This window comes from Schistocerca gregaria, chromosome 7 (assembly GCF_023897955.1).
Source record: "Schistocerca gregaria isolate iqSchGreg1 chromosome 7, iqSchGreg1.2, whole genome shotgun sequence".
Classification (NCBI taxonomy): Eukaryota; Metazoa; Arthropoda; class Insecta; order Orthoptera; family Acrididae; genus Schistocerca; species Schistocerca gregaria.
In genome coordinates this window covers 322,202,388-322,274,476 of record NC_064926.1, presented here as the reverse complement: position 1 = coordinate 322,274,476, position 72,089 = coordinate 322,202,388, and positions in this window count along the sequence as shown.

Genomic DNA, 72,089 nt, shown 5'->3' with positions numbered 1-72,089 from the left:
AATGTGTCAATAAAGTTTCCCCTTCCTGGGACAATGAATTCACGGTGTTCTTATTTCAATTTCCAGGAGTGTATATACAAAATAAACAAACAAAAAACAAAGAGAAGACATCGGCTTCCAATTTCTCTCTGACTCATTCATTCATATTTCTTTCCCTACCAACGCGCACAGTAGTAACGGTAATCTTATGATTTGCATACTGTACGAAAGCTACCGAATCGTAGCTTTTTGTACAGTGCACTCTACTGCTGCTGCGCTCTAGAGCAGATGGTTGTCAACAGTGACGGCTGCTTGAACAAATACGTTGTATACCGACGAATATTGACGTAGGTGAAATGAAGCCCATGGAGTGCAGGAACAAAAAAGATGAGCGAATACGGAATTACAAAGAGCACACCTCCACGGAACAGAGAGAAACGCTACAGCGGCGACGAGATGAGCAGGCGTGCGCGGCCTCGGTCAGGTAAACGCTGGTATTGCCCCGTCCTGCGCTCCTCGGCCAAGCAGTGCCCCTGCTCTCAGCCCGGCAACAGCCGCAAGTTAAAAATTAACGAGCGGTGAGGCGGAGCGGCCGAGGCAATCCCCTGCAGCCACTTCAGGCGCAGTTAAGGTCGCGTCACGTCGCGTCGCCAGCCGGGGTGAATAACTGCGCTCACTCACGCTGTGGGGCAGCACTGTGGCTCCGTCCTGACAGCAGCGGCTTCTGCGGAAGCGTCCTCGCGGGGGAACTTGATGTCATATTTTAAGGAGAAAAAACTACACTTGCAAGGCACCAGCCCCAGTAATCGGCCCCGCACGACGACTTGAGACATAACTCTGAAAGCGAGCAGTTATGACCTTCTGAAAATACAAGTTTGAAATTTTAGCACACACGAGTTGCTTGCCACTCGCTCCGTCTCACTGCAACTGCTTAATGTTCGGTTCATATGGTTCAAACGGCTCTGAGCACTATGGGACTTAACATCTGAAGTTATCAGTCCCCTAGAACTTAGAACTACTTAAACCTAAAGACATCACACACATCCATGCCCGAGGCAGGATTCGAACCTGCGACCGTAGCAGTCGCGCGGTTCCAGACTGTAGCGCCTAGAGCCGCTCGGCTACCACGGCCGGCTCTTAATGTTCGGCACCGAAACACTGTTCACTGATATCATTAAATGAATTCGCAATTTGCAAATGAGGACAACCACCAGCTGTAGAATGGAATTACGACAATGAAAATTTGTGCCGGGCCGAGACTCGAACCCGTATTTCCCGTTTGTTGCGAGTAGTCGACTTACAGTTCATTTCTCTCTCTCCCCCTCCCCCCCCCCCCCCTTTTCTTTCACCATTTGGCTATCCGTGCACGACTCATGGCCGGACACAAACTTCCATATGTCGTCAACCATTCGTCTGTGAAATGGTTCAAATGGCTCTGAGCACTATGGGACTGAACTTCTGAGGTCATTAGTCCCCTAGAACTTAGAACTAGTTAAACCTAACTAACCTAAGGACATCACACACACCCATGTCCTAGGTAGGATTCGAACCTGCGACCGTAGCGGTCTTGCGGTTCCAGACTGCAACGCCTAGAACCGTACGGCCACTACGGCCGGCCATGCGTCTGTGACCTGTACTCGTACATCCATCATGTTGAGAGTGATTACAATTAAAGTTAAACTTTCAAAACGCCGTAGAAATAACGCAACTGGTCAGAATGATGTCAAATTGCAACAGAATATTAGCGGAGAAGGGGGAAACGTATGGCAGAAGAAAAAAAAAAAAACTGTGAACATTGATCAATAAATGGCGCTGTAAATGTCAGAACACGTAAATGCCGCACCATTTCTCGCACCAAAGAAAATCCCTGTCAGCACCGTTCACTGAACTCGGGTCCTCCGCACGGCAGGTATCTACGTTGACCACTCAGCTACGGCTAACTAAAGAAAGCCATGTCCAAAAAGTGTAAGAAAAGTTACAGCACGCAAGGAACAAACTTACTAATAAAAGCCGATGTTGGTTGATAATGAAGCATACAAAGCGGAAAAAGAACTTTGATAAAATTAACAAAACTGCTAAAGAAGGCAGATTACAGTGTTTTGCATGCTATGATTGTACGTTGGCCGGCTAGGAGAAGATTGGATAGGGTTTTACAAACGCTGCACATGGCGGGATGTCAGTCTGGATCCGCGCGACCGCTACGGTCGCAGGTTCGAATCCTGACTCGGGCATGGATGTGTGTGATGTCCTTAGGTTAGTTAGGTTTAAGTAGTTCTAAGTTCTAGGGGACTGATGACCTAAGATGTTAAGTCCCATAGTGCTCAGAGCCAATACGCAAATGAATACTTTTGTCATGCGCACGACCCATTGAAGTTGGTATAAACACGCCGGGTACACGGCTCTTCCTCCTATCGCGTCTGCGACGTTCGCCATGACTGTCTCAATGCAGGATCGCGCTCTGCCTGCAAAGCTGTTATTTCAAGACTGATGACTGTGCGAACACGTCGCTCTGCAGAAGTCCCGGACACTGAAGGGTTTGAAAAAAAGGCGATGGTCCGATAACTGCTGTGGGTCTGGAGAAAACAATTCGGAAATTGGAAAAGACGGTTTCTTTTACTGTGCAACCTGGTCGAGGGAGGAAACGAATTGATTCGACGTCAGTGAAAGCAATGGCCGCAGCAGTGCAGGAGGAGACGAGTGGTGGTGTCCAAACGTGCAGTGCACGGAGAATTGCCCGAACATTGGACATATCCGTGAGCACGGCGTGTAAAATGCTGCGAAACATCCGTTCTAGCTATCCATTCAGAATTAACCATGTGCACGAGTTGCTTCTTGTTGACTTTGCAGCAAGAGAGACCTTTGCTTTAGAATTTCTTGCTCGCATGGAAGTGGACAATAATCAGCCGTGGAAAATTTTGTGGACAGACGAAGCTCACGTCCATCTGACTGGATATGTCAATACACAGAATTGTTGAATATGGGCAACAGAAAATACACACACAAATCAACCAGTACCACTTCATCCTAAAAAGGTCACTGTGTGGTGCGCGTTTACGGTATCATACATCATAGGGCCATATTTTTTCGAAGAGACAGGTGCCTCCAGTCCAGTACGTGTACCGTCACTGGTAAGCACTAAAAGTGTCTTTTGCACAACAACGTCATTCCAGCCCTCCAACAGCGTAGATATGTAGTTGGGATAATTTTTATGCAACATGGCGCACCTCCGCGCACTGCAAATTCAGTTAAGTTGCTGAAGCGCCATTTTGAATATGCTAGAATTATCAGCCGCCATATCTCTACAGCGAGGCCGTCCCGATAACCTGTGTTACTTCTGGCATTGGGGCTATCTGAAAGATGTGTTCAGTGTTCCGACTGCAAACTTAGCTGCATTGAAGGCACGCACTGCGCAACATATTCCGAACGTGACCCTGGAAACACTTCGATCAGTTGTAGAACATGCTGTTTCTCGATTTCAACTTGATGAAGAAAATTGTGGACAGCATACTGAACAGTCACACGGAAATTAATAATCCGATTTGATTTTGATTGGTGCTTTTTATGCGATTTTTGGCCTCAGGACAATTAATAACCGATTTTTCTCATCCAATGTAATATGACCTTGCCATGGTGGATGGGCTTACGTAACTAACAGTATCAAACCTTTACATCCATGCACACTGAGTAGTACACTTTGCTTAACGTCGAACGTACGCCATAGGCATTGTTGTGTGATTCATTTGTCATTGGTAGTCAACCACTACTAAATTATGATACTTACAGCTCCACTAATTGCTACATTTTGTAACTATTTATTTTTCTTGTGCCGTACGTTTTCGGTCTCGCGGTTCTAGGCGCGCAGTCCGGAATCGTGCGACTGCTACGGTCGCAGGTTCGAATCCTGCCTCGGGCATGGATGTGTGTGATGTCCTTAGGTTAGTTAGGTTTAAGTAGTTCTAAGTTCTAGGGGACTAATGACCACAACATTTGAGTCCCATAGTGCTCAGCCATTTGAACCATTTTGAACCATACGTTTTCTCTGTTCAAAGATAATATTCCGTTGCAATTTAACGGCATTCTGGCCATTGGTGTTATTTCTACAGCGGTTTGAAAGCTTAACTTTAATTATAATCACCCTGTAATTTCCTGTATAGATGTAATTTTTACTGTCATCATTCCATTCTACAGCTGACAGTTGTCCTCATTTGCAGTTGCGAATTCATTTAATGTATTTCATTTGGTTCTAGTCACCTCAGTGCCTGTTTCTTTGCCCATACATGCATGCATGTCCAAAGGAACTTTGCATCGTAATCGGAATAACACAGTATCGTATCACATTTTACACTGATGTGACAAAAGTCATAGGATAGCAATGTGCACAACGTACTGATGGCGGTACTGACACATGCACAAGATATAAAAGGATAGTGAATTGGCGGAGCTGTTGCTTATACTCAGGTGATTCATATGGAAAGGTCCCCGACGTAATTACGACCGCCCGCGCGATGGGAATTACAGATTTTGGATGCGGAAATGTAGTTGGAGCTAGACGCATGGGACATTCCATTTCGGAAATCGTTAAGGAATTAAATATTCCCAGCCTCACAGTGTCATGAATGTGCCGAGAATACCACATTTCAAGCATTACCTCTCACCATGCACAAAGCAGTGGCTGATGTCCTTCACTTAACGACCGAGAGCAGCAGCGTTTTCGCAGAGTTGTCAGAGCTAACAGACAAGCAGCACTGCGTGAAATAACCGCTGAAATCCATATGGCACGTACGACAAACGTATGCGTTAGGACAGCGTGGCGAAATTTGGCGTAAATGGGTTATGGCAGCAGGCGACCGACGCTAGTTCCTTTGCACGAAATCACCTGCAGCGGCTATCCTCGTCTCGTGACTATGGGGGTTGGAATCTAGGCGGCTGGAAAAAGGGAAGGTGACCTGGTTAGATGTCTCGATTCCAGTTTCTAAGCGCTGATGGTAGTGTTCAAGAGTGTCTCAGTTCCCATAGCCATGGACCAAAGTCGTCAACAAGGCACTGTGCACGCTGATGGTGATTCCATGATGGTGTGGGCTATTTTGACATGGAATGGACTGGGAACTGATTATGTTGGGCTACTTGGAGACCATTTGCAGCCTATCACAGACTTCATGAGCCCCAACAACGATGGAATTCTTATGGATGACAATGTGCCATGTCATCGGGTTCGAGATTGGTTTGGATAACATTCTGGACAGTTCGAACGAACCAATTGGGCACCTAGATCGCCCGACATGAATCTCGTCGAACATTTATGGGACGCAGTTGAGACGTCAGCTTGTGCACTAAAGCCTCCTCCGGCAATAGTTTCGCAATTACGGGCAGCTGAAAAGGCAGCATGGCTCAATATTTGTGCAGGGGACTTCCAACAACTTGTTAAGTCCATAACACATCGAGTTGTTGCACTATGCTGGACAAAGAATGTCCGACACGGTATTAGGAGGTACACCGAGATTTTTTTTCACCTCGTTCATAACCAGAGTTCTCCTGTTAGCGGGATGTTGAAGGCAAGGGAAGAAGATAACTGATGTGGACATGTCTGCCCATCGCGTTTTTAGATCTTCTTCCAGAAATCGTTATTCCTCTAAAAACACTAAATAATGCCAGTGTCTGTTCGTGCAAAACTTTAAGAGTGTGCTACAATATTAAGAAAGAAGACAAATACACCAAAAATATTTCAAAAGAAAAAGTAGCACCACTCAATGACGAATAAAGAAGTCCACACGTAGATGTTTTCTGATGCAGAATTTATCCATTATTTTGGATCTGAAACGAAAGGAGATTACCATGTTCTTTTCAATTCTTCTGCCTAACCACACTCTCAGAATTCAAGACATGTTCGGATAAAAAGGCCAAATATTTGTGACCAGAAAGAATACAAATGAAACCTGGTAGTCCAGGGAAGGCAGGATTCGCTTACGATTAGGGACGGGGCCGTAATCAGTTACTATTGGTTGCCTTTTACAATTACACACAATTTATTTTAAACCAGTAATTCCAGACTCAACAATAAAAAATACCACACGTTGTTAAGGAAGGAATAAACAACTGTGTAAATAATAGTGTTTTCAATGAGTTAGAATTAAGCAAGTCACCATTAAATACAGATACAGCAGATAACGTTTTAACAGCAAGCCACTGTGATCTGGGCAGAAGGCCTTACACGCCAGGAATGGCAATAAATTATGAATTATTTAAGACCCGCTGCAACTTATAAATTACAGGTATTGAAATATTAAAGGTAAGTGGCCACAAACACAGCAGAAGGCATCAGACATCAGGAATGGCAGTAAATAAGGTGTTATGGCTTGCTGCTAGCCCGCATCTCGTGGCCGTGCGGTAGCGTTCTCGCTTCCCACGCCCGGGTCCCGGGTTCGATTCCCGGCGGGGTCAGAAATTTTCTCTGCCTCGTGATGGCTGGGTGTTGTGTGATGTCCTTAGGTTAGTTAGGTTTGAGTAGTTCTAAGTTCTAGGGGGCTGATGACCTAAGATTTAAGTCTCATAGTACTCAGAGCCATTTGAACCATTCTTTTGCTTACTGCTAAAATACAAATACCAAATTAGAATTTTAAGGCAAATGACCACAATCACAGCTGAAGGCCTTACACGCCAGGAACAGCAATAATATAAAATATTTACAAACCTGCTGTAAAACAGAAAATACAATAGCAAAGGTTAATTTAAAATAACAAGCAACTGATCACCAAACTGGTGAAATAAGCTGATGACAAACTTTCTTAAACACAACCCTTAGCATCCACTGAACACTACACTGCTAGATTTATTCCAGAAGGCGACCAGAGCTATTAACTAGACATATACGACTATAACCTTTAATGTAGGCATTACGAGATATTGTGATAAGTAGTAAATAATTAAACCCGAGGACCAGTACATAAATTCCATAAAGGGTACTGAGGCAGATTATAATCGCAGAAGGCGCGGGCTGAAGGAACGTTATACTGAACTACTGGCCGTCAGACCTCCTTTTAGAACACACATGTCTTACAAAAACCACGGGGCCACAGACGGTGCTCCAGGAATCGACCTCTGAGAAGGTCCGGCAACAAACACTTTCGCGAGTGATGAGAAAGGCTGCCAAGAGTTGCATTCACTTCACAAGATGGTAACTCAGACTAGTGACAGTCTAACGAATGATTAATGGTAATCTTGCTGAAGCTACCTGACGTCCGATAAACCAAATGCCGTAACCGGCGGTCTGCTCTACGTTCCCAGAATACTGTGTTTAGAGCGCCCGGAACGAGAAAGGAATCTCTATCATTAGAGTTGAGGAAACACCAACCGGCCTACAATCAAGAAAGCTGTCAAAACTACAAGGCGAGGAAATGTACATTGCCGTTACATACACTAACCCCCAGGGCAGGTAACTGTGGTGTTAGCGGCCATCACGCAAGAAAAATTACCGCTGGTTGAACTTAACAAATTGTAACAAGCTGAACGCAGTAAATAGTAATAAGAAGTCGAGGAAAGCTAACCAGGTCCGCCTTCTCCAAGCACTCCACTCGCTGCTCTTCACGTCGGCGACACTACGAACAGCAACACGAACCCAAGCCACTGGAGAATCGCGAGGTAACACAGTGGTAGAGGTTTCTCTACTTGGATTGAAATGCACTCATCTTAAAACTTACTGGATCCGGTTTACGACGAGATCGTACATCCTCGCGACCACAGCCCTTCCATCCGGCAGTCCATGCGTGCAGCCAGCAATCCCGGCGTGTTCTGGCACTGCGCGGACCTGGCTCCTCCTGAGTCCCCAACCGAACTGCCCCACTCACACGACCCGGAAAAACGACGACGTCGCCCCCAAAGATAGGGCAACAGTTACTACATATCGATAAGCACCGCTGCTGCCACTAGCGGACAGAACAGGCTTGCTGAAACCGGGTGGCGCCAATCAACGCGAGAAGAAGACAAACAACCGGAATCATGTCAACTAAACGATACTGTATGGGCTGCAAAGCACAGCACCAACGCGAACCGCAGCACGACTCAACAAATGTCATTGCTGATCGCAGAATCTGTTAGAAATGCGAAGATGTAAAATAAATATATTATCCTACAACACGACGTGAAGTTATTTTCCGTGCTTCCGTGATTCGAAATCTTCAGTCACACAGCCATACTGAACACCCCCCCCCCCCCCAGCACGTCACAATATTATTATTTATGTTAGAATCTCCAGAAGGCTTTTGCCGCCATTAATTAATATTTAATTACAAAAAATGACGTGTTCGTGACATATCTTCGATGTGCCATAAACACGCAGGTAAAACGTGGAGCTTTTTGAGTGGCCTTCCAGCTCTGAGTTTCGATTGCTCGCTTGGTGGGAGCTCAGACAGCGTAGTGGGGATTCTACCACCGTATTTTGGGGATACTTCTACACTACTTTAAGGATTATAAGACGCTACAGACTACAAGATGCATCTTAATTTTTAAGCAACATTTTTAAAACACCAACATTTTTGTCAGTTTTATCACTAGATTGCAAAGCCAAACTAAAAAAAGAAACAACAAAGATTTTAGTTTATAGGAGCGAAATCACCTTTAAAATCCCTGAAAATCGTCATATGAACTTTCTAATTCTTGTTCTTCCTCTTCGTCGTCATCGCTGTTCCCTTCGTATATGAGATGGTCTTCACTACCACGAGTCTTCCTCCTTTTTCTCAGTTCTTTTTTACCAGCCCGCCAATAGCGAATGTTTTTTTCTGTTGGTAGAGGGGCGAAATGTCACTCAGCTACTCTGTTTCCATGTTCTTCTGCATGTACTATTACTTTCAATTTACAGCCTGCATCATGCGAATAATTTTAATTTTTTTTTACATTACGGAACTGGGTGCTAACAAAAATATTGTACTGTTACTGATAACACAAATCACTTTCACATTCACTGGCACCGTAGACTGCAGTGTCGTGGAGTATCATAGGCTATACAGTGCTCTGGGTTCGTGATGGCGGGGCGGGAGAGAGATAGTGGCAGCAAGCTGGTGAATCTCACAACTCGTGTTTCGTCGCATCGGTGCAGTTCTGCTGCCACCTGGATGCAGTGTTGCCAGGTAGAGGTAGGTTTCCCGCTGCACCGAATATATGACCATTTTTAAGGCTGGCGGGAATTTTAAATCAAAGAATGGACATTTTTATACTTATTTCGAGTATAACACGCACAGATCCCATGTTATTTCCATTCTTGCTTCCACTGATGTCATGACTTGCTGCTGTCAGGCTTGTAGCACAGTTAGTGCTGGCAATGATGAAGTAACTTAAGAGCATGCGCAATCCTACACAAACAGTTGTGTCTCTTCTCTGAATGGATCGTAGTGTGGTTTAAAACTAAAAAGACAATTTTTTTGTGAAATAACAACAAAACAATAATCAAAATAAAGGCAGTGTGTACATATTTGTGTACCCATGAAATTAAAAAGTTGTCACTGGCAACATTCAATGTAATGCTTCTCTTCCACGTGCACTGCAACTTGGCATCCTGTCTGTCTCGAGATGTTGCTGGTCAAGACTGTCTCATCGATGGTGTCATCCAGCGTGTGGGGTTGTTCCACGAACAACACAGTCTAATGCTTAACTAGTCACAAGCATTCACTACATGTCAACAGGTCAGGAAACTCCATTCGGCTGAGTCTTGCTTTTTGATGGAAGGTGTTCACGGAGTAGACGCAGTGTGTGTGTTACTGCACAGCCCTCACCTTCGATAAACGTGTTGGGCATTCATACACTGTACCAACCAAAACGTGACTCTGTTACGTAACTGTTGAATGCGTTGGACTACATTGGTACCTAGCTGCCTCCAGACTCCTTTAGAGTATCGTGAGATGTGGTAGAAATCCGTTCCTGTAGAGAAGTCGACGAAGTTTGATCAGGTGACATTACACGTGTTCCCTTGCTAACGTTCATCACACAGTACTGTGCTGTGGGGTTTATACTGTTACTAGCTGAGTAGCTAGTGTTGCCAAGGTATGTTTTTATTCCAATCTTATCTTAGTCCTTTCCTCCTTCCCCCTCTCACTGTCCACCTCCTAAATGCCGCCCCCCTCCCCCTGTAATCTCTGCCCATTTCCCCCCTCTTTCTTTTCTCTGTCCATTGCAGCCTCCTCCTCTTTCTGTCAATCTCCTCCTCCTTCCTATGTGTCCATCTCCTCCTTCACCCTCTCCGTCAGTCTACTACCACCTCCTCCTCCTCCTCTCTCCACATTTTCACCACCAATTCAGTAGGAGATTGTTAGTTCTTACTGTCACAGTATCTCTTTCCAGATAGTAACATAATTACCAAGTTTGGTTGAAATTCATCAAGGAGTTAAGAGGAAATTTTAACGACCACTCTGCTCGGTTACGCTCTTTTCACATACTTCACTCATATTTGTACACTTACTTCATCCGTATCTCTAGCGATTTTCGCCCTGGAGATTCGATACCACGCAGCTTAATTTTTAAGTTGTGATGTCTCCAGAACTGTGTGTCGTATACTGACATAATTTTGCACGTAGACCCAGTGAGATATATGGATACTGCCTGCGAAATGTGTTGCGCATAAAGGGAGTAGTAAAGAAGTAGTGCATGAAAATATCGGGCATGATGTGGCAATTTTTCACCCAGCTCAGTGGTTATGACGTCATATCTTCTGAGATACGGGTTATAGAATCATAATTTTGCAGGTCTATACAGCAGCATATGTGATTACTGTCTACCTACTCTATTGGTAATAGAAGTAGCACTAAAGAAGTATTAAAATAAAACGTCTTGGCTAATGTGGCAGCTTTATGTAGTAAGCGATGAGCGATAAACTTGTTTCCGTGTGTGTGTGTGGGGGGGGGGGGGAGGAGGGGGGGGGGATGAGCGAGCGAGAAAAAGTCTCGAACGGCTTTTAAATTATGTGCAAAGTTTGTTGTAAGCCTTCGCTCTCTTTCCTAATTACTGGATGAATATAAGTCTGGTTGTTTGCACGTCGTTAGCAATGATATTTTACCACAGAGAGAGGCAGATGATTCTCACCCCATACTGTTTTTTTCTGAACAGTAAGTGATATCTGTACTACGTTTGATTGAAATAGATCCAGTTGTTATAGGAAGAGATGTGTAACATATATTGATAAATACATGCACTTTTGTTATTTGTACATATTTTTTATGGGCGTCTAGGGTCCCAGTTCAGTCGTGTGGGCCCGCATCTCGTGGTCGTGCGGTAGCGTTCTCGCTTCCCACGCCCAGGTTCCCGGGTTCGATTCCCGGCTGGGTCAGGGATTTTCTCTGCCTCGTGATGGCTGGGTGTTATGTGGTGTCGTTAGGTTAGTTAGGTTTAAGTAGTTCTAAGTTCTAGGGGACTGATGACCATAGATGTTAAGTCGCATAGTGCTCAGAGCCATTTTTTTTGTCGTGTGGAAATCCCTGCATACTGTCTGGATCGTCATAGCTTCCTCCATTGTCTTCGAAAAGTCTGCACTTAGTTCTGTTGCGTTCTCGTTGGGGTACAGAGAAGCTATTAAATTTTAGAAAGTTCTACAGAAGTGTGAATTCCAGGCATGAGAAACTAACTACTAATTTTTATGTGGCAGCTGTGTTATTGATCACTTGTGACGAATACGATGCATTCTGTCTATGCTCTGCGTAACACGATCGATGATTAATGTTCGAATGACATGACTATGGTGCGAGCCGGTTCTGCGGGAAATTACTCCCTCTACTAACTCTTACGAACACACATGACGTGGATAGCTTTACTAGGGCTATAATCTCATGAGCGTGCCTTGTTATTGCATGAGAAATTCTGTCACTTTCGGAATCCATTGGACCGAGATCTGCTTTATTACGTCCCAGCACAACTGTACTCAAGCCGTAGTTTCAACTTTGTACCCTCTCTTAGAACGGATATACTGAACACCGTGCATATAGTAGGCGCACATCAGTAGTGATTAACAAATCGTCAGGATAACCTAACATTCGATTTCTATGATCACTCGTTAGTTATAACTGCACAAGGAAAGTACAAGTAAAGTCCTATACTACTTACTTATGATGCGCAAGGTAACTGCGCTAATCATTTACGTGCACTTTAGCTCAGTGAAGTCTCTGAATTGCTATTATGAAGCACAAGATAAATAGTGTGCTAATTTTTTCCTTTAAAATTGCCTTAAACTGATGTTTGAATGGGAGACGCAACGCTGAACGAGCAGAGTGATGGATATGGAAAATCTCACCAATGCTGCACATCCCTACATTAACACCTATCGCTGACGTCGTCCGTGTACATCCGTCACTCCCGAGAGCCCAGGAGCAAGGGTTTTTCGAGCTCGCTTGTGTGTTCGCACAACCCGTGTTTGTGTCAGCCAAGCAGGAGCCAGCACCTTCATCTACTTTACTCATGCCTTTAGTATTAGCTGCAGGACTGATAAAAGATCTTCCCAGACGAATTAATAGACGATAGACGCTATTTGCCTATATGTTCGGAATATCGTAATGCGTTTTATAGAGAGGAGAATATACACAAATGAAATGCCGTATCGCCATTCGTCCATTTTGTATTTCGGCAGTAACCGACTCATTCTGGAGGTCAAGGTTGGGTACGAACCTAGGGGCGCTGGAAAGTATCATAGACAAAATTATCTTTAAAAGTGAAAGTATCTAACCAAAGGATAAAATTGTTCCACAATAATTATTCATCAAACCTGCATCTGACTGCGTCTGCGAAATTGTTTCGTGCACTGCTCCATTTTGCCAGTAATGAAACATGTATTTGACTCAGCAATCAAGTTTAAGAGAATAATGCCGTTTGTGCAATGGCATTAAGATGATACTGAAAAATTTACTTTTGGCCCTGATGTTTACCTAATGGAATTATATCTTGACTTGAATAATGCCAGTTGTGAAATGTAATAAAATTATTTATTTGAAGTAACTTTGCTTTGATAACTCTAGTTATACTAAAATCGGTTTAAAACCATGAATTGCACATATATACTGCATAGAGGCCTCATTTTCTTTACGTTCTTTCATTTAGTGGGCAGCTTTACCTTACTACTAATTTTCATATTCACTACAAGCAATATGATTCATGCTGTTAGATTTAAGCACAATGTTGATCTCAATATATATATTGTTAAAAATTTAAGGCATATACAAAACCTACCATTTCCAACATTTTTGTAGCACGAATCACTCTTAAAATAATTTTACAAAACGCTTGCTGCGTCAAACCTTGGACATACCAATCCTAACTATGAACATTATCTAACAAAAACTATTTCGCAATCATTATATAGCTTCTCTCATTAACGTGCTAAAGTTTGCTCAGTGGAGATAACTGCATAATGTAAATCCTACCTTAAAGCTGTCACCACACGTCTGCTTCCTCCGGGCACCTAGCTGCGGCTCCCGAGTTTTTTTACTGCTAGCGCAGGGCTCTCTTAACCATCAAAAATCCTCCTACTCAAAGATGTTATACTCATTCCACCTTGCGGTTGGCAACTATCGACTTTATTTTCTGGATCAACCCTAATCAGACCTTAGCACATACCTTTCACGCTGATAATCTCGCCCTTGAACTCACATATGCTCGAAACACACACACAGCACGACGCGCCGCCTTACTTCATTCTACGAAGGCCTATTGTCTCCCTCACACACCCCTACTCCAGTATGGCCACCCACGCATATGAGTAGAGTCACCGCTCCCTGTCTCTTCACTCAATTGCTTCCTGACGTTGCACTCTTCTTGCCATAAAGTGGCAAGTCTAAGCGTATATGCCCTTTGGAAGCACGTTGACCAACTCAACACTGTAAATACGGTGCATTGTCCAGTTCACGATTGGAGGGTGCTTACCGAACTTTTCTGCGCGGGGTAGCCGCGATGACAAGGGGGCCTAGCCACGGGTCACCCGGCTTCCGCCGTCGGAGGTTCGAGTCCTCCCTCGGGCATGGGTCGATGTGTTGTCCTTAGCGTAAGTTACTTAAACTGACTTAGATTAAGTAGTGTGTAAGTCTAGGGACCGATGCCCTCAGCGGTTTGGTCCCATGGGTATTTACCACAAATTTCCAGTTTACTGAACTTCCGTAAGAAGATATGGTTATTTTTTTCCCCCGCTAAACAGATAAAGAGTGATTTCGTGTATTCAATATAGATTTTCGAAAAAGGTTTCCGATAAAAAAAGAAACAATAACTATGCATGTCACGAGGCAGATGTAAAACCGGCGACTCTAATACTCCTGTTGGTCACCTAAATGCTAGATGCAGTTTATTGTGCCAACACTGAAATATGAGTACAGGGAGTAATTATTTTGACTATCTCATGCACTGCAAATTTCGCAGGTCACAATAAACTCAATTGCAACGCACGAAGATAAATCTAAACTGAGGAATTAATTATAAAATAACAACAATACAATAAATAATAAAATAATGACATTCTGTTCGAATGTGTACACATCTTGAGATCTGTGAAATCAAAATCTGATGCAGGGTGTTGCTCCACCACCTGCACCGTGACGTGAATAGATCTTCCTGGCGTGTTGCTCATCAGTCGTGTTTCGGTGAATAATGCTGGATTCTCCCAATGATTACCCTTACAACACACCTGGATTATGTCCTCCTGGAATGTCCTGGTAAGAAAAATCTACAGCCATCGCCGTAAATTCCAGAGGAATCTTGTGTTGTTGCAATCTCTGTTTATGATGCTTAGACTGATTCCTGAGAGTGAAACAGTGCAGTCTCGATCTCACGCTGCTCAATCTCGCAGGTTGCTACTACATCACCGTGACCTGCTTCACCCGCGCACTTCGTAAGTTTTATATACGCAACGTTCCTTCTAGTTTGTGTTGACATTGTTAGGATACATTTCTTTATTACTTTCATACTTGTAATATATTTCGCATTAAATTTATGTTCCATTCTTATGTCCTTTCTTCATAACTAACAAAATACATTAGTTTTGCCATATTTTACGTCCTATGGGAATATGCTCAAGAGCTTGTCAGGACAATGCTCAAAGCCCCAGTATGTCTAAAGTAAGAAATAAAAGAAACTTGAGTTCCACGCAGTTTGATGGCCATACGTTCACTCTGTTTCTTGTGGTCTGAAAAACTGTAAAACACTCCATAGCCATTAGTATCGATTAGTGACATACTGATGAAAACTCGTCGGCTATTAAAGTGCTGACTTATTTCATAACTAAATCCAGATTAAGCTCCTACACGGGATACAGACGGAAAAGATCAATTTATATCGGAGAAATAACTAATATTTTATGGACTTGAACACATGGTTTACTATTCAGTTTCCTATAACAAAATTGTAATCGTACTTTGAATCTTCTCTTAACAATATTTAAGAGTCTCGCCAGCATTTTGAAAATAAGTGCGTAGTTTATCTCTGGTTGTGCCTGCAAACTCAATCTCTGGGCAGAGAAGTTGCGAGGCATCATTCGGCCAATGCTGGAAGCAAGTCTTAATTGCGGAAACTCTCTATATGGGATGATATATTTCGTATAATACATGCCATGACAGCTTGCAGTGTAGATGAGCTGTCAGCTTCATATACTCTAGTTTGAAACAACAATTTGGGTAACAATTCCGTTTCTCAAGATTTCAGGATTATGTAATTGAGTTGATAGGTATCTTGCATATTAATAAACCCTCTCCCTTTACCAGTATTTCTTCTTTTTAATTAAAAAGAACACGACAAGCTAGTTACAAACATACGTGATACTGGTAGCCAATAATCACTTGCACATCTAGTCCGACGTAGCTTTCCACACTGCAGCAGAATGTGCTCTATAACAATACATATGTAGGAGAACTTTGTGCGAGATCAAAAGTTGCAGACATATTGGATGGACCGTGCTTGCACTTATGATGTGTAAAGAAAACGTGGCAGGATATTTTGTACCTAAATATCAAGTCGTTTTGAAAATGCCCAGTGGCCGAAACTCATCAGGGAATGAATAAAATATTTGTGGTCTAGATAAACATACACTTTATTTTAGTAACATTCGAACCTGGAAGAGTTAGTTTCAGTTACTTTCTACGTACCCTTCCAGTGCGGCCTCAAGTCCCTATTAAAGCTTTTATTTGCCAGTACCTGTACCTGATTACCAATGTTCGGATTTTTATCCTCAGTTTACGTCAACAGGTAATATGTACGAACACCCAAACTGTTTCGACGATTTATTTGCTGTGAAGCAATGTTCACGGTTAAGAACGCCCTATTTCAGTAGTAACAACAGATACACGTTTGAATTAAGCAAGCGACAGAATTAAGATGCAACTGATGATCTAATACGCTCTTTTCATGGATCAGCGCAAAACTGGGATATTCGTCCTTTTTGTCGTCAGTCTGTTCTTCCGGAAAAAGTCAAAATTACTGAAACAGAAGCGGGATATGAGGCGAGTCGTTGAGATTTCCGCCTCGTTACTCTTCAGGAGGCAGCATCGAACTCCACGCTACGAGAAGAATACAGCAATATTGCGATTTATTGCCCTCTGCCAGATCTGAAACTAACTTTAGTTTCTTGTAGCACTCTCTCATACACTGGGTCTTGGTTCACTTATTTCATTTGCTGCAGGATATTCCTTTTGGCGTACACATATACTACGATACGGAAGCCTCACCGTTTCATTCCCGTAACGTCGTCACTTCTAGATGAGTATCATCAGGAGGAACTGTGGTGGCTTATCGATGTATCGCAGTATTGTATAAAACAGAAAAAGCTGCCAATGCTGATGTAGTGATCATCTCTGGACGTCTATGTGAGAAATGTTCACACGGTAACATTGAGCATTACACTTCGCAAATTAAGGCAGCGTTTTTCTACCTATATTGTATTTATTGGGCCCGTTTTCCTTTGTATAAGTAATTTCTTTTTTCAAGCCATTTTCGACTTTAGCTCTAACACTGCGACATATGTTGCACTAAATACCAATCTTACTATAAGAAAACAGTACGATTTGTAAACCAAAAGACTGGCAGCTGTGCTAAACCTTTTGCGTTTCCTTTATGTTTTCATGTTCTTTAAAGGCAAAGAGAAAATATGAAACGGTAGCCCATCATAGAGCCTATACCTACCGTCATGTATTTTTTGACTTTCAGTTGTTAAAAAACAGAGGATTTTTTTTTGTACCAGTAGGAGGAAGGAAGGATTCGCGCTCAGCTAGTGAACGAGTGAGAAGCACGCCATTTTTAGCGAGTAATTGTAGACCGCCATTTTGGGGTCGCTATGAATGAGTGAGGAGTATGTATTTCATATGTGCACCGTTTAGAAAAATACAGTATTGTTTTATTAACAGAAAGGTCGTGTGAGTTGTTATTTCAAATAGTACAATAATTACAAGAACTGAAGCCCACCTGTGTAGTTTAGAAAATTACGAAGATCCGATAAGCTTAATGGGAACATGGTCAAGACTTCAAAGGTGAACACGGCGACCAAACGTAGCATTATAAAGAATGGTAAGCACAAATCTACAGCGGAGAAAGAAACTACTTCGCCCTGCAAAATAATATGAACTAATACGAACTTATATCCAGGCATAGCTCAGCTTATTGTGCTTGTCATTCATGCCGAAAAATTAATCTCATTAATTCAATACTTTTTAAAAAGCCACGCATTTCAACCTTTTATTATCATCTATTCCATTATTTTATTATATTATACAGCCTATCATATGAACAGACTGCCACTTGCTTTACTGCCTCTTTCAACGTGTAGTGTAACCAAGTTCGGTAAGAGGCCTTTCCTTACAGCTAAGGTTGTCAGTTCCCAGTTGCAGTTTTCTGCCGCAATCAACAATAATTAATCGTAATGGTATCTGCGCACTGTCTGGATGGATGGCACACCATGTGTAGCTTACCAGATTTAAAGGTCTTTGCTACGGAATCTACGTTTACTCGTCAATTAAAATTTAATGGTATAATCGTCACATATGCGAAAAAAAAGCTTGTTTTACGATCTAAACGATCTGTTGTGATATAGCTATAATAAATTTATTGATAACGTTACACATTAGTATGTTATGAATTGCGTTACAGTGTGTGAAAAACTGTACACTACCGGCCACGGTGGTCTCGCGGTTCTAGGCGCGCAATCCGGAACCGTGCGACTGCTACGGTCGCAGGTTCGAATCCTGCCTCGGGCATGGATGTGTGTGATGTCCTTAGGTTAGCTAGGTTTAAGTAGTTCTAAGTTCTAGGGGACTGATGACCACATCAGTTGAGTCCCATAGTGCTCAGAGCTGTGATGTCCGGAATTAAAAAAAAAAGGAGGGTGGTAATTTTTTTTGTTCAAATATTTGTTGAAAGGAAAGAAAGAAAAAAGGGTGAATAAAGGTGAAGGGAAGTGGTTCTATTTTTACTGGAATGAACTTATTGATGGACATCACAAAAATTTATTTTACCTATATTTTTTTTTTTACTCATCGAAGAAGACAACACAACACATATAAAAGAAATCATCACACTAATATTATCCACAGAATGATCGTTTCACAAGACACTTTCTAGCTCGACTGACTCTTAAGACTGAACAAGACTCGACTGACTCTACTCTCTCTCTGGACCACAGCCTCTTCACGTCCCTCTGGACCAGAGATTTCAACTGTGATTAGCACGCCGATTATTTAATTAATCGTACAGCCGCTGGGCGCGCGCTTGGCGCGTCATTTAAATGGGGTTAAACGCACACCGCGAGAGGCGTGGGCTAGCGGTGTCTTACAGGTATCGCCACAGAGCCATTTGAGCCAAACTGTACACTGCTAATTCATATTACAGAATATGTTGTAAGCCTTAAATTCTACATGCTTTTCTGATTTGTTATTTGTCAGATGCGATCTTATTGTTACACACCAAATGACGTGTCAAGAAATGTAACAGAGCTTTTTTAGTCGAAACTGTCATTTCATAGCCCACTTTGAGTCTTTAAAGAAAGTAATGATATGTAGCACTTTTTGTAATCAACCCATGAGGCCCTACGCATCCTGTCCCAGTGCACATTCTGGCTCTGCATTGGTCTGGTCATCTCATGAAGCAGCATAAGTTGGCCAATACCAAAGAAACATCAACATTAGCTGTAGAGTTACAGATGAGTGTCGATTTCGTTTAGCTTGTAACAAAGACAGAACGCTATGGGATAAAAGGTAACTTGCCTTTCTTTCATAACTGTGTTCCTGAAACCGTGGAACATAATGGATAGAGCCTGTGACATCAATGTTCTATACAGGTGCACACTAACCTATGAAAAAAAAGTGAAAAAGGAACTGAAACTGTCTCTTGAAAATCTACGTCCAATAAACAACTGAATAAGCTCGGAGCCCCCAACATTACTGTGCAGATTATCAATGAATCACTTCCAGTTAGTAGCAACCTACCAAGGGCCACAGTGAATGTTTGGCCTTTTTTTTATATAATTTGGTGGCCTACCGATCACTCGTCGTATTCGCCCCACAATCGTCAACTAAACAAAAGGAACTTCCAGTTAAATGTAGGCAAGAATTTTCGTAAGGATTAAAGTAAGTCAAAAAGATTCGATTTACTTCCTGTTTTTCTGACGGTAATAAGCTTACGAACTGTCAGTACTGAAAGTCATTACGCCATTGCGAGAACGGAAATAAGCCCAGGCTGTATCTCTCGCACTCCAAAATCTCGCAACAGTTCTGAATTCTGACTCAAAGGAACCCTCGCTAAGGTCGGCGGTGAAATATCGAAGTTCTGATTCATTTCCTTACCTAAAATCTTGAGTTTTCCGCTCCTAGGGCCGCAAAAATCAGTCTGTGGGCACCAATATGGTTGCCAGTTATTTGTATGTTCGCATTGTAATATGAATCAAAACGTATACTCTATTTTTTCTGGAACACATAAAAAGTATAAATATATCAAAATGGTTCAAATGGCTCTGAGCACTAAGGGACTTAACTACTGAGGTCATCAGTCCCCTAGAACTTAGAACTACTTAAACCTAACTAACCTAAGGACATCACACACATCCATGCCCGAGGCAGGATTCGAACCTGCGAATGTAGCAGTCGCGCAGATCCAGACTGTAGCGCCTAGAACCGCTCGGGCACTTCAGCCGGCTATAAATATATCCTTATACATGTACTTGCATGAAAATGTCCTCAGTTTTTCATTGCTGCCTTCAGTTTTTTCTTTACATTTAGTAGTTTTGTCGTAAATTCTATCATGAGAAACGTTATTTGTTGTTGTATTGCCGGTAACAAATATAAACAGTTAACAGTAAGCATGCTCATACTTCCCTAACTGTGGTTACTTAACAATACTGCCGCTCCTTTCAACAGATTAATTAATCTTATGACTAAAATTCACTATTTTCCCGAGTGGAATACACATCCCACACTTTATTTCAAATCTGGTTCCGTTCTGATTCTTTGATAGATCTCCATTAGACCTATTCATAGACGTTTCGTATGTAAAAATCGGTAAAGGTTTAATGAAGTTCTTAATTTTTAAAGTGTATATAGTTCACAAAATATTTAACGCACACTAACTTAGAAACTATACTTCGTACCGAGTGCGCGACTAAACCCTGGCACACGTCATAATTTTCTCGTTTTATGTGGGGTACTGGTTTTCCAGTATCTTACTGGGTTCACTTTTTTATATGTTGTATTCAGCATTGTGGCTAGTCCCTCTGGACCGTTACGGCGGCCATTTTCTCCATTCTTTGCCCCCAACTGCCAGCGAGTGCGAGTACGTGTTTCAGAGCATCCTGAGCTCCAGCTAGCCCCCAGGATTTTTTCGTACTTCCAGAACGACGCAGTAACAGAGGCTCAAAGAGCGCCGACATGTAGCGGCGAAACTTCAAAAGTTTGTGCCGTTGTGCGCAGCTCAGCGCGGAACCCACGTGTTCCGTTTCCCCCCCACTTTTACTGTCAAAGGCGCCCGCGCGGTTACGTCTGTAATTCAACCCACAACAACAAAGGGGGCACAGCCGCGTCCGCTCTCAAAGTTTATGGACACTTTTTTCGATGCTATGTCTTCACAAGGTTTACCAGTTTCAGGAGCAGCACTGTCGAAGACTTTAAATGGAATTGTTGATGAACTGAACAGCTTTTATGCTCAGAAACGCACCGCTAATACTGATTTTGTACAAATGATCCTGCGCCAATATGAATACCATCCTGATACAGTTATCGCAATGAACTTGTAGCTGTAATGGTAACATATCTGAAGATCTACAGCCTGCTCTGAACAGATTACTTGAAAATAAAGAAAGGCATTTTTCAGACTGAAATTAGACATTTTTGTACAAATAAAGATTACGGATACTCCCTAATGGTGAAAATATCTAGTTTTGGAAATCAGATGTGTTCAGTAGCCAAACACAGATTGAATTCAGAACGGCTCTGCGCAGCAGCGATAGGAAGACCATAAACAGGAATTCCAATGTTGACAACTATAAAGCGTCCTTCCAAATTTCATCCGTGAAAATGGTGTGTATGTCGGTTACACTGCCAGTTCACTAAATATGAATTCTGCTGACCAGACAGGGTAGGAAAGTGGTAGGCACTTTATTTTAACCACAGTTTCATACCAAATTTGTCGATGTAGTCCCCAGCATTGTACAGTCTTCTTGCCGAGAGCTACATGCAATTAAAAACATTAATTAGCTCATTACGACTGTTAAAAAAAAGTGCTCATATTGCAGCCGTCCAGGAGCACTATCGTATTACCTCATTACAGACACATAATTACGCAGTTGCTAGAAGTAGAAACGGGTTAATTATATAATTATAAATTTCATTGCCAATTTGGAGGAATACGTTGAAACACGAAACTTCATGTTAAAGGTTTAGCGCAGAACCTGATTAAGAAATATAATCCTCAAATATGTTCTTATATACACTAGTATTTAGGGCTTTGACTCCTTAATTGTGCTAATCAAGCCCACCTTCTGAAAATACTTGTCAGGTACACTGTATTACCAAAATCTGAAAAAAAAGTTAATGAAGTTCTATCAGAGTCCACAAATGTTTTAAATTTTTCAGTTATGTTTCTGAGTAGTAGATGTGAAGTTTCAGGTTCAGAGCAAAGTATGTTATGAGCAAAAGTCAACATAACTTTTGAAAAAAATATTGTGGTGATCGGAAAGTACGGACCCTCGTGGCAGGAGAGGTGATTGGACTTCCGTTGATGTCGTGAAGACTACGCTGAAATATATTTTCAGGTCGGGACCTTACGTACACACGAGCATCTCTATAAAGCGCATGTTATTAATATAAGTAAACTTGCGATGTGCCGGGGCTAACAGTGTATTTAACACTAAATTCTTCTAGAATCTTCGTATATAAATGATGCTCTAAGTCTCCCCTATTCTAACTCCGACTTTTGCTCTTCAACATGGATTAAAAAGAAACGCGTACTGACTGTAATTGACCCTGCAAGTGGAGTAGAAAAGAGTTCGGCACCTGCAATAATTTAATTTGATAAGTTAAATAAAGGAAAGTTTCATTAACATAGTGGGAAATGAAAGTGTTGCTCTACCGATTAACAGAATGAAAGTTCTGTCCAAAAAACAACATGATTTATTATGACTAAAATTAAAATAATAAACAAAACACATGAAACATTTACAATACATCAAATTGGCTCAATTGGATACTCAAATAAACGCTGTAAAGGTGAAGTTGTCCTTAAACTAGATTGTGACATTTCTGACGAAGTGGTATGTGGAGCCAATTCCCTGCAACTCAAATCTTAAGAGAAACACACAGCCAACCCAACATTAATTGCTGCTACAGTAGTGAGAACTCAGACAATGAACACCCAAAACAGAACAAAGTTAGAAAAAGACGAACAGGCGCGCTCTGCTGAGTTCTGATTATCACCTAGGAAAATTCCTATCTGCTGGTGTTGCGGACATACATTACCAAACTGTCTTCTTAACTGCAAGAACACGATCTGGCGTACCGGAGGCGATGGCTGGTTGCTTCGACGTCCCGTCGTGGTGATGATAATGTCGCAAGTATAGCCCAAAACAAATGACCCTGGTCTGGTTGTTTCAGGCTAAAGACTTCCTAGCAATGCAAATGCGTCTCTGAGGGAGACGAAGAAGGCTCGCTACGCGATCAGTGACGGTACAGTGATTGATTTTAACAAGCGAAGTCACACAGCAACTCCGATACAGTCAACTTTAGCCAAAACTGCTCAAGACAGACAACATTGGCCGCTTGTACGCAGAACGCTCAATTGCCAACTGTACTCGGAAAGTTACGTTGAAGTCGAAACTTCAGCAACTTCGTCAAACAGTTACAATTAAATAAAAGTATATTAGACAGCCAACGGAAGGCAGGCTGTCCAGAGCAGCGAGAGCTCAGTCTTGTAACCTACTCCGACCGAAAGGCGAGAGCCGACTACCGCAAGAGCACCCGTACTAACCGAACACAGAACATTCCCGCCCCCACGACAGTGCCCATGGCTAAACGTTCCAATCAGCAACTCGAAAACCGGCGGAAAATTCCACTGTATTGCCGAACCACTAGCATTCAACTAATGGAGATTATTGGCGCCAATTTCTGCGCCGATTTTGCTACGTCACGGAGCTATGCCGTGAGCAAGCCAATCGCAGTTACGATTTTGCAGAAAACGCGGGAATTTGTCCGCCAAGACCGCCTGGGTACACAAGTCATTCCCACGCCTCGCTGGTAGCCCGCCAGAAAGTGTTTTCGGTAAGTTTCTGCGCAGTAACGGAATCTCTAGCCCAGCCGCTCCTTCAGGCCCTTGCGGGCGTGTCTCCGCCGCTAACATGCCAATGTTGGCGTCTGGAAAGCATTCACTCGACTCCCTCACACCCGTCGGCTTATCCCTTTCAAGATCAGCAGAGCCCGCCTTTCACCGGACCACCCGGGTGACGAGAGACGCTGTGTGGGAAGTCCGCGTGTGAAGGAATAGCAACTTTTCACTGCAAGCAATTAGAGAGGAAAATCGAATTACTCAGAGTAAGATAGAAATATGAGATGGTGACTCACTTAGGAGCAAGGTAGTGAGTCAATCGCCCAAGAACAATCTTGCAAACTGACTCCATATGCCGCACTCTATAAAAAGATCACTGCAACTGAGAAATCAACTCATAGAGGGAGGATTATTTATGGTGTAGCCAACTTCACCTTCTTAATATGGAACTCTAACACTCACATCACACATCCATACCCAGGGAGCCCCCTCCAAACACCGAGTCACACATTCACGCTCTAAATATGGCCTGAGCACGTGAGCCAAATATGGAGCAGTTTATTCTTTACAATCAGAGTTGGAGTGTCCCGCAATTAAATGCCCAAGATGTTACAACAATTTCAATCATTAAACTAATCTGAAATCAATCACACATGATAATATTTAAGTTAACAATCTCTCTTTCAGAATCTAATTACAACCTCTGATTCATTCTGTCTCACTGCAGCAAGAATAACCTTTTAAAAAATGTTCCCTGAACTGAAGGTCCATTCACAATGACAGCGGTGGTATCTGCTTCAGTTTATGGGGGCTTCAGGCACACTGTTTGCATACACACAACTAAAAATACAGAATACAAAAAAAACATGGTGTAGAGAACAATACATTAATTTGTAATTTGTGCGCCCTACTCTATCACTTACATAAGAATTACAGTGCAAATTCACAAACACATACAAGGTATAATACACATTACAAAAACAACACTACAGAAAGAAATTTAAGAAAAACAACAAGGTTCAAGGGGAGTCAAGTTGTGCTTGCACATTGCACAATGTACACGACTGTGCTGAGAATGAGGCACTAAATCACATTGTTAGAAATATTCGAAGCACATCACAAATTCTTTAGTTTCTCTGAGGGGGTTGGTATGTTGAGTCATATGCATTGACGCACGTGGTTCCACGTCTTGAACATCGTAGGGGGGGCTTTTGGGATGGGGCCACAGGACTGACATCACATAGGGCTAAACGTCGGGTGTTGTTTCTACGTTGTTGCAACAGCAGTAGGGTGTGCTGGAGCATCTGCAGTATGCTGTTGAGATTGCAGCAAGACCCACGCATATGATCACGGCAGTACGGTAGGAAGACATAGTGATAGACTCTCCTCACGTCGATTAAATGTCTCTGAGGTCTACTAGTTGGGATGATCACTAGTCCAGATCTCTTCTCTCGTTAGACAGTACTTTACGTTTCCCAATATTGAAGTTCAACAAGGGACGATGGCACGTGGAGTGACTCCACAAGTCTGTGAGGTCATCCATACAGGATCGAATCAGGAGCGACGATTGCTACAACTGCTCTCTAATAGAGAGGAGAAGTGAGAAATGAGACAATTCATTTGTTAGACTTTGTGGCACGATACTGCTTTGTGTATGCAGATCGGCCAATGCTAGTGAGTTGTAAAAACTCAAATAGGTGATTATATGGCGTCCCTTTCTGTCCTGAGGCACATGAGACGCAGGTTCGGACACCTTATGTGATCTTCTTCGTGTACTCACGACCACGTGGTCTGCCGCAGGGAATCCCTCCAAACGGCTGCAGCGTCCGGAGAGGCTGTTGCGTGTGGGTCGCGTGACAATGTCAACGGCCAGCCTTACTTTCGCTTGTGGCCAGGCGAGGATCCCGCCTAATCCCTCAGGTATACGGCCCGGTGACCGTCAGCTTGTAGGACGGGACGCTCTCGCGACCTTCTCGTCAGGTGGCGCGTTTGTTTTTGCTCCGGCTGGCCTCTGCATTGCCACGATCCCCGTCATCTGCACAATTATTACAAAAATCTTATGCCTAACTTTTCCCCATGACCTTCTATGTTATAATAAATTTACATAACGATACATTGATGGTCTGTCATTTCAGACACTCTAATTTTAATTTTATAGTTATTTATCTGTAGCTATCACTATAACAAAATCTTGGTGTATCTAATCTAGACATGGAAATAATTTATTTTGATATTTGTGTAGAGACCGATCTCAGTACTGTGCATGGTGTGTGACAACTGATGCTATGTAATGGATGAACAACTAAATATGCGGGCCCACACTAATATTACTATTAATTATTTAGATCGACAGTAGACATGCTCAAGAATTAACTACCATTTGCCAACGATCTACATTCTGTGTTTTTTGAATAAATTATGTTATTATGCAGGTCGAAGTTTTACTGTGCTAAAAAGGACATTCAGCTATTCTACTTTCGCTCGCCCATCGTCGCTCCATCTCGGATCTGTGGTTTGGTGACCTGAAAAATAGCATCCCAACAGGAGCGCGCCAAACACTTGTGGTAGAAAACCCCACAATATTAAGGATCTAGTTACTGTTAAATCCTAAAGTTTAACTTATCCTAGTATATTGTATTTTCTCTCTCTCTCTCTCTCTCTCTCACACACACACACACACACTCACTCTCTCTCCCCCCCTTTTTTTAAACGTATACAACACTCTTACATAATTCCTATTACGCTGAGATGTGTCGCTGCTCGCCGCTATTGGCGACAGTGATGTGCGCTCCGTACGACGTGGCCTCCGAGTTCTCACTACGCCTCACTGAAACTCCAGAGTCTGGGTTAGCCACGGCTATACAAGACAATAAATTTATATTTGCAACTTCTTTTTCTATGTGATGCGGTTTTCGCTATCAAAGCACATCTTTCCAGAGGCAGTGTAATATGACCAAGCCAGGACTGGTTCCTGTTGAGAATTCCGTCGCCCACCACACACCAGCTACATAGTACGTCACGAATCTCCAAGTATAATTCCTTGGTTATTCATCTGTGACAGTCACAAGAAGCACGCTAAATCCCCAACCAGCACATTGGCATGGCAGGCTTTATGCCCGCATTTCTACTGTCTAGAGCACCATTAGGGTCAAACGCTCACAGAAACACCCCTACTTGCAAGACAACGATGCTGGCGCATCACTGTAAAGACAATACTGCCCATATTCATCTTCGAAATCTCGCAATATACCACAATTTTGCCGTGCACTGATGCGTGCTTGCAAGCATTGTTATGAACGTCTCGCGAACTGGTTGTGGCCGCTATGGAGCGTATGAAGACTTCCCAGAACGCTTCTGGGAGCACGTTCTTGTATGCGCCCATTTGTGCGACCTCTTCTCACTCATCATTATTCCTCGAACATGGACACGAGACAGGAAAGGACAAAAACATTGCTCATGGAAAGGTAGTGTCTCCTGCTCCATCGACATTGGAAGTCGCGAACATAAACAAAACAAAAAGTTAGCAGCAGTAAATTCTTATGTGAGAAAACGCAGCGCGTTATTACTTTAACAATCTTAATCTATTGATGCAACGATTATTGTTCCCCGAAGAAAGGTTCATATATTTGCCTATTCTACTATGCACACCACTTAAACTACTATTATTCCACGAACTTCTTTGTGTGAGAGATGTAGTGGAGTCCTATGGACTGGCGCCAATCCCTTGTTAGACTCCCCCTCCTCTGACGTGCATTAGGATTTGCAGGTCTAATTTCTATCTCCTGGTTCTCCTGTTGTCCTCGGTTTCGCTCTCTCCAATTACGGTCGCCTTGCCGTTCGTTACTCCTACTGTCCCTGCTTCCTTTTCTAGCACGACCCTGTTCCCTGACGTTCTGGTTTCCGTGTCTCTGGTTTCCATAACCTTGAATAGAGTAACCTTGATTTCCGTAACCCTGGTTCCCTAAACGAGCAGTGCGATTATGCCATCTGTTGTCGTCTTCCCTTGCTGGCCAGTGGTATTTGTTATTTTGCGCCTTCTTCCTGTCCTTTGCGTCTTGTTTGTCAAAGACAACTTCGAGTTCACGCAATAGACTCTTGAATGCTTCTATGTCACATCCACACTTCCCGACAAGTGTCTATTGGTACCTAACTGGTAGTTTGGAAAAACAAAATTTGATGATTTCTCCCTTGCTATATGGACTATCTAAAAATTGATTCTTCTTGAGTAAATCATCAAACAATTTGGTTGCGCTCCTTTGCCCGGACACTTCCAGTTCAGGACAAAATATTATTTCCTCTTTAATCCTGTCTTGCGTTTCCTTTGACCAGTAGATCCGCAGGAACGAATCAACTAATTCCTGATAAGTCTGACACGTCGCTGCCACATCCCGCATCTTTTCCGCGGCTTGGCCTTCGATGTGTCCGCACATGAATTCTAATTTTCTAATTTTCTAATTTGGCCATGATGACGGTAGTGAATTTGTAGCTGCATCACCCAGCTTTTTGGATGCATCTACCCTCCATTATCTCTGAACTTTTGGAATTTTAATATCGACAGGAAGTGATTGTCATCAAAATCCTGTCCGATCCTCCCACTGGTGTTGTCACTCGTTTCCGATACTTGCATGTCTGCTGAGTTTCCTGATCTATCTTGCTGATAACTGCGATCTGCTACCGCTGTATCACAGTGGAAGTGGCATTCAGCATTCACTCCTTTAAGTGGGCTACAAGTATTGGAGTTGAAGCGACCCCTTAGAAAAATTTGTACAAGACTGTGCTTAAACTAACACACAATATTTTTTTAACGCAACGAAATCTCACTTTCAGTAATCCCTACAAAAGAATGGCCCTGACTAACATTAACCTATATGTTTCACAAATCACTTACCTCACAAAAATCTTCGTTACTCGAACTACTGCAATACAGCGAGCGCCACTACTCCCAGCTAACTAAAAGATTCAAACTACAGAAGTCATTAACTACTGATAGGCACAGTTAGCAAATGAAAGATTTTAATAGAGAACAAACAATGTATTTACCTTAATAGTCATAATATATGTATCAGTTCATGACACCCATTCTTACAAATTTCAAAACTCCGCCATCTCTCTCCCCACGTCCACCACTGCTGGCGGCTCACCTCCAACTGCGCAACGCTACGCGCTGTTAACATCGAGCCGCCCAACACTACAATGGCGAGTATTACAACAATGCCAACCAGCCACTGACTGCACAGAGCACAGTCAGTGATTTTTCATACAGAGCGCTATGTGGCGTTACCAATATAAAAAACCTAAACAGCCTACTTACATAGCCCCCATGCTCCCCACAAAAATTTTACAAATTGTTTTGGGCAGTGGCCAATAATGATTTGAAAAAAAAATTTATAATTACAATAACAAAGACATGAAATGTACACACTTATCGATACAATGTTGGTCAAAAGCTAAAATTTTTTCACAGTCCATAAAGACAGTCCTGATCATTCATCACAGTAAAATTGTAGTGTTTTTCTCAAAGTCTGAGCAGTAAAAGAGAATGCACACGGAAGTAGTGGATTTACATGCAGTCTTGAAGAAGTAGTGTTGTCCTTCCAACGGAACTCTTGACATGCAGACAGGTAATCGGCCACAACAGAGCAAACCCACAGCAGAGTCAGTCGATGTTTTGAAGAATATTGGTAGGTACGTCATCACAGAGCAGACTCATTGTAGTCCTGGTAGAGATTATTGCATTGGTGGGCCACCAGAGGTGCAGACCCACTGCAGTCCTTGCCATCAAAGATGCAGACCCACTGTAGTCCATGTAGAGACGGCCAGCAGCCATCTGTTGCGACTGTGCAGGTGCACAATCACCATCGAAGAGTCTTGCGCAGAATATAGCAAGTACATAAACCACCACTTGTACACTCACAAAGATTTTGGATTTGTCCTTAGAACCAGCAATGCTGTTATCCAGTCCCTTGCTGAATTATTAACACACGTGAAAACATTATCAGTCCCTACTTCTCACATATTGTCCATATATTATGACCAACAGAAATGTGTGCAGTGAAATGAAACTTAATTTGAAGAACTGGTGTCTATATAGTTGTAAATTTACAACATAAGAATAAAATTACAAAGGTACAAAATATATCATTAAAGAACATATTAGTACAGACAACATTTGCTGTAATACAGGCTTTACAAAAGAATCGAAATAACAAATACATCCGTGTTACAGAAATTATGACATAAGTACATACATAAAAAATCAAAATAACTTTTGAAACATCAACTTCACACATGAGAATTAGAACAAAACAGAATAAATAATTTGTACACATCTTTACGAAGTAAATAACATGTTATTAATGCAAATTATATTTGAGGATAACAGTATTCCTCATCATAGTGAATGTAGCTTAGTATTAGAAGAGAAAAAATTCTATGAAACAGTACACAGAGACAGGAAGAAAACAAATACACAAAGGTACGCAAACACATAGTGGGATAACACAAAAGAAAAGGACAGGGTTTGTTTTCAGGGTAACATTTGGTACTGCAGTCCAACCCAAAACTTCATTCCATAGATCGTCCCTCTTATTTCAACATTTGCTCCAGCTAAAAAAAAATCCTATCCAAGCATACTTTCTGTATTCTGTTCACATCCTCTTTCAAAAATAGTTTTTCTCCACTGTACACTACTTTTTTGGCCAAACCATTTCCTTATAGCTTCTCAATGCTTTTCTTCCATTTCATCATAGTTAGTTTCTTATATAGTCGACCCCCTCTTAAGCTAACTTAAACCTACTGAGCTCAGATGCTAAACTAAGGGACGACGCAATGCAGCAGCACAAAACATGTAATACAATCACCAATGAAAAAAAATGGAAATTGTCAAAGCAAGCAGCAATATTACAACTAAGGCAATGAGCAGCAAACAAGAAAAATAAATCAGTAGTAAAAATAGCTTAACAGAGTAATACAAAGTGAAATTTAGTAGCACTACGCCTGGCAAACAGCAGCAGCAAATGAAATAACTTATATCTAAACGTGTCAAAGCTCAAGCAGAAAAAATATTACAGTAAAGACAACAATGCAGATAAGGGAAGTGTATATTCACATCTTAATGTCTATGTCATTAAAGTGGTGCACCACAAAAGCTAATTCTTCAAAAAATTACCAAGCAGTTGAAAAGAAAATTAAGTATGCAGTGACTGTTATTAAGCCCTTCTTATTGTTATTTCCTTTCGAAGTGTTCCTTTTACGAAGAACGTGGATCATCAAATGATTATTTAATAGATCTGTTGACAGAAAGTGTTCACATTAGCAAATGCATTTAATTTTATTTTATAAAACCAATGCTGCAACACAGCTGGAAACCAGATATCAAATGAAATAAGCAACTATGAAAGGCAAAGCATAAAAATATCATTCAATAGTCATGTGACATTTCATAAGTTAGTACAAATTCTCTCAACTCTCGTAGAAAGACGCTTGTCATTATCAGGTGTGCAGATGTAAATAAGTATCTTTTCCAAGTAATGAGCGTGTCGTTTTTGCGATGCTTTCTACAAAAGAATGTCAATAGCGAGGATAATGGCTTCCTTTTTTTTCCCTTGTGCCTCTGAAAGGCACACACTAATGGCTTGTTTCCAGGTGGCTGTCGCGTAGCTCGGTGCCCACGACGCATTGCGTGCACGTGGTCACTTAACTTTCTTACCGAAATATTTACGACACCAGTTTCCGCTACAGTGGCAGTCTCATATAAAAATATTTTCACAGGTTGAGAATTTGCGTTACAAATGTGTAGAAAACAAAATCCTATAAATATAAAAGTGTCCAACCAATTTTCGTCGGCATTGTAATACATTCACGCATTTACATACATTTCATAACTCTTAAAGTACGATTCTTGGTTTCCAACAACCTTTTTCACAAACCAGAGTTCCTAACCACTACTTATTATTCCTTACCTTATTCGTTTACACGTATTCAATATTTCATCATAACAGATGCATAGCATAATCAAATAACTCATATAGCATCAGCTTATTGATCATAAACATACCGCAACACTGTAATACACATCGTCATCATAACATCATAAAACCTCAGCCTAATCTCAAAATCGTCGTAGCTTCCTCCAATAATTTCAAAACCTAAAAAAAATTCTCTGCTCATGTCAAAAGTGTCATCTACCTCAAACGTACTTTATAAATCATGATCTCATAAAAATACATCATCCAAAGCTCTCATAGTATCACAACGGTTCCGAAAAAATATGAACATTTCAAAACGTACAGACAAAATAAAATTACATAAGTCTGAAGTTATCCAACTGTGTAATTACGTAAACATCTGTCAATGATGTAGTGAAATAAATATTTGTCTCTCTCAGTTAAATGATCACATAGCTGTGTAATTCTGTGTTAGAGAAATATGGTACCAATGTGTAAAGTTGTATAAGCAAATACCATATTAGCTAGGGCTCCTTGTGCTTGCCACACACACGGTACACTAGGTAAGCGTGTACCCCCCGAGGATTAATGTAATTATATCCTCAGATGTTACAGATTACATCAATGGAATTAAATGTATCACGGGAAACCTTTGTATCATTGTACTTCAAATATCTTTAAAAATAAATGTTTTAAGTACAAAATTAATTACTCAAATACGTGTACTGTGGCGCTAAACTGTGTGTCTTGTTGTAAGATAATCTCTGTGGAAGTGTCTTAGTTATCGTCCTCCGAAAACTAAGTTCTGCAGAAGTCAATGTACTTACCTCATGATGAACAAAAGTGAAATGCTTTGCGTATAGATATCGTAGTTACTACGCTTATTGCCGTGATGAAGTAAGTACTGTACTGAAACGTATTGTTGTGCTACAGAAAAGGCTGTCTCATTGTAGCTACACCACAAAGTTTGTACTAAAACATGTTTTACTTTTCAGAAGAATTCAGAAAAACTGTGCAGATATAAAACAGATACACCGCAAAAGCACAATGTAAATTGTGTCACACATTAGTAGCGTCGTGATATAATCGTGTAGCTATCAAAGGAACCAAATGCTAAGTCATCTTTAATCGCACAGAAAGTCCTTCAAATAAAGAATGTCTTTTCAACTAAACCAAAATGTTACATCAAAATCTCATTAACAGTATATGTTCTAAGTATGTAAGCCTTATAGTCGTTACGTAATCGTGCAACTAACAAGCAAAAATGTACAAATAACAACACTGTGTCGTCTGTTCACTATAACAATGCATTCGTAATTTCTGTTTAAAAATGTTCCCTAGGTTCTAGACTGGATAGTTAACTTCAAAACATTGTTGCATGTTAACAGTTTCTCAGTGTGACAAAGCATACTAGAAATGTGAAGTGAAATGTTTTATAGCAAAGACAAAGTTAAAAAGCAGATTATATTTCAATAATCGGTTTTACATGTGAAATGTGGTGTAAACCTTTACACTTCCTAGTACGCAGAGTTTCAACTCCAACGCAATTATCATATAGTATACGTCGGATTCTTTAAGGTCCATTGTAAACTAGAAAGTATTTGTGACTCAAGTGTTTCTTCTTATGTGACAATGAATGAGCTTTAATGAGAACTTTCTGACCACTATATAATTTCTTTGCATTTGCTTTACCATGTAATTTTCTCCTTTTGTCTGCAGCAGAATTTATATTTTTAATAGCCAAATCAATTATGTCTTTGTGTCGAAGTTTACGTGTATTCGGAAAAGGTACAAGCTCTCTGATTCTGTTCGGTGGTTCTTTATTCTTCAGTACAAGAACAGGTGGTAAAGCAGTGGAGTCATGAGGCATTTCATTCAGCACGTTTTGAAATAAGTGTAAATATCTGTCCCAATGCTGATGATTTCTGTGACAATAAAGTCTGCAAAGCTTATTGATTTCTTTCATAATACGTTCAGACAGGTTACAATGTGGTCAGTACAATGAAATAAAAACAGATTTGATTTTGTGGTTACGAAGCATGCGTGACCAAACAGCAGATCTGAATTGCGGTCCGTTATCTGAAATGACTTTACTAACGTGTCCAACTTCACGTAAGAAATTTTTAACAAAGGCGTTGGATACAGACCGTCCAGTGACTTTACGTAACGGAGTGAAAGAAACAAATTTTGAAGTAAGTTCAACAGCGACTAGAAACCACGAAAATCCATTAGATGTCCTGACAAGCAGTCCCAAGAGATCAACAGCAGCAAATTCTTTTAATTTAGAAGGAATTATAGGAAACAGTGGAGCACGATGCGAGACAGTAGATGGTTTCGCCTTTTGACAAAGTTTACAAATAGACAAGACTCTTCGAATTCTCTTTTCCATATTGTTAAAATAACAAGTCGTTCGAAGAATATGATAACATTTTCGTGGACCAAAATGTGCATAGCTGAAATGAATGTACCAAATGAGCTTATTAACGAAATCGTCTGGAATGCAAAGTACCCATAGCTTGTCATCAACAGTGCAGCGTTTGAACAGTATGTTGATACTAACCAGATAATAATGCCGAATCTGTGTGTGTCTTTTCATGCCATTTACTTTTGATGTCTTTGCAAATCGGATCTTTATCTTGTTCATGAGCAACGTCCTTTAAAGATGTGGTGATGAAGTTTTCAAAGGCGACTTTCTGAATGTAAAGAATACTGAAATTTTTATCGAGGTTGCTTTCTGTGTTACTTTTCTCGAGCCCAGCCGGTGCGCGTGACAGTGCGTCCGCAACAATGTTCTCCTTGCCGGGAATGTAGACTATTGTCAAGTGGAATTCTTGCAGAAACAATGCCCAACGTTTTAACCTGTCATGATTTCATTTTGAAGACATAAGAAATTGTAATGCACGATGATCACTGTATACTTTTACGTGCTTACCATAAAGAAAGAAACGGAATTTGTTAAATGCCCAAACGATAGCTAAAGCTTCTAATTCAGTAACGGAATAATTTTTTTCAGTTTTTGTTAGCACTCGGCTAGCCCAAAAGCAATGGTTTTCTGAACAGTAATGTCATTTTCTGTGGTTTCTTGAAATAAATGGGCACCAAGACCGACTTTAGAAGAATCCGTGCTAAGGCAAAAATCTTGTGAGAGATCTGGATGAGCTAGTATTGGCGCGTTAAGTAGTGATTCTTTCAAAGAATTGAATTCCAGCTGTGCTTGTTCGTCCCAGTTCCAAATAGTATTTTTTCTAGTGAGAGAACAAAGTTTTGGTGTTACTAGAATTTGAATATTCAGAAAATGACGGTAAAAATTTACGAGACCTAGAAAACTGCGGACTTGTTTTTTTGTGGATGGAACTGGAATGGCTCTGATTGCTTCTAACTTTTCAGGATCCGGCTGAATGCCTTCAGAAGAAATAGTATGTCCCAAAAACCTCACCTTTAACCTACCGAATTCAGACTTTTCCAAGTTAACTGTAATTCCAGATTCTGCAAAAATACGTAACAAACAGTTGAGGATGCGATTATGTTGTTACCATGAGGTTTCTGTATTAGAATATCATCCACATATAAGGTGATGTGACGTTTTAAGAAATCAGGTAATATGGAATTTAGCCCACGAATGAATGCTGCCGAAGAAATGTTCAAACCAAAAGGAAGTTTCCGAAACTGATAACAAAGGCCGAAACAAAAAAATCTGTCTATTTTCTAAATTCTGGATGAAGTTCGATCTGATAAAAGCTGGATCTGAGATCAATGGAAGACAACACTTTTACACCATTAAAATTTTGAAGAAGTTCTTCCAACGTTTGCGGCCTGTCTGTTTCAGGAATAATGATAGTATTGATTTGTCTCGAATCTAAGACAAGCCTGATCGATCCATTTTTCTTCTCAACAACATGTAATGGATTGTTGTATGAGCTTACTGCAGGCTCAATAATGCCCTCGTCAAGCATAGATTGTATTTCTGTTCTAACACGGTCCCTATAATGTGCTGGAATTACGTAAGGTCTTACACAAAATTTAGTATGCTCACGAACACGAAATTGGTACTGAAATCCCATGATTGTTCCTGTTTTGTGAGTAAAAACGGTGGAATGTGCTTGTAAAATCTCAAAAAGGTCCTGCCTATCAGTGTCATTCCAATTCTCAAATTGTTTGAATTTTATTCTGAATTAACTCATTAGTTTCAAATATACCGTCGATATCATCCCTGTCAGTACTTGCAGAGTGATTGTTAGTGTCTAGTTCCGTAGAAAATTCCGAACTGTTGTCTAACAGAAGGTAAAGCCGATTAATTTCTTCGTCATGGTTTGAGAGCCAATCTTCAAATTTCAAACTATTGACTTACCTTCTTTCTCTAAACATATTTCAGCATCGTGAAAGTTTAAGATTGCTTTGTATTCATTGAAAAAGTCTACTCGCAATATAATTTCCGTCGACAACAATGGAACAATAAGAAAGTTCATAGAGAAGCTGTGGCTTTGACAAGAGAATTCTAAGTTCGTTTGTTGGCGTACATCTACACTTTTCCCAAAGATTGCATCTTGTAATTTAATCTTACGTAACGGAAGTGTGGGGCAATCGTTCGATTTGTTGCACTTGCTAAAGGCTGTTTCACTAATTACTGAAATGACTGCCAGAGTCAAGTACTGTCGTAAATTTTAAGTCATTTACTGTAATGTGAATCACAGGATATGCAATGTTGTTATGTTTTACGTCGTGTTCCTGGAGTAAGATGTCCCTAATGTCTTCCACTTTACGTAATTACTAGCTACGGCAGCTGCGTCGTCAGTTTCAGAAGTACGTTTTGTGGCTGCCAGCGGTACGAGTCATTGCCTATTGTGTCTTAGTTGGCGCGCGTCGTTATTGGGATTTGGAGACCTAACTTCTACAAATTCACCTTGTCGAGAGGGCCCTGCTCTGTTTGAATCCCGCCAGTTCTTCTGCAATTCAGGTCTGTCGTTACGATCATATGGTCTGTCGTCATGTCGGTAGATTTCATAGTTTCTTTCTTTTTTTTGTCGGTCACATGGTGGAGAATTTCTCCCTGAATCGTAACTGCGCGCTGGACCATTGCGTCTAAAGTTATTCTGTCTCCCTTGATAATAATTATTTTGGTTCTCATATTGTCTGTTTCTCTGATTGTCTCTGTGATAGTCATTACTGCGGAGAGGTGATCTTTCCCTGTAATTATTACTACTCTGCCAACGGTTGTCATCGGGTGGTGTCTGTTTTGGTCACGATTTGTGTTGTGAGAATAGCCTTGTCGTGTCCAGTTATTATTTCTTTCATCGCGGAATTGTGACGGATGTGACCTGTAATTGTTGTGTTCCTGTTTTGGCGTTCCACGATTGTCAATGTCAATTTCCAATTCTTGTAACAGTCGCTGAAAAGCTTCAATGTCCTCTTTGCAACGTCCTGCCAAAATAATATGTCGTTAATGTTCAGGCAATTTGATTAAGCAAATGCGGATGAGTTCTGAGGGGCTGTGTGGGTTTGACAGGTACTGATTCTTGTGCGACATGTCTTCAAAATATTTCACAAGACTGGAAAATTCAGATTGTATGAAATGTTTCATCATAATGATGCTATGTTTTACTCGGTCTTGTGTAGCTTGAGACCAATATGCTGAGAGGAAGGCATGATAAAATTCTCCTTCACTGTGACAATCGTGAATGACCGATCGCAGTCTTACAGCTGGTTCATTCTCTAAGTAGCCACACATAAATTCTAATCTGTGCTTTAATGACCAGTTGGGGGGGGGGGGGGGGGAAACAATGAGAGAATTGATCGAGCCATGCTTGTGGATGAATGTCGTTGTCAGAATTCTTAAATGTTTTGAATTTATGTGTAGTAATGAAGAGCTTATAGTCAAAATCATCATGTCGGCGAGTCGCATGTCGGTCATTGTTACGTCGTTTCGGCCGTTCCATCTCAAAATTCGGTGTACCTTGCCAATTTCTTTCATAATTTCCGAAGTGCCCTGTGTTATTATTTTGTGGCTGTTCCGTATTTCTATGTCCCTCTTCCTGTATTGGAGCGCGAGTGTCCTCTGAAATATGTAATTCTTGTATTACTTGAGCCAACTGATCTTGTACTTCCGGCATTTCTCTTTTGTACTGTGTGTTGATTTGATGTTGATTCTGTTTGAATTTTCTAATTTGTTCATACTCTTCAGTGTCAGTAAAGGCTACAGGTTTTGTGTCATTCAGATCATCATCTACCTTTGTAGATAAGTTAGTGAACTGATCTGAAAGTTCGTCTACTTTATCTGATAGTGAAATTATTTCCTCTGAGTGTTTTTCTGAATCAAGTTTCAGAGTGTCCATTTGTGTTGAAATCGTACCTACTGTGTCCTTTAAGTTTTCCTGAGTTTTTGCAAGTTGCGTAACCGAATCGGTAGATGCAACTGAATCAATTTTAGCTTGCAAGGTCTCATGATTTTCATGAACAATAGTTTGCAGTTCTTTTATGGCTGCTTCGTGATTCTGTAATTCATTTTCATGCCACAAAAAAAAAAAAAAAAAAAAAAAAAAAAAGGTTGAAAAAGCTCAATAATTTGTGTTTTTACGTCATTACAGTCTTTTTGACATTTCGATTCAATGTTATGTAACTCATTAGTTAAATCTTCACGTGTTTGTTCAAGCGTGGTGTCTAACTTTTGAAGCTTTTGTTCCATTGTGTCTAACTTTTGAAGATTTTGTTCCATTGTGTCTAACGTTTGAAGCTTTTGCTGTGTTTGTCTCAGATTTTGTTCCATTGAGTCTAACTTTTGAAGCTTTTGTCCCATTTGTTGCATTAATTGTAATAACAATGCACTGGTGTCTGAAACATGTTCCTCAGTGCTATTCGGCAATGCATTTGAACCGGCAATATTCGCATTTTGAAAAAGAGAAAATGTGTCTTGACTTATCTGAGAAAACGGCGAGGACGCAAAACCTGAATGTACAGTATTTCCTAGATTGTGTCCTGTCATTTCGGAATCCTGAGGCGAGCTGTAGCCGACGATCGATCGATAATGCTTCCCTGTTCACTAATTGTTTCACTGCCCCCACCATTATTTGCAGCCCGCTCCATTTCCCTATGCACAATTACCAAATTACTACTTTGAACATTAGTTAATTCATTACATGGTGGCGCTAACACACTGCTTTCGTCTTCACTGTCATTTCTCAGTTTACTTTGGAGCCAAGTATTACGTTTTTCACACGCCATTATTGCCACAATATTTCACACGAGAACACAGAAAAGCACAAAAATAAGAGAACACATTAACGTAGCACTGAAAATAATATCTCGTTAATTGCAAGCGCAACTGCGAAATACTTGGTGCAACTCTACATGCATGCCACAACTGTTTTACTGTACAACAGTGAAAGACTACAACTACAAAAGAGATTCTCTCTACAATTACGAACTAGCAATAAACAAAATCTACACTAATTACAGAAACTAAAAGAAAAAATCAGACGATTCCAGTGAGGTATCCTCGGCTAAGGGTCGACATATGAAACGTCCCCTTAAAACAATTATACACGACTGTGCTTAAACTGACACACAATATTTTTTTTAGCACAATGCAATCTGACTTTCAGTAATCCCTACAAAAGAATGGCCCTGACTAACATTAACCTATATGTTTCACAAATCACTTACCCCACAAAAATCTTCGTTACTCGAACTACTGCAATACAGCGAGCGCCACTACTGCCAGCTAACTAAAAGATTCAAACTACGGAAGTCACTAACTACTGATAGGCACAGTTAGCAAATGAAAGATTTTAATAGAGAACAAACAATGTATTTACCTTAATAGTCATAATATATATATCAGTTCATGACACCCATTCTTACAAATTTCAAAACTCCGCCATCTCTCTCCCCACATCCACCACTACTGGCGGCTCACCTCCAACTGCGCAACGCTACGCGCTGTTAACATCCAGCTTCCCAACACTACAATGGCGAGTATTACAACAATGCCAACCAGCCACTGACTGCACAGAGCACAGCCAGTGATTTTTTATACAGAGCGCTATGTGTCGTTACCAATAAAGAAACCTAAACAGCCTACTTACAGAGTTATTACTCGCTTTTTCTGCGTATGCATTGTCAGTTCCGCACTCTGTCACTGGGCTAGCGCAAGAGGGGCTTTTCCTCGGAGACGCAATTCTATGTATTCCGTCATTGGTATCCGAGCGCGCAGTGCTCTTGTGAACGTTTCGTTCTAGTTTTGCTATCCGACTCTCTACTTCTGCGATTTTCATTGCCCCTATTGCTGCCGTTTTGGCTAGGCCTCCTACTTTTTGTGCTACTCTTGACATTTGTTTTCCTTCTCCACATTATTTATTTATTGTTAGTAATTCCCCACGCATTTCCCCTATATGCGAAATTATTGCCTGAGTGTCCTTCTTACGCTGTTCTTCAGCTTCTTCCTTATCCTTCTTACGCTGTTTCTCGTCTTCTTCTTTCATTGATCGTAGGAAGCTGAGTATTGGGTTAATGTCATCTTTTTGATCCTGGCCGGTGTAACTCTGGACACCTGGGCGCTAGAGCTGTGACGTGGCCGAGCTGGCCTCTGTCTGCTGTCGTTCGTTTGACTATAAACTTCTGCTACCGTTTCGACCTGTGTGCCTGTCTCTGTTTCATCCTCTGCCTCACTATCATAATCACGGCCGCAACCTTGCTCTAAGATCGCGTCCAAATCACTTTCGTCATCAATGACCCTGTCGTCCTGTCCTGCTGAAAATGTGCCCACCTCATCTCCGAACCTATCCCCGTCAGTAACCTGCCTCTTATTGATTATGATATCCTCTTTTGAATAGCTTCCTTCGCTAATAGTCAAGCCTTACTTCTCGTGATCATTCATGAAAAAAAAATATCTAAAATGTACAATAAATATAATGTACTCCCTATATTTTTACACATAGACATAAAATTTCAACAACGCCGTTCCAACGCCGTAATTACATGCACGATTTGTTGTGGTACAGAAACCGCACACAAACCCGACAAAGTGTAATGTGGTACGGACACCACATCAAAGAAACACAAAAATGAACAAACGAAAAATATATGCACTGAAAACAAAAACTGTATAATGCGTGGCTACTTATAAACTAATCGCGGAACTACAAGAAAAATAACTTGGGTATTACTCATTAAAAAAAAGTAAAAAGAATTTGAATGTTCGTACTGAAAATACTACTAGCTTATCAGCGATTCACAGGAAAGATCCGAGGCTAAGGGTCGCCATTTTATGCGATGTGCCGGGGCTAACAGTGTATTTAACACTAAATTCTTCTAGAATCTTCGTATATAAATGATGCTCCAAGCCTCCCCTATTCTAACTCCGACTTTTGCTGTTCAACATGCATTAAAAAGAAACGCGAACTGACTGTAATCGACCCTGCAAGTGGAGTAGAAAAGAGTTCGGCACCTGAAATAATTTAATTTAATAAGTAAGTTAAATAAAGGAAAGTTTCATTAACATAGTGAGAAATGAAAGTGTTGCTCTACCGATTAACGGAATGAAAGTCCTGTCCAAAATAACAACATGATTTATTATGACTAAAATAAAAATAATAAACAAAACACATGAAACATTTACAATACATCAAAATGGCTCAAATTGGATACTCAAATAAACGCTGTGAAGGTGAAGTTGTCCCTAAACTAGATTGTGACATTTCTGACGAAGTGGTATGTGGAGCCAATTCCTTGCAACTCAAATCTTAAGAGAAAAACACAGCCAGCCCAACATTAATTGCAGCTACAGTAGTGAGAACTCAGACAATGAACACCCAAGACAGAACAAAGTTAGAAAAAGACGAACAGGCGCGCTCTGCCGAGCTCTGATTATCACCTAGGAAAATCCCTATCTGCTGTGTTGCGGACATACATTACCAAACTGTCTTCTTAACTGCAAGAACACGATCTGGCTTACCGGAGGCGATGGCTGGTTGCTTCGACGTCCCGTCGTGGTGATGATAATGTCGCAAGTATAGCCCGAAACAAATGACCCTGGTCTGGTTGTTCCAGACTAAAGACTTCTTAGCAATGCAAATGCGTCTCTGAGGGAGACGAAGAAGGCTCGCCACGCAATCAGTGACGGTACAGTGATTGATTTTAACAAGCGAAGTCACTCAGTAACTCCGACACACTCAACTTTAGCCAAAACTGCTCAAGACAGACAACATCGGCCGCTTGCGGGCGTGTCTCCGCCGCTAACATGCCAATGTCGGCGTCTGGGAAGCATTCACTCGACTCCCTCACACCCGTCGGCTTAACCCTTTCAAAATCAGCAGAGCCCACCTGTCACCGGACCACCCGGGTGACGAGAGACTCTGCGTGGGAAGTTCGCGTGTGAAGGAATAGCAACTTTTCACCACATGCAATTAGATAGGAAAATCGAATTACTCAGAGTAAGATAGAAATATCAGAGGGTGGCTTCTGCCACCTTTCAAACTACATTAACGAATGTTATTTGTTTAAATTTATTAGGGCTGTCACTAAGCTCCATCTCGCCCCCGTCTTTAGTGACACGTCACTGAAAATTTCGTGAAGCGACTGTCTTGCCGCTGTCTACAGTTTTGGAAATGATCAAGTTACATAAATTTCACGTACACCACATAAACGATGAGACAAAAACAATTAAAAACCATGTGTCATGCATAGCTGCACAGAAATGTTGAGTAAACTTTTCTTTGTGTAATTGAAAAGTGAAATGTTTATATTTAATCATTTCCAAAATGACATGTGTCTTTAGAATTTAAGTGATAACCTGCAATCAGTGATGAATTTGTGTTTTGTATATGCTTCTTAGTTTTAACTTATTATAATTAGGGTCGGGTGAAATAACGAATATGGATTAGTGACTATCTCTTTACCACCAATAGAATCCGAGGTATGAGCATCGGAAAATCCTGTTTTTGTGCGCGGCATTGTGGAACATACTAGGTACGCATGCTGTCATATGATAATGATAGTGGAATGTAATGGTGCTATAGCACTCCCTCTGGTACGCCCGAAGTTACTTTTCTTCTCTCTCAATTGAGAATAACATGCTGCGTTCTGTTTGCTACAAATTCGTCGATCCAGTTACGCATTTGGTCTGATATTCCGTACTCTCGTATTTTGTTCATTAGGTGGCATTGGGGAACTGTCTCCCGGAACTCAAGGTAAGCGGCATCTAGCTGGGCGCTTGTTATCTACTGCGTTCAGGGTCGTGGGCGAACGGAGCGAGCTGTGTGTTACACATTCATTGTTTTTCGGAACACATGTTGACACCTGGAGAGAAGATTTTCGGCCTCCAGAAGTGTCATAAGACCCGAACATTAAACATGTTCCAAAATTCTACACCAGACCGACTTCATACTTATAGACCTACTGTTTTGCGCTTCTGTTCTACGACTGATCTTGAATACGCGAATGATTTGGGCTTTTTTCCAATCAATAGGAACGCTGCGCTCCTCCAGCGAGAGACGGTCCGCTGCTATTAGAGCAGAAGCAAGGTTTTTCTCATACTCTATGCAGAATCGTATTCGTATCTCGTCAGGTCCAATGCTCCTTTTTCTGTTAAGCGATTTCAGTTGCTTTTCTATTCCATGGGGACTTATTTTGATATCTGGAGGACACCTTCAAAGTGTACCATCACATTCGGACACTTTTATGGACCTTAAACACAACGATCCGGTATTTCGTTAGCCGTCGAAGCATGAAAAAGGAGTAGGATTAAAATCCCGTTGATTATGACGTCATCATTAGGAATGGGCCCCTGGGGCCCCAGCTGGGACGGCACAAGCACGGATGGGGAAATCGCTTGTGCTCTTTTGATGGAAACGAATAGTGCCATAAGAAATGTAGGCAAACCATGAAAATCCTACACTACTGGCCATTAAAATTGCTACACCACGAAGTAGATGTGCTACAGACGAGAGATTTAACCGACAGGAAGAAGATGCCGTGATATGAAAATGATCAGCTTTTCAGAGCATTCACACAAGGCTGGCGCCGGTGGGACACCTACAACGTGCTGACATGAGGAAAGTTTCCAACCGGTTTCTCATACACAAATAGCAGCTGCCGGCGTTGCCTGGTGAAAAGTTGTTGTGGTGCCTCTTGTAAGGAGGAGAAATGCGTACCATCATGTTTCCGGCTTTGATGAAGGTCGGATTGTAGGCTATCGCGATTGCCGTTGTGGTTCATCGTATCGCAACATTGCTCGCGTTGGTCGAGATCCAATGACTGTTACCAGAAAATGGAAGCGGTGGGTTCAGGAGGGTAATACGGAACGCCATGCTGGATCCCAACGACCTCGTATCACTAGTAGTCGAGATGACAGGCATCTTATCTGCATGGGTGTAACGGATCGTGCAGTCACGTCTCTATCCCTGAATGAATAGATGCGGACGTTTGCAAGACAACAACCATTTGCATGAACATTTCGACGACGTTTGCAGCAGCATGAACTATCAGCTCGGAGACCATGGCTGCGGTTACCCTTGACGCTGCATCACAGACACAGACAGGAGCGCCTGCGATGGTGTACTCAACGACGAACCTGGATGCACGAATGGCAAAACATCATTTTTTCGGATGACTCCAGTTTCTGTTTACAGCATCATGATGGTCGCATCCGTGTTTGGCGACATCGCGGTGAACGCACATTGGAAGCGTGTATTCGTCATCGCCATACTGGCGTATGACCCGGCAGGGTGCCATTTGTTATACGTCTTGGTCACCTCTTGTACGCACTGACAGCGCTTTGAACAGTGGACGTTACATTTCAGATGTGTTACGACCCGTGGCTCTACCCTCCATTCGATCCCTGCGAAACTCTACATTTCAGCAGGATAATGCACGGCCGCATGTTGCAGGTCCTGTACGGGCCTTTCTGGATACAGAAAATGTTCGACTGCTGCCCTGGCCAGCACATTCTCCAGATCTCTCACCAACTGAAAACATCTGGTCAATGGTGGTCAAGCAACTGGCTCGTCACAAAATGGTTCAAATGGCTCTGAGCAGTATGGGACTCACTGCTGTGGTCATCAGTCCCCTAGAACTTAGAACTACTTAAACCTAACTAACCTAAGGATATCACAAACATCCATGCCCGAGGCAGGATTCGAACCTGCGACCGTAACAGTCGCACGGCTCCTCACAATACGCCAGTCACCACTCTAAATGAAATGTTGTATCGTGTTGAAGCTGCATGGGCAGCTGCACCTGTACACGCCATCCAGCCTCTGTTTGACTCAAGCCCAGGCGTATCAAGGCCGTTATTAGTGTCATAGGTGGTTGTACTGGGTACTGATTTCTCAGGATCTATGCACCCAAATTGCGTGAAAATGTAATCACATGTCAGTTCTAGTATAATATATTTGTCCAATGAATACCCGTTTATTATCTGCATTTCTTGTTGGTGTAGCAATTTTAGTGGCCGGTAGTGTAGATATGGATGACTCCTTCAATTGGTCTCCAGTGTGATCTCTTTCATTGTTGAACATTTCCGTCCCCTCGAGGTGGCTAAGTGTATTACTGAGACAGCTTCATCCACTCTTAATTGAGGTGCATTTGCGAGAAATGGATAGTATTTCAACAGGCTGTTAGAGAAGCATGTAACCAGTCTTGAGAAAGTCTCGAGATTGGATACTGAGAGCCAGTTACAAGTTGCGTGCTATAATGTAGCCATAGAGAAGAAATGGACAGGGGAGTAGATCGATGAGAGTCATTGAGATGACGTTACAAACAAATTCACTCGGTGGAAAATACAATGAGCATCTTATAACCTACTTTCAGGAAATATCATCAGTGCAGCTGTGATAGATGTCATGGAAATTCCAATCAGTACACTAACCTTCCTATGAAGGTCATTGAATAGTATCATGAAGTTCGCAAATAATCGCTTTGAGGGAGATGGAAACTGTTCTTACCCGTATCGTGAGGCATAGTTCCTCAACATGTGATCTACACTCGTTTAAATTCCAAGACGGAATTTGGTCGCCTGGTTGGCGATGTACCTCTTCTGCCACCTTTAGTTTCCGACTATGGTGGATGGACAAATATATGGATACACTAAAAACACATCACATTACCAAGCCTAATACAGATCAAAAAAACAGTTGGCATTCAAAACAACTTCCAGTCGTATCGGAATGGATAAATATATGGTGCTCAAGAGTGTATTATATTGTTGTTCCTGCAAAATAATGGCACGTTCCGATAGTGATGATGGAGGAGGATGGCGATGACACGTCTTCTCTCCACAAGAGACAATAAAAGCTCAATAATAGCGAGATCTGGTGACGGTGGTGGCCAGGAGAGGTGATACAATTCATTCTGGTGCTCACAAAAACTGTCCTGGACAACGTGGTCTGTGCGAACATGGGTCCTGTCGTCTTGGAATACAACATCACCATTGGGGAGGAGGAGCCTAACCGTGCTGAACGGCGAGGCTGTGAGCGGCCATTGCGTAACAAACATTCTACCGTGGGATGGACGTGATCAGCCAAAATGGTCATATAATCCTTGGCAGCAATGTGAGTTAGCAGAGTAACAACGTAGTCCAAGGAATACCACGATATGTCAACCAAAAACATCACCAAACCTCCTCCAAATTTCATTCTTGGGTTGTAAACTCGACCAGGAGTTCGATGCGGTGTGAAACAAGACTCATACGACCAAATGATATTCTTTCATTGCTCCATAGTCCAGGTTTTATGGTTTCTGCACTACGTTTTCCTGTTAGGGATATTTTCTCCTCAGATGAGTGGTTTTGGAATTCCAGAGCACGCTACAGTTTCCTGCTTATGGAGCTCCCTTCATGTTGTTTTGGGGCCGACAGGGTTCGACATTCAGTTCTTCCGTGGTTTTTGCAGCAGTCATCTTAGTTTTTGGCACAATCCTTTTGAATTACCGTCCTTCACAGTCACTCAATACACCCTTTCGTCCGTGTTGTGGTAAGCGGAAGATGTTTTCCCTTTATGCGGTATCTTCATACACTGCCTTTTGAAACACCTAACACCTAGTCTACCATGGATACGGAAGCACCAACCATACGAGCACCAACAATTTTCTAACTTTCCAATGCACTGAGTTCCAACAAAATACTCTCACATCTACACAGAACACTTCTCTGACCACGACCGATGTTTGCAGCTTATTGACGACATTTTACAGGTGCCGTTCAGGGTTAAAAACAACAGTGCAACCTGGAGGCTTGGCTAACATTTCCATTTATGTTAAGAATCCGTTTCTCACGGTGTTCTCACACTTTTGTCGACACCATATATATCGAGAGTCCTGATGACACATTTATCCGTTCCGCTGGTATCTAACGAGCTGTCTTCTACATCTCATAACAACAATGTTCTGCAGCTGAATGGCTTACAGCTTGTTCTCCTTGGATCATCTCTTTCTTACCTATACTTCTTTTTCAAAAGTGAGTGTAGCTCTAGGTGGACAAGCTGTTCGTGGATTTACGTAGCTGTGGTAATGTCAGACTTTGCGCAAAGCCTGATCTTGTTTTGTTTGATGTTTCAGAGCAGACCTAATTTTTCGATGGGAACTTTTAAGCAAATGCATATACAAGTATAGCATTTAATACTTCATCCGGACGAATCTGTTTACAGTGGTGAAAGACAATGAGAAGAGTGGTGACTGCTGTGCGTTATCCAGTTAACTTGGTTCAAATGGCTCTGAGCACTATGCGACTTAACTTCCGAGGTCATCAGTCGCCTAGAACTTAGAACTACTTAAACATAACTAACCTAAGGATATCACACACAACCATGCCCAAGGCAGGATTCGAACCTGCGACCGTAGCCAGTTAACTTGGTTCTGCCAACAATTTCCACTTCGAAATTTTTATTTTTTAATGTCTTTCATTCCTCAACATTCATAGGATTGACTCTTCTCTGCAACGAATGGCCATTTTCGTACTAATCACAATACGTAAGTGTGCTCCATTTCGTTCTTGGCTCATCTATGAATTTACTACATTTCTCGCAAGTTGCCCATCGAAATGTGATGCCATCGACGAACTGGAATTTATTGCAGCTTAGGATTTCTTTACCTGAAAGTACGTCCCGTCATTCATGTTTATGTATAACAGTAGATCTAAATGTAAGTTCTAAGAGCACTGTTACTCCCAATTTCCTTGAATCACCTCCTGGTAGTCTTTCTATCCGTCACTTCAGTTTAGTGTTCTTCTATAATGTCACTATAAACGATTGACATTATTTCACTACGAGTAATATGTTACTCTAATATTTTTTGTTTCTCACAATGTATGATATACCCTCGCTTGCAACATGCACTTAGTAACTTCGATACCTGACATGTTGTCGCTGTTTCAGTTGGTGGTGTAGCTGGTCGTGGGTGGTATGACCACACGAACCGGTAGAAGAGTCATTCTTCAGGTTCATCAGGAGACGTTCGACGCTGTCACCTAGGCGTCCTGAGTTCCGGCAACTGCTGAGACAGAAGGGAGCCCATAGAGGGTGCCTGCAAAAACACATTTGATACAGAAGCTGCAGTCAAATGAAAACGAGACAGATGGGAAAAAGCAAGTAATCTGTTTATTACTTCAAAATTAATCGCCATAGCTGTTGATACATCCCACTGTGACGCAACACGTTCAGTGGTGCCACGAAAAAAAAAAGTGGTTGCCTACAGAACCATGATAGGGCACGCCCACATATTGCCAAGATTGTCTCGACTGAGATGCAAAAGTTTAACTGGGACGCCCTTACACGTCCTATATACAGTCTCCATTTCTCCGCATACAGTTTCCATGTTTTTGAACCCTGAAGGAAGATATTCGTTGTCGTCGATTTGTGCACGCATGTGTACAATTATGGTTTCGTCGGTAACCGCAAAGACTTTTCCTTGAAGTATTGACCGTCTTGTCTCACAGTGGGATAAATGTGTCAACAAGGCGATTACTTTTGAAATAATAAACAGTGAACATTCGCGTCGTACACGCCTTCGTCAACAGGAAAAGTCGCAACTGCGAACACTGTCTAAATACAAGACATCACATGATTTATGAAAAGACCGAAGTTTTATCCCTAGAATCATCTTTCTGGGAGTGTGTCATTAAGGGAGAAATAGATACCCGTACAGCCAATAATCTCATCAACAGCGATGCGGGATTTCAACTGAGCACAGCCTGGAACCGTGCGTTGGAAACTTTGGAAATTTGTGGTAAGATCTTATGGGACAAAACTGTGGAGCTCATCGGCCCCTAAGCTTACTTAGTACTTAATGTAAGTTACACTAACTTACACAACACATACACCCCTGCCCGAGGAAGGACTCGAACCTTCGAGTTGGGTAGCCGCGAGGACCGTGCAAGACGCCCTAGACCACGGGGCTACTCCGCGTGGCCCCTGCATTGCTTGCTATTAAATCACGACGCGAAAATCAAGATTTTTCTGCAACAGACGCGTCATAACATTGGTCTAATACGGTGTTTTACTAAGTAAAGTCTGACCGCACTGTCCCAGCGCACGCGCAGGAGAGCCGCTCTGCGGTTTTCGGCAGAGGGCGTTTGAGTACGGCAACATCTAGCTGCAAATCAAATCGCATGTATGATATCCGCGCCTGCGCATTTTCCCGCCCGTGATCTACAAACGGGGCGTCGACGTGCGGAACCCGTCAGTCGCACCTAGCCACCAGCAAGGTTTAACTACCTAAAGGCGTCGGACAGTTGCTACGAGGAAATATGGTGGAACGTGATCCGGCGGCAAATCCGTGAAGACTCAAATGGTTCAGATAGCTCTGAGCACTATGGAACTTAACTTCTGAGGTCATCAGTCCCCTAGAATTTAGAACTACTTAAACCTAACTAACCTAAGGACATCACACACACCCATGCCCTAGGCAGGATTCGAACCTGCGACCGTAGCGGTAGCGTGGTTCCAGACTGTAGCGCCTAGAACCGCTCGGCCACCCCGGCCGGCTATTTTTTCTCCATCTGTTTTGTTTTCATTTGACTGCCCCTTACTCGGGGAGTCACATAAATGTTGATACAAACTCCGAGGGTTTGTAAAGTGTGTCCTGAGAAACGTATCAATTTTAGAAACCCGTGTACATATATGCTCCCCAACGACGCTACAGAGTGCCGACTTTATAGGCTCCGGCGCCAGTGCCTGCCAATAGGCCACCCCTTCTGCAGCAAATGCGGCTTGGTATGCTGACGAGGAGCGGAACGTCTCGCAATGTTGTCTGTTATTCAGTGATCTCGACTGCCACGATCGCAAATGGAGATGATGGAGTTATCTGTTGCTTAAACAGGCCTTGTGTCCTATGAATACGATGCTCCGTTGCCTCGGTGAATGGCTCTTTAGGACAAGTGTTTCCATCTGCGCTTTATTCTTCACCTTGAACTCCAATTTTTTTAGGCATACAGGAGAAAAATTAAGTGCAAATCGAAACCTCTGTCCGAAAGCGTCATCCATCAAATCAACAGAGCATCGCATTCATTGTAGACAAGGCCTGTCCACAGAGTAGCTAGCTCCATCTTCTCTACTGGTGATCGTGACAATGAGTCAAGACACTAAATAACAAACAACATTGCGAGACGTTCCATCTACAGTTCGTCAGTGTACAAAGTCACGTTTGCTACAGCAAGGGTGGCCTAGTGGCAGACACTCATGCCTGTAACATCAACGCTCTGTAATGTCGTTAGCTGACGTTTTGAAATACGGATTCCCATTTTCGATTTGTTCTGTAAGACACCCTCTACAGCCCATCGAAGTTCGTCGCAAGATTTCTGGGACGCAGATGATAGGGACACAACCTGGCGCTGACTCATGATCTCCCCTCATCGTTAGAACAGTCCTGCTTTGAACACACAATGCTGGGAGGGGGTGTGGTACATCGGCGGTGCTGAAATTCCGGACGCTGATGATGCACTGGTGATCAGAACACTAGGCTCTGCTGGCGTCTACGGATAAACCAATCGAAGACTTCTGCACTGTGTTGTCGAAAGTCATAGAACAGCGATACACTGCGTGTAAAAGGGCAATGTCTTGGCATTAGTGATTCATATGAAAAGATTACAGATGTTATTATGGCTGCACAGCTGGAATTGGCAGACTTTGAAAGCGGAATGGTAGTTGGTCCTAGATGCATGGGATATTCTATTTTGGAAATCGTTAGCGAATCCAGTATTCGAGATCACAGTGTCTAGAGTGTACCGATAACACCAAATTTCAGGCATTACCTGTCTCCACAGACAACGCAGTGGGTGATGGCCTTCCTTCCTTTCACGACCGAGAGCAGCGGCCTTTTGCGTAGAGTTGTTAGTGCTAATTGACGAGCAACATTGCTTGAAATAACAGAAATCAATGTGGGACGTACTATGAACGTATTCTTTAGGAGAGTGGGGCGAAATTTGGCGTTAATGGACCATGGCGGCAGACGTGAGTGCATTTGTTAACAGCACGACTTCGCCTGCATCGTCTCTACTGGGCTCGCAACTATATCGTTACCACTCTAGACGACTGCAGAACCATGACCCGGTCAGATGGGTCCCGATTTCAGAAGCTGAAAGCTAATGGTGCGTCCTCGTGTTACGCAGACCCTCTAACATTCATGGTGGTGTCTGTTTGTTCTATATCGTGTCTCCCTACCACGACGCTCTGCGCGTGTTTTTTTAGGGAATTGACTAGTTTGAACCTGGGACCTGTTGCTGGTAAGGAGACGCCAGACCACACATGACATGTAGAATTCAGAAGAGTTCAGTGAGACTATCGATGATATAACCAAGTACTTAATGATTTCAGCGTCAGCTCCACTGCACTCCCTGTAAAAGAATCTTAATACTAACTACCTTTAGTGGAAGGGGTTCAAGGATTTCCTATTTTTAATTAGCTTGTAAAATAACGTCGAAAAAGCAGTTAAGATTACCATTGGAAATTTTATTCTACTCACAAAACATTGTTTATAAATTGCAGTATTTATAAAAGGAAGTGTTTTAATACAGGATGGTAAAAATCAACTGCGTTCGACAAAAATGTGAACGAATATTCCCTGAATGGGTTTCCAAGTTCTACAATGGATCGAAGGATGACCTATGCCATATCACATCTATAATCTGGGTTTAAATTAAGTTTCACAAAAGAGAAAATTATCAAAATAGTCTACAGTGACCCTCGATCATCTTTAATTACTTATGTAACTTGTCGTAAATTACAGTGGCTGATGTGCCCTTTCAATAACTATATAACAGAAAAATCATCGTGTTTCAGATTTTTACTTCAAGTGGCAAATGTGAACACCATGAGGTTTCATTGACGATCGACACTAGTATTACGCAAAAAGGGGGTGTAACAGATGAGACGTCTGCAGTTCTGAGTGAAGCCTTATGCTCTCAAAAATGCGGCATCGCGTGCGTTCATACCTTGTCGGTGTTTAGACAGCGTCAGGGCGACAGCGGCCGGCGCAGCAGCCATCCAGCTCGCCGTCTCGAAACTAACTCTCTCCTATCGGAACTATCTAACCTCTCCTAACTTCTCCGTACTACCATTTACCGAAGTTCTATCTGGTGAAACGTCCCCTTAGAAAAGTTGTACAATGTATTTACCTTAATAGACATAATATATAAATCAGTTCGTGACACCAATTCTTACAAATTTCAAAACTCCGCCATCTCTCTACCCACGTCCACCACTGCTGGCGGCTCACCTGCAACTGCGCAACGCTACGCGCTGTTCACATCCATCTGCCCAACGCTACAATGGCGAGTATTACAACAATGCCAACCAGCCACAGAGTGCACACAGCACAGCCAGTGATCTTCATACAGAGCACTATGTGGCGTTACCAATAAAAAAACCTAAACAGCCTACTTACACTGGCTGTGTTTTCATCTGACCAATCAGGGTCTCAATGTGAACCTTAAGCTACACCTACGAAAAGTCTGTCTATCCAATGAGAAACGTTATACTTTTCGTGGTGGGGCAATGTTTTTAAAGTTTGCAACCTAACAGAGACACGAAAAAGTCTCACGCTACAACTTGCAGCTGGTGTGGTCCTTTTAGCGTTATCGTAAGATCTATACCGTTCTTCTGGAGGGCTCTATCTTTTAACATGGGCTGGGGGGTGGTCCTAACGTAACAGAGACGCGAAAAAGTCTCACGCTAAAACTTGCTGGTGGTGTGGCCCTTTTTATGTTATTGTAAGATCTATACTGTTTTTCTGGAGGGCTCTAGCTTTGGACATGGGCTGGGGGGGGGGGGGGGTGGTCCTTGGCGTAACAGAGACGCGAAAAAACCTCACGCTAAAACTTGCGGCTTGTGTGGCCCTAGTGGTTAGCTGGTGACGTGGGTGTCCAGTCTGTCCCTTATCGTAGGACCTTCTAGCTTAACACGGTTCTGCTCTCGGCTTCTGTTCTCTTTTCTCCTCTAGGAGCTGCGTCTGTCTCACGGTGGGAAGGTATGACATGCATTTAGGCATTATTGTGTTAGTCTGTGGTATTTCATTTGCTCACTCGTTACTCGTATTACTTTGGTTACTTTAATGTCACGATTTATTCGGAGCTATGAGACATACTACTGGATTTGCTTATCATGTCAGTGTTTTCATGGAATGTGTTGGATTTGCTGACACCTTACAACCCCACGAAGGCATGGACCCAAGCTGTCAACAAGGTAGTGTTATGGCTGGCGGTGGATGTGTAATGTTGTGGACTGTGTATATAAGGAATGAACTGGGTCCTCTGATGCAACTGAATCCATCATTGACTGGAAATGGTTATTTTAGGTTATTTCTAGAGCATTTGCAGCCATTCACGGACTTCTTGTTCCCAAATTGTCATGAAATATTTATGGAAGACAATGCGCCATGTCACCGGAGTACAGTTGTTTGCGACTGGTTTGAAGAGCATGCTGGACATTTCGAGCGAATGATTTGGCCACCCACATCGCCCGACATGAATGCCATCGACCATTTGTGGAACATAATCAAGAGGTCAGTTGGGCCATAGAATACTGCACCGGCAACCCTTCTCAATTATGGATGGCTCAAAATTTCTTTAAGGGACTTACAACGACGTGTTGAGTCCATGTCTACGTGCTACACTATGCTGGGGAAAGGAAGTTAAGATCTCGTGTCTTTTGTTACTTCAATGTGTTGACAGCTTAGAAGATGCAACAAATGTACTGAACAGACTGCCTACACTATGCCTGTTCTTTCTTCGCTAGACTATTGTTACACGATATGGGACCCTTATTAGAAAGGAATGACAAAAATTTCAAAGAAGGGCAGCTCGTTTCGTACTTTCTCGAATTATGGAAGAGAGTGTCACAGATATGATACGTAACATGGGCTGACAACCGTTAAAACAAAGGCGTTTGCCATGTTTTCATGAAATTTCGATCTGCAACTTTCTCCTCTGAATGTGGAAGTATTTTGTTGACGGTAACCTATTTTGTAATGTGTGGCTTATGCGCATCGTTTGTTGTGATACGTTTGAGACTACTGCGGTTCGGCACACGTGCGAACTCGAAATACAGTTAACTCCACAACCTATTCAACACCACAAAATTACATTGGCAGTGGTAACCACTCACACTGCCCAGTGCAGATGCAGGTGAAGTTTAATTACGAGAAATAAACTCTGAAAACCTCATAAAATTAATGAAACAATTAACTTCCTTGGTTAATCAAAAATGTTCCTAGTAATAGCACCTGTTTTACACCGGTACGACGACGACGCAGAAAATGCACAATTCAGTCATGTTGAACCGACTGATGATATTTATTTAGAGAAGAGGAGTCGCCTCATCGGAGAGTTTTATTTTATTAATTAAAATGGCCATTAATTTATGGCTCCCTTAAACAAGCTATTCACATCAACGTAAACTACAATGACAATTCACCATGTCAAGGACAAAAATTGATGTGTACAGAATTAACAGAAAATTATAGTAATCAATAGTCAGACAAAATTGCTGTCTGTTTTGAAAGCACGGCATAAGTGCTAAATGTACCTGAGTACTATGTGACAGACTGCTACTCCACAAGCAAATGACATTTCAAAGTATGAGCAGATCGAATATGCAATAATTCTGGAGAAGATCGACTCATGATCCTAGCACACAACAAGCAGACTACAGAAAACAAATTCATATTGTGGAATGAACTCGCAAATTGTGAGCTGCACAGAGGAAAAGCACATGTACTGAAAAAGCAGCGGAAGGTGCTGGATGCATCTCGATGTCTCCACTGCGAAATGTCGCCCATGCGGTTCTAAATGGTGAACAAAAAATACACTCCTGGAAATGGAAAAAAGAACACATTGACACCAGTGTGTCAGACCCACCATACTTGCTCCGGACACTGCGAGAGGGCTGTACAAGCAATCATCACACGCACGGCACAGCGGACACACCAGGAACCACGGTGTTGGCCAACGAAAGGCGCTAGCTGCGCAGCATTTGTGCACCGCCGCCGTCAGTGTCAGCCAGTTTGCCGTGGCATACGGAGCTCCATCGCAGTCTTTAACACTGGTAGCCTGCCGTGACAGCGTGGACGTGAACCGTATGTGCAGTTGACGGACTTTGAGCGAGGGCGTATAGTGGGCATGCGGGAGGCCGGGTGGACGTACCGCCGAACTCTTCAACACGTAGGGCGTGAGGTCTCCACAGTACATCGATGTTGTCGCCAGGGATCGGCGGAAGGTGCACGTGCCCATCGACCTGGGACCCGACCGCAGCGACGCACGGATGCACGCCAAGACCGTAGATTCCCACGCAGTGCCGTAGGGGACCGCACCGCCACTTCCCAGCAAATTAGGGACACTGTTGCTCCTGGGGTATCGGCGAGGACCATTCGCAACCGTCTCCATGAAGCTGGGCTACGGTCCCGCACACCGTTAGGCCGTCTTCCGCTCACGCCCCAACATCGTGCAGCCCGCCTCCAGTGGTGTCGCGACAGGCGTGAATGGAGGGACGAATGGAGACGTGTCGTCTTCAGCGATGAGAGTCGCTTCTGCCTTGGTGCCAATGATGGTCGTATGCGTGTTTGGCGCCGTGCAGGTGAGCGCCACAATCAGGACTGCATACGACCGAGGCACACAGGGCTAACACCCGGAATCATGGTGTGGGGAGCGATCTCCTACACTGGCCGTACACCTCTGGTGATCGTCGAGGGGACACTGAATAGTGTACGGTACATCCAAACCGTCATCGAACCCATCGCTCTACCATTCCTAGACCGGCAAGGACACTTGCTGTTAAAACAGGACAATGCACGTACACATGTATCCCGTGCCACCCAACGTGCTCTAGAAGGTGTACGTCAACTACCCTGACCAGCAAGATCTCCGGATCTGTCCCCCATTGAGCATGTTTGGGACTGGATGAAGGGTCATCGCACGCCGTCTGCACGTCCAGCACGAACGCTGGTCCAACTGAGGCGCCAGGTGTAAATGGCATGGCAGCCGTTCCAGCATCTCTACGATCGTCTCCATGGGAGAATAGCAGGCTGCATTGCTGCGAAAGGTGGATATACACTGTACTAGTACCGACATTGTGCATGCTCTGTTGCCTGTGTCTATGTGCCTGTGGTTCTGTCAGTGTGATCATGTGATGTATCTGACCCCAGGAATGTGTCAATAAAGTTTCCCCTTCCTGGGACATTGAATTCACGTTGTTCTTATTTCAATTTCCAGGAGTGTATGTGCTCCTTTATGTCTTCCACTCTGCTCCTAAACGCCACAAGATGTGGAGTGGAGTGGATGAGGGGGGGGGGGGGGGATTTGGGTGTTTGGTGTCGTGACAACCGACAATTTCTCTGTGCCTCCTAAAATGCAGGGAAAGCCTGCAGAAATTTCTCCACAAACGCTTGTTACATTTCCGTAAACTGACTAGCAGTTGGCACTGCACTGGCTATCAAGTCGCTCGTCTCCCACGCTGTGTACAGAAAAATGGGATGGCTCATAATCAACATAAGCTTCTAGGAAAGTCATTGTGTATTTCTGGCTCTCCTGTCAAGAACCAGTCGTAGTTGGCACAACTCTGAAAAGGCGGTTTGCGGTCGGTACTCCGACCTGGGAGCAACATTACCTGTGGTACGATATTGCAGTGCCTGTGTTATTCCAAATTAGGATGTGAATTCCCTTTGCACATGCTTGCGTGTCTATATGAGCTATATAACACAGGCACTGCAATATCGCATTTATCCACCAACACCTGGCAACCGACTGTCAAGTGAAATGCCTCTCCTGTAAGGGTATATACATAGTGAATGTACGACTACACGCTGTAGATGCGTAGCTGACGACATATGGATCTTTGAGTCTGGCCGTGAGTCGTGCACGGGTAGCCAAATGGTAAAGGCGAGCGCTTGCTATAAGCGGGAATTTCGGGTTCGAGTCCCAGCCCGGCACAAGTTTTCATTGTCATTCCCTTCTGCAGCGAATACATTTCATATATTATGGTGACCTCACGTGGCTCTGCTGGAATTCGGGGAAACCTCCCTAAAATCCGCTGTAAGACCACCCAACACCTAAGTCTTGCAGCTGGTTTTCTCACCGCATTCCAGCGGCGACGAATTTAACAAGCTCACATTCCACTTTGAGGTTCACCGATAACACTGTAATTCTGTAAGGGACAGCAAAGGACCTGGAAGAGCAGTTGAATGGAATGGACAGTATCTTGAAAGGAGGACATCAGCAAAAGCAAAATGACGATAATGGAATGTAGTCGAATTAAGTCGGGCGATGCTAAGGGAATTCGATTAGGAAATGAGACACTTAAAGTAGTAAAGGAGTTTTGCTATTTGGGGAGCAAAATAACTGATGGCCGAAGTAAAGAGGATATAAAATGTAGACTGGCAATGACAAGGAAAGCGTTTCTGGAGGTGAGTAATTTGTTAACATCGAGTATAAATTCAAGGATTAGGAAGTCGTTTCTGAAAGTATTTGTATGGAGTGTAACCATGTATGGACGTCAAACATGGACGATCAATAGTTTGGACAAGAAGAGAATAGAAGCTTTCGAAATGTGGTGCTACAGAAGAACGCTGAAGATTAGATCGGTAGATTACGTAACTAATGAGGAGGTATTGAATAGAATTGGGGAGAAGAGAAATTTGTGCCACAACTTAACTAGAAGAAGGGATCGACTGGTAGGGCATGTTCTGAGGCATCAACGAATCACCAATTTAGTATTGGAGGGCAGCGCGGAGGGTAAAAATCGTAGAGGGAGACCAAGAGATGAATACACTAAGCAGATTCAGGAGGATGTAGGTTGCAATAGGAACTGGGAGATGAAGTAGCTAGCACAGGATAGAGTAGCATGGAGACCTGCATCAAACCAGTCTCAGGACTGAAGACCACAACAACAACAACACATTCCACACTTCACAAGTCCCATTTCTCCATCCAGAAAATTTAGAATAATTTATCGTCGCAGAAATGGGCAGAAATAAAGATAGAGCTTGTACTGAAGGATTTAAGTTCTCGTTTTCTGCCGCGATCTTCGAGAATGGAACGGCACAGAAATAGTGTGAAAGTAGTTTGACGAACCCCCTGCCACGCACCTAAATTTCAATTGCAGCGTACTCATGTGCATGTAGATGAAGACATAGAAAGTAATGGTGGAAATTTGTGCCGCAGTGAACTGAGATCTTGGCTTAAGGGCCGAGCTACCAGAGTGATCTAAATTATTTTAACAAAAACGTTACCACGAGTAAAATCTGATGATAGACTATGTTCGTGTCGGAGGGTGGCTTCCAAACAGTCGTTAGTGGACAAACTTTGGTCTACTTTCCTCACCTCGTTCTATTAGGCTTCTCGGGCATGCCGACTTCGCCTGACCCGAAAAATATTTCTGTAATGTCTCACAGGGCAGAAATGGAATCAACAAATTCAAATAAGACCACATTGAGAGGTTTGGATGGACATGCAAGAGAAATCAACTCCACAGACCTTTAAAGATCTTGCATGTGATGTGTTTATGGTGTAGCGTCGTTATTAGAATCAGCTAACAGTAGTAACAGAACACGACATGTTTTTTGAACGTATTTTTTATCACGAAAACGGAAGAAGAGGCCTTTGAAAAATTTTCTTCTTTACATCCACAAAGTAACTGAAACTATGGTCGTTTCAATGAAATTTGTCAAGAGACCGTTTAACGGTCTCTACTGAAATAAACCTAACAGTGCCTGTAGACACTCGGTGTGTTCCATACAGTGACCTCCGCCCTCAATGAATCATGCCAACACAGCACCCTCTGCTACGAATCATTTCCAAGTATCAACTTGTTTACGTGAGTCTTACTCATGACAGAAGAATGTGTCAGTGCTGTTTCACCTGTATGATCAGCCTCCAGATAGCAATATTTATACGCCCTGTGGTCAGCCAGCCATCACCCTAGGCTATGCTATAAGGCCCGCACAGTTTCGGACGCTGCCGTGAAGACTTACCTATGAGGCGTCTGCTTTGACCGTCACCGGGCCTCGAAACCCCGACCGCTGCCTGACCGCCCATGTCCTTGGAAGCCCTACGCTCTGGCGCTAGCACGGACCTACTCACGAGGGCCCATCCGTCTTCATGTGACTCGGTCTTGAACGGAAGTCCTCCCACGTTCGTGCCCCTGGGATCCATCGCCAAAGACACAGCGCCACAGCCAATGGTCCAAGGTTCGTCATCCCAGATAACAATCCGTCTTTCATGTCACTGCGTCATCGGCTTACCGCAGTACAGCAAGGTGACAGAAATCACGGGATATTTCCTAACATCGTGTCGGCACCTTTTTGGCCGGTGTATTAAGCAACTCGACGTGGTATGGACTCAACAGGTCGTTGGAGGTCCCCTGCAGATATGTTGAGTCATGCTGGATCTACACTCCTGGAAATGGAAAAAAGAACACATTGACACCGGTGTGTCAGACCCACCATACTTGCTCCGGACACTGCGAGAGGGCTGTACAAGCAATGATCACACGCACGGCACAGCGGACACACCAGGAACCGCGGTGTTGGCCGTCGAATGGCGATAGCTGCGCAGCATTTGTGCACCGCCGCCGTCAGTGTCAGCCAGTTTGCCGTGGCATACGGAGCTCCATCGCAGTCTTTAACACTGGTAGCATGCCGCGACAGCGTGGACGTGAACCGTATGTGCAGTTGACGGACTTTGAGCGAGGGCGTATAGTGGGCATGCGGGAGGCCGGGTGGACGTACCGCCGAATTGCTCAACACGTGGGGCGTGAGGTCTCCACAGTACATCGATGTTGTCGCCAGTGGTCGGCGGAAGGTGCACGTGCCCATCGACCTGGGACCGGACCGCAGCGACGCACGGATGCACGCCAAGACCGTAGGATCCTACGCAGTGCCGTAAGGGATCGCACCGCCACTTCCCAGCAAATTAGGGACACTGTTGCTCCTGGGGTATCGGCGAGGACCATTCGCAACCGTCTCCATGAAGCTGGGCTACGGTCCCGCACACCGTTAGGCCGTCTTCCGCTCACGCCCCAACATCGTGCAGCCCGCCTCCAGTGGTGTCGCGACAGGCGTGAATGGAGGGACGAATGGAGACGTGTCGTCTTCAGCGATGAGAGTCGCTTCTGCCTTGGTGCCAATGATGGTCGTATGCGTGTTTGGCGCCGTGCAGGTGAGCGCCACAATCAGGACTGCATACGACCGAGGCACACAGGGACAACACTCGGCATCATGGTGGGGGGAGCGATCGCCTACACTGGCCGTACGCCTCTGGTGATCGTCGAGGGGACACTGAATAGTGTACGGTACATCCAAACCGTCATCGAACCCATCGTTCTACCATTCCTAGACCGGCAAGGGAACTTGCTGTTCCAACAGGACAATGCACGTCCGCATGTATCCCGTGCCACCCAACGTGCTCTAGAAGGTGTAAGTCAACTACTCTGGCCAGCAAGATCTCCGGATCTGTCCCCCATTGAGCATGTTTGGGACTGGATGAAGCGTCGTCTCACGCGGTGTGCACGACCAGCACGAACGCTGGTCCAAGTGAGGCGCCAGGTGGAAATGGCATGGCAAGCCGTTCCACAGGACTACATCCAGCATCTCTACGATCGTCTCCATGGGAGAATAGCAGCCTGCATTGCTGCGAAAGGTGGATATACACTGTACTAGTGCCGACATTGTGCATGCTCTGTTGCCTGTGTCTATGTGCCTGTGGTTCTGTCAGTGTGATCATGTGATGTATCTGACCCCAGGAATGTGTCAATAAAGTTTCCCCTTCCTGGGACAACTAATTCACGGTGTTCTTATTTCAATTTCCAGGAGTGGTATATAAAAATTATTACACTCTCCACCATTAATTCTATAAACTCCAGATTGTGTCTAAGGTTTATTAAGTGAGTGTTCCGACGCATGGTCTGGTTTAATGTGTTGTCAATATGACGTTTTTAAATCGATTGGCCATTCTTTCTGGCTCAGGTCCGTTGTATGGTAGGGCTAAATATTTAGTTCTAGCCTCCTCTTCTTTCTGCAATGTGATCTCATCAGCAACGTTACATCTATGTAACCTGGCAGGAGACATTCTGTCAACGATCTGCATTGTCAAACCGTTATCCAGTCCCATTTGTCTTTGAATAACTAGTTCTTTGTCAATTTAGTTTTTTTCGATGGGAAGAATGACTAGTGTGTGAATCACAGTGTGAAGAAATGCCTTTTTGTGAGCTTGTGGGTGGTACGAATTAATGTGGATAGTGTGCTGAGTGCAAGTATGCTTAGAGTAGATACTAAACTCACGGACACTAAAGGGAGTATAGACTTTCGTATGACAACACATTAGGCCATGTCATACTTCCACACAGTCAATATAATAAATCTTACACACAGTCGGGCGCTTATAGAACTAACTGTGGACAGTGTAATAACTTATATGTAGGTGACACTGGTAAAAGTTTTAGTACTCGTTGTAGGAACACTGCACACCAGTGGGAATTATAAATCGTCCTTTTCTATTCATCTTTGAGTAACCAAACACAACTCACGTGGCATTGGAAACCCTTTAGAAATGCTACATAGAATCGGCAAAGGTAGCCAACTTAATTAATTAGTAAGATTGAATTTATAGGAGATTTAGAGACAAGCCGAAAAGCATTTTAAATGAACAGGCTGGTATTAAACATAGAAGATTTTTTTCACAGCTTTAGTGACACGTTTGTTTGTTTTACCTGTGTAGATTTTGACATGTATTCCTGGCCATGCACACATATTTGTAACCAGTCTTGCTTTCTTTTTATAGTATTTTATATTTTTGCAGTACTAGTATCTCTTCTCATTTCAGTCTTCAGTTGTGCCATTATATGTGTATGGGTCACTGGTTTTATTTGTTTTTATCTGGAGTTTTTACTTTGTTTATGCCAATGTTTGTGGGCACCATTTTATTGTGACTAGGTAATTACTTTAAATTTGCACCTTCTGACTCATCCACTGTTATCAGATTTGTTGTACTTCTAGTACTTGTGATTATTGCTTTTAACGAGACTGGTTACATTTGGCATGTGTTTTGATTGATATAGCATCTTTCACACTTACATAGTTTGCCTACTTTTTTTTGGCACTTAAGTTTTATAACTATTTTACATCATATTTTAGAATGTCCTTTCTTTTGATTGGCAATCAACTTTAGTTTTACTTTTTGACATAACAGTCATGGTAGATGCACAGGTACTAGGCTTTACTTATTTTTATTCACGTATCAGTGTTATCTATCAACTCTGTTTCATTTAATACATTTTTTCGTCATTTCTTTTCCTTTCTGTGTACATCTCATATAGGGGAAAGATGATCGATAATATAGGAAATAATTAATAGCAACGAAAAAGTTTTAATTAAAATTATCGCAATGTAATCTCTCATCAGAATAGCGTCTACAGCAAAGTAGCGCTTCGGGGAAATCAAAGAGGGCTTAAAGCGGCTTCTTTCGTTTCTAAATTCTAGTATATAAACCATGCACAGGTATTGTTAGTTCTCTTGTCTTGATTTCTGCACTCTGAGTAAGTCTACGTAGCTGGGGCGTGCGATATGGCTGCCAATTCCTTGTGACATCCTACGGAAGCGATCAGGGCAATTTTGTTAAACTGCAAGAAAATTTACTACAGTTAATTTATACAGGACAGACTTTTGCCGTAAGGTCACGGACTAAGTATATCTGAGGAATTGTGTGCGCGAGGAAAAGTAGCGCTCAGGATTAAATTCTATTACGTGCCGAGTAATCGATAATAGGATCTGTGAACTATACGAAGGGACGTTACATTAAATATAAGAACGGAATTGGACCCTCAGCTTTTTGAAAGTAAAAGCATACGAAGTCTGAATGACTGTTTCGAAGTACATTAATGGACGATAGTTCTTGCTATAATATCTTTGAGTGACAAACTATAAAAGTCACGGGCATTTTAGTTGCCGTAATTGCTGAGAGTAGTTGTAGGGTCAACCCTCCTTTTCTCTACATGCAAAACTCAATCATTCATGATCATTTAATTGTTTTAAGTCATCTTACTTCAGAGAAGTCGACGACAGCAGATCGACGTAGGGCGGCTAAAAGTTTTGTGCTCTTAGTATGTGGGATCTTTGCCACTTTCACACCATTTGTGTTCCTTCTGTAACCCTGGTTACACGCGACTTGTTTTATGTGTTTGTTGTGAACACAGTTTCTATCTTCGTCTCAAGTGTTTGTCATTTTTAACCAGTGGTAATAAGTGTTCTCTCGTGGTGTTCGGAAGATTGGACTGATTTCTTACCACCATATGTTGTTGATTTTATTTCTCTCTCCTTTTATCACTCTCTACAGGTCCTCGAATCCGACGCACCCTGTCTAGCCTTTTGAGCCCGCTTATCCTCCCCAACTTGCATCCTCTACAACTATAAATACTCCGGATATCCTACTTACATGAAAACTCGATGCTACCCACCTCCTAGTTTCCCCTCTCTCACTCATCCTGGTACTCTGCCGCGCCTCTACTGCTACATTCCCCCAAGATTACACCTCCACACCCTCCACATCTGCTCCCAACGAAACTGTAGGTCCAACCAGATCTTAAAGAACCACGCCAGCTCTCCTGATCAGTGCTGCCCTTCTCTCTACTCCTTTCCACTCCGTTTCTAAGATTTGTTCGGAAACAGCATCCGTCGTCACTCTCCCAAACCCCTCCTCTAAACATTCGCCCACACAAACACCCTCTTACGCACTACCCTGCTGCTGCGTTCTTATGATAGCCATCTCTCTGGCAGTCGAACGTCATTCAAAACTTCACTCTTCAATGACTCTGTCTTAACACGCCAATACATGTTTTTACTTTTTCAGCTTAAGCGACTTTCCATCTGTCTTTTACATTTTGTGAAACATTCATTTGTCATTTCGCCTTTGTCAGCATTTTAACTAAACAACAAATCAGACTTGTACGTTTTAACTTTTGCAACCGACTGTCTGTCTTTATTGTGCCAAATATTCATTTTATCAAGCAGTGTATCGAATTTTATACTATGTTGTAATGCTTTTAACTCTCATATGGCTGACGAATGGCGACTTGTAGCCGCTGACAGCCCACCCTCCCTGCCCACATAGAAAGAGCTGGATGAAGTGTCAATAAAGGAAAAAAAAATATTTTATAATATTCAATATTATGTTGCCATATACGACATCTTCATATTGTTAAGTGGGTACCACTGCCCACGTATGTAATTTTACATTCTTATTTTTCTTCATGGTCCAATAAGTAAACATTGTATAATTTTTTTGGAACTGTTTGTTTCCAGGCTGCCTGATGATGACAAAATGTCGAAATTGCAGTCTGACATATAGCCAATATGGATTTTTGGTACAGCCTAAGCGGAATGACAACTTTTAGTAACTTTACCAAGGCTGTGGACCAGTCCTTATCAAGTCTTCTACTAAATGTATCACATATGAAAGACGTGCATCTACCTTGAGCTTCTTTCACTTATTTACGATTTACCATAATGTAGTCATATTATTATCGTTACTAATACGGTAATAGCATGCCTACTATTCTGCTGATTTTTTTAGTATGACAGCATAATGAAACTGAAGAGAGGATTGGAGCAACGTACTTCTATCTTATTTCCATATTTAGCAGTCTCCATCAGCTAGCCATGTTGGCTTTCCTTTTCCCGCGCTAACCTTTTAGCTTGAAAGCATGGGCCGGTAGTTTGAACGACCTGGAGAAGCCAAAGTAGTTCTACTTCTTATTCTTCTTAGTAGCAGTACCAACCTAAAACTCAGTTTGTCCTGCACGTTTGGCTCCGTAAAGAGGCCTGACGACTCTCTGACTAAATTCTATCCAATCACGAGTCATTCCGCCAAGTCAGGAATGTCTGCTTGAACGGCAGCTAGTTCGCTGACAGACCTGTGCCCTCTGGTTGGCCGGCGAAAAGTGTACAAATTCCCACCCCCATAAGGCCCGGCTCCGTTGGAGCAGCGGCCGGTAGACAGTTGGCAGTTTGGGGGGTCGGTGGTGAGATGCAGAAGAAGACGGTTGCCAGCTGGTAAGCATGCGTGCTCTTGCTAGGTTAAGAAGTGGATTGAGTCGCGAATACGTATTTAAGTGGTAGGTGATCTTTAATCTCGGGAGGATTTGCGCCTCATGCTCTTATTTCTTCATCATTTTGCAATTTTGTTCTTGGACTTGGCGTCAGAGCCTGGTTGCTTCCAGTATGCAAAGTATACGTGGGACTCTGTCTCCACGTTCGGTATAATTCAACTCTCCTTGTAACTACTTCGCATTAAGCGAATGTCTTTCTTTCTCCAATACTCCGTCATATTAGTCAAAATTTCATAACAGCCTTTGTATGTTAGGTTTTCCCTTCTTTGTCACCCACGTGTGAACACGTGGTGAGTAGTTCTGCACGTGATATCTAAACTGAACCAGAAGTAGCAAGGCCCGCGTTTCTTGTTATTCCTATTCGAAAATCAAGGTGTTGCAGAATGAATTTTATTAGTTTACGGACGGGAGGCCGCTTTAATAACGTGCATCCACAAGTAGTTCATAGTTTGCCTTTTCAATGTATTTACGTATTAGCTATTGGATCCAGTCTCTTAACTTTCACTAGTTATTAGAGGAAGTTCTTTTCTGAACGGTCAGCTACCACCTTCCCTTGTCCGTTTCGAACGCTAGTATTGTGGGTGACTGCTGATTATAGGCCATATCCCCCTATGACCCCAGTCTTGTATTGACGTCCATAGATAACAAAGTATGCATACTCAATAATTATATTTCGTTTGTACAAGTGTAATTTCGATTTATGATAAATTGTTGTGATTTTAATCCGATTTTCAATGAAATGTGTTAACCCCATTTATAGAGATATCAAGGAAATGCTAGCATTGCAAGGCCTCCTACTGAAAATGCTCCTCTTAAGATAGTAAAATTAATTGTAAATCCAATGAGTAGTTTTTGTTTGATAGTGGTGGATATTTTTGATGCAGTCAGATAGATGATTCTTGCGCCAGGCCCTAATACCGTCTGATGGGACGACGACTCTTGTACGTGGTTATCTGTATCAAATTCAACCCCAGTCCTCCCTTCTAGATAATGGAAACTCACACTGATAGGGCAGGTGTGAGCAAAATCTACGTTATGTGGTGAAAGGGGAAGCCCTGCCATTCCTGATCCCTTTTAACGGGCAAGGCACCTCTTTTACATCTCCACATACTCTCCTTTAATACAACGCAGTCTTTACCATGCCAAATTTCTACTCTCTTTCACGGTAACCGAGCGCTGTAGCGCAGTGGTTAGCACACTGGATTCGCATTTGGGAGGAAACTTGCATCTGACTGTGAGTTAACGAGTATTTCGCTTTCATTTAAGTGTATGGCCGAAAGAGACAGCCTTCAGGAATTGTGAAACGAACCCTGTCGTCCAGGACCGTGTGCCACAAAGAGCGCAGATTCGCCATGAGATGGGGAAATTCACATGCGTCAATTGTGCTGAATGAGGCCTAAGCGCTGTAGTGTGGGAGTGAGACAGACGAGATCCTGTGTCATAGGGAAACCCTGTAGGAGCTGTTTGTGACCAGGGAGATGTAGCAGTGTTAAATATGGCGGACCTAAGATCCGCCATAAAGGCAAACATTTATGAAAACTATTTAATTCTGTAGTAATTCAGGGAATGACGCCACAGTAATTTTAATCTACCATCCTTCATAAATTTTCATCGTGATCCCAATAAAACTTGAATATTGATAATATTTATAATAGGATTTACTGGTAAAGTAAAATTAACAAGTTTTGTAACAAATACCTGAATGCTAAAATCTGAACGCTTTGGTCGATCTTAACGATCGATATTTCATATAGAAGTGCATCATTAAAATGACAGATGTTGTAAATATCAACTCTGTAACCTTATTTCTTTCAAATGTATAGTAAATTTAAAGTATCAGTATTTTCAATTAAGCATCAGATCATCATTCCCTCCACACAAAACATATTGAACGATGGCAGCATGACACCTTATTGAATCATTAGGTAATAGAATATTTGTTGTTAAGTTTAGTGCATAATAGTTACTTTTGTTTTTTATTTATTTATTAGAAACCACATTGGGGCAAGGATTCTGGCCGTTACATTCAAACGCTACGGTCGCAGGTTCGAATCCTGCCTCGGGCATGGATATGTCTGATATCCTTAGGTGGACTGTGCGACTGATCCCGGCGGAGGTTCGAGTCCTCCCTCGGGCATGGGTGTGTGTGTTTGTCCCTAGGATAATTTACGTTAAGCAGTGTTGTAAGCTTAGGGACTGATGACCTTAGCAATTATGTCCCATAAGATTACACACGCATTTGAACATTTTTTGATGTCCTTAGGTTAGTTAAGTTTAAGTAGTTCTAAGTTCGAGGGCACTGATGACCTCAGATGTCAAGTCCCATAGTGCTCAGAGACATTTGAACCATTCAAAGTTAAGAAGAAAATGAAACGTCCCCTTTGTAAAATTATACAAGACTGTGCTTAAACTGACACACAATAGTTTTTAGCGCAACGCAATCTGACTTTCAATAATCCCTACAAGAGAATGGCCCTGACTAACATTAACCTATATGTTTCACAAATCACTTACCTCACAAAAATCTTCGTTACTCGAACTACTGCAATACAGCGAGCGCCACTACTGCCAGATAACTAAAAGATTCATACTACGGAAGTCACAAACTACTGATAGGCACAGTTAGCAAATGAAAGATTTTAATAGAGAACAAACAATGTATTTACCTTTATAGTCATAATATATATATATCACTTCATGACACCAATTCTTACAAATTTCAAAACTCCGCCATCTCTCTCCCCACGTCCACCACTGCTGGCGGCTCACCTCCAACTGCGCAACGCTACGCGCTGTTAGCATCCAGATGCCGCTGCCCAACACTACAATGGCAGACAACAATGCAAACCAGCCACAGACTGCACACGGCACAGCCAGTGATTATACAGAGCGCTACGTGGCGGCGGCGTTACCAATAAAAAAAACCTAAACAGCCTACTTACAAAAATTGTATTGGTTTTATGTAAAAGAATTTAACGTTTATTATATAATTGATATTATTGTCACTTTATTTAGAACATGAAAGTGGTCAAGCTTTGATTATTAACTGTGCGGCGTACATCATTTATGGGTCGTTAATTTATGGTTCAAATGGCTCTGAGGACTGTAGGACTAAACAGCTGAGGTCATCAGTCCCCTAGAATTTAGAACTACTTAAATCTAACTAACCTAAGGACATCACACACATCCATACCCGAGACATGTTTCTAACCTGCGACCGTAGCAGTCGCGCGGTTCCAGACTGAAGCCCCTAGAACCGCTCGGCCAGAACGGCCGGCAATATCGATGGGACATCAACAATAATCTCCTCCTCCCTTTCAAGGCTGCAAAATTGAACACATACGGAGACAAAGCCACGTCCGCCTTTACCTAAACTTAGGAGTAGGCTGCTCACAGATTATATCACATTAACAAAATTTGGCCATTAGTGAAAAAATCAGGCACCTACGCAGAATCTTATCTGCACATCGTGTGCAGAAAGTGTAATGAACTCTCGCGCAGAAACAGTAGTTAATACACACAAAAGAAAAGAATGGAAAGACTGAGAATGCACATTTACCACAAACAATTTTTACTGACACATTAAGTCTGTATTGACAACGACTAGGTTAATGATATATTTTCTCAATTTTTGTTTACTTTTGCAGCCATTGGTTCTCATTCCACGTATCTATATAGCTAAATATCGATCCATTTCTCTTTCTGGACTCGTATTAGTACAGTGTATACAACGACTTTTGAAAAAAGGCCGACGTAACGTGGGAAGAGCCATCGGCACTCGGTGTTGTCAAATGAGTGACAAAAGTTATAATAAACAGCAACAATATTCATTAAAAATATAGTAAGAATACAAAAGTAACCATATTTCTGATGAGAAGACAAAGGCAAAGGCAAAGGAAAACAAATGTCGCTGTATATTTAGTGTAGTACTATATTATACGAAACTTTTTGCTTCGCAAAGCGGCAATGAACAAAAGTAAAGAGAGCTAGAAATAGTCCGTAAATTAGAAAATGTTTGATGGGTTTATGCAAAGTCTGAATGTAAGTGTTCAACCTAGTTTACGAGAAAGAATATAACGCTGAACACTTCTCCTTCCGGAGCAGGTAAGTCCGTCTGGATGCCAACGGTTGGAACTGCGACACATTATAAATTGCTCGTTTGCTTCGGGAATCTGGTTTTTACTGGGAGAAATTATGCTTATGACGTGAGATGTAGCTATTACGCAGAAAAATAGCACTAGAAAAGCTTTATTTATGTGTAATATTTTCTGTTCTGAAGCTGGTTATGTAATAGGAAAGATCGCTGGATTTATAGCTTCATGCATATGAAAACAGTGAAAATAGAGTATGATTAAACGTCGACGCAGTTAGCGTATGAGCTGTTGAGTTTTGCATTTTAACAGACTGCTGTGTTTCGCTTAAAGTGATGCATGCCGCAGGACTTTATGAAAAACATCACTGGATTAAATTAATCCCGTTATGAACGCTAAGGTGTTTCACTGAAATAATATTCATGTTTGTTATTCTTGAATCGTGTGATGTTCAAGACACTTTTTTCTCTTATTTGGTTACTAAGTACTATAATTGTGGTTAACTTCTACAGGCAGCCAAAAAGAAATGTCGTCTGTAATTGAAGCACTACATATGAACACTTCTAAAACATAAACATAGCATTTTTAAAAAAATCTGTTATTGATAAGATGTTAGAAACTCATACCTGAATGTGATATCTTGACTCTGAATTGTTCTGACATGCTGCCGATAACTTATACTGAGACAAACTTTGTATGTTATTATAGGCACACGAATCACATTTCGATTATGGAAATGTGCATCATACGAAATAAGAAATATAGCCATATATGTAATCTAATGTAGTAGCTGTCATCGTACTCAGTTATTTTACAGTCGCCGTTAGATAAAGGCATCCTGCAGACTCGACGCATTATGTTCAACTACAACCATTTATTGTGAGTTTTTAAATTTTTCTAGCGACTTGAAAGTTCAAAGAAGTTTCGGGTTTGCAGCCCACTGTCATTTACTACCGTTCATGATATTTCGACTAAACACCTGCTATTAATCGTTAGGTGGGCCGTCGCAGACTGTGGACGTATTCCCTCAGTGCCGCAGTTTATTAGAGCGCTGTTTGTATTCTGGACATGTATTAAGACAGTGACGAGTCTGACGACACTACCCGAGAGGCAGGAACATCCCTGGTGGAATTGCAGAAATCATATTTAGGCCGGGTTGCCGTTCGTTGTGGCCATCGGCGCACTCTATCTACTTAACGCATGCGCAGTGTACACAGTGCATGCTAACACATTGCGGGAGGGGAAGTATTCGTCAGTCATCGACGTCTTTCCTGAGGATGACTGGCAGGTTACAAGGCGATATATCATGAAGTGTAATAAACGACGAAAGGTTGCTAGTCCGAAACGTTCTTGAGTATACGAATCTATGATGCATCTGTATGTTTTCTAATGTTCTTTGCCCACCTTCAATTAAGCAGTGGTCTCCTACGTTTCTTATCTCTTGGAATTCAGCGCTACCAGAACGTTCTTGGTCCATATACCGTCTACCATTTTATATTAACTACAGCCACAATTACATCTTATAGTATAGTCTTTTCCACAATTAATTAATTTGTTTCTTTGTCGCCAGCTGCAGTGGCCTAGCGGTTCTAGGCGCTACAGTCTGGAACCGCGCGACCGCTACGGTCGCAGGTGTCGAATCCAGCCTCGGGCACGGATGTGTGTGATGTTCTTAGGTTGTTTAGGTTTAAGTAGTTGTTAGTCCTAGGGGACTGATGACCTCAGATGTTAAGTCTCATAGTGCTCAGAGCCATTTGACCCATCTGAACCACTTGTTTGTTTGTGTCCCATCATGCATCTCACTATTGCTGCTTCCTCAGCAGTTATTATTGATTGTTTCTAAGTAATTTTGCACATTAAAATTCCATGTCTTACTGTTATAAGTAGAAACTAGTAGTAGAGACGAACTGTAACGTTCAGTTTCCAGACATAGTCTATTTAGTCTACCAAAGCGCTCCAACACGTTTACACTTCAGTATTTTTCTCTTGCAGTCAGACTAGTCGTTGTTCTCAGCTGGTCTACACGCAAAAAATTATTAACTAGTCTTTTCTCATTTCTCTTATTTGAAATGAGGAGTCATGAACTGCATCTTAACAAAAAGTATCATTTTCAGTACCTAGATCTTGATATGTTTTCGGGAGATGGAAAGAAAGCACCACGAAGGAATTACCTGAATGGGGCAGAACTCGGTAGATGTGACGTACATGTACAGACAAACAAATGATCACAATTTCGGAAAAATTAAATCATTTATTCAAGAGAAAGAGCTTCACAAATTGAGCAAGACACTAACGTATTACTGCACCAGTGGACCTTAAGCAAACAGTAGAAACTCTCGCTGTCTGCGGGCGGGCATTATCTTGCTGAAATATAAGCCCAGGATGGCTTGCCATGAAGGGCAACAAAACGGGGCATAGAATATCATCGACATACCACTACGCTGTAAGGGTGCCGCAGGTGACAACCCAAGGGGCCCAGCTGTGAAAAGGAATGGTACCCCAGGCCATCACTCTGGGTTGTCGCGTCACATGGCGGCCGGAAGTCAGGTTGTTATCCCACTACTGTTTTGGGCGCCTCTAGACAATGGCTGGTATCCCACCACTGTCTTGGGTGTCCCCCGACACGTCTTCTCTGGTAATCGGGGCTCAGTTCGAAGCGGGACTCACCTCTGAAGACAAAGCCACTCCAATCAATCACATACGAAGACGTGTTTGTAGACGCCGGAGGGAGCGGCATGATATCTACCTGATTGTCACGTGCCATATGA